Raw genomic sequence first — 72,089 nt, forward strand, 5'->3', positions numbered from 1 at the left:
TTTCTATCATTCTTTCCTTTACGTAATACGGTAACCTACTAATTAGGACTCGTATTAAATGACTTTCAATAATTGGTTCTTCAATTAATTTAGCACGGTTTAAATGCCATTCAAAATAATTCCTATAACCTCCCCACCGTTTAGAATATGGAGGAGGGTCTAACAACTCTAAAGTTAAGTGTTGTTGTTTTCCTCTTGACCAATAATTTTGTTTAAACTGCTTAACAAAATCATCCCAATCCCTGAATTCATTTCTATGCAGTACTGCCCATTCCGCAGCTTCTGCTTCTAAATGTCCTATTACAAATTGAATGCGTTTTTCATTACTCCATTTCGGAGATAATGATGTTTCAAAAGCTTTTATAAAGATTATAGAGTGCAGTTCGCCTCCTGGTTTGAATACAGGAAATCGACTTGCTACATTTGAATTCGTTGTTATGTCATCCAGACATTCTGCGAGAGAAATAGTCGGATTTTGTTTAGATTGCAGAGACGGAGTTGCATCGGATTGGCTTGCCGTGATTGCCTTATTCATATTGTTGTCGTCCGTGCTAGCAAATTCGATGCGACTGTTGTCTCTGATTATGTTATTACCTCTGCTACCTGAAATGTTCTCGTCATTATCTAATTCCGATAATCGTTTAGTAATTTCCTGTATCCGCATTTCTGTATTGGATACGCGATTAGCTAATATCGATTCTTCACTGTGTTCACGATGTGAACGCTCTGTACCTTCGTCAATATTATTATCTTTGGCAGTCTCAAGATTACTGCATATCTCAGTAATTAAAAATTTCATGTTTTCGATTTCGGTATGGTCCTTTTCTACTTGATGAGTTAATGTCTCTAATTCTACATTATCTATTGAAGAAATCTCTACAGGTTTGGTAGAGACCTCTTTAATAGATTTCAATAATTCTCTGCGAACAGTTTCTGTTTGCATAGCAAATTCATCTCGTAACATATCGTTATTTTTCTGTATTTCATTTACAACTAAGATATTGACACTATCTAGTCTCTCGGTTAAGTCAGTGATATCGTTTCGCATGCGAGCTTTTTCCTCGCGCGATTCCTGGATATGTTCTTCTAACCTTTTACAATTATCAGCAATCTTATTACTAAGTCCTACTAATTTTTCCTGCATTTCAACTTTAGAAGACTCTATTTTATCACTTAATTCTCGACTGGTTTCATTAAGATATTCCTGCAACCTGTCTGTTGATTTTGTTAGCTCCCCTTTAAGTCTAGCAGTAGATTCCTCGTTAGACTGTTTTAATTCCTGTTTTAGTTCCTGTTTCAATCTAGCAGTAGATTCCTCATTAGACTGTTTTAATCTAGCCATAGATTCTTCGTTAGACTGTTTTAATCTAGCCATAGATTCTTCGTTAGACTGTTTTAATTCCTCTTTTAATCTAGCAGTAGATTCTTCGTTAGATTGTTTCAATTTAGCGATCGCCCTAAAAAGGGATCTCATGCTCCTATCGGACATAGATTGCTCTTCGTCTGACATTTCACTTCCCGACATTATTGTAAAATATTAACTATTTACACACGCAGACTTGGAATCAACAATCCTATAAAAGCACACTTCCTATATACAACACTCCACTTCCAACTTGAAACAAACTCACCGGACACTAATATTGTAATTTGTAGTTCTCGATGATCAGTGTGCTGCTATGGGCTGCAGATGTAACAGCCGTCGATGCAGCCGCTGAGATGCTGCGACCCCGCTTCCGCAACCGGCAGGACGCTGAGTCGAACACCGAAAACGTCGCTGGCTGCAACCACGCCCGGCACCGCCGTAGACAGGCGAAGCCCTCAGCAACACCTCTAATACCAGCCGGAGGAACGCCCCGCAGCTGACGTACTGGGCCTATTAGTTTAGGGAGAAAAAAGGTTGTCGGGGTTTGCAGCGTTCAGCTGCTGCCCAACAGATGCGCCTTCACGTGGAACAACTGCGTGACCGTACTGCTTGGCTGCGGCTCCGTCAGATGCCCACACCCACGAAGTCGCCGCTGGCTGGTGAAGGCTCCACGAAAACTCGCGTTGACTTCCGAAGGACTCTTGATGTTTTGTTTCGTACCTGTGTGCCTTAGTTGCACACAAGTCCTGTTTCTAAGGTCGCCACGGTGCGGTGTAACGACGTATTTAGGTTTTCGTTTGATATATGACCATGTGCAGACTTCGTCACCTACGTCAGTTACAACCCACTTCAAAAATGATTCATATTCTTTTTAAATTGTCATAGAATGGTTCTTGAACGAAACTGTAAAACATCAGTTGAGTCGTGTGCAGAGAATTACATCACTTGGGCCAATTGGTTTTCGTAACTTTTTCGAATTTAAAGTTCGTTTGTTTCTCCTCAGAAAATTATATCGACACACGTTATCTTGATCTAATCGATATCAGAATCACACATTAAATAAACTTTTTAGATTCAAAGTTTCGGCCAACGCTGTCTGAATCAATAATCTTGTCAAATATATTATTAATCCGTTCACATAACTCTTCATAAATAAATCTTCAAGACACGTGTTTCACCTTTAGTAACATACACTATTTTATTAGCTTCCTACACATACAGATGTGAACTTGAGCGTTGACAGACAGTGACTAACATTTCAATAAGACCAAGCTCTATCTTTTATGTCATTGTTGTACAAAAAGAGTATAAAAATTCATTTTTAATTTTTTAGAAACACGACGCAACAACTCGGTTCCAGGATCTTCTGTTGCTCCTTGGCTGTCGACCCGCGACGTATAGCGGCCAGCAATTTCCTCTCTGGTCGCGGCAACGAAGATGCTGTCCCCGTTCGTTGCGCCGATCTCTCCGTACATGAAACACATAAAAAAAATACAAAACTTTTAGATAATTCACATTTATTACAAATAATAAGAAAACACATAAACAAAACTAAATTAAACTTATAGTCACCTGCAAACTGGGCTGACTTGGTGGATGGGTGACGTTTAATTTCGTCCCACTACAGGTGGTGTTATGGTGTGGTAGTGTTTTTCATGGAGGGGACTTGCACCGCTTGTTATTTTGCGTGGAACTATCACAGCACAGGCGTACAGTGAAGTTTTAAGCGCCTTCTTGCTTCCCACTGTTGAAGAGCTATTGGGGAATGACGATTGCATCTTTCAACAGGATCGAGCACCTATTCATAATGCGCGGCCTGTGGTGGATTAGCTACACTTCAATAACAACCCTGTAATGGACTGGCCTGCACGAAGTCCTGACCTGAATCCTAAAGAACACGTTTGGGATGTTTTGGAACGCCTACTTCATGCTTGGCCTCACCGACCAACATCGATACCTCTCCTCAGTGCAACACTCCGAGAAGAATGGGCTGCCATTCCCAAGAAACCTTCCAGCAGCTGATTGAACGTATGCCCACGAGAGTAGAACCTGTCATCAAGGATAATGGTGGGACAGCACCGTACTGAATTCCAGCAGTACCGATGAAGGGCGTCACGAACTTTTGAGTCATTTTCAACCAGGTGTCTGGATACTTTTGATCCCATAGTGTAGTTACGAGGGTGTGTGTTTGAGGTTGATTGAGGATAATATTAGATGTTATGACAGACAATTAGTAACGTGCCAGTTTTTGTGGATTATTTAACTGCCCGTTGCGGAAATTCGGGCAGAAGTTATAGTTTAGGCGTCCTAAACACTGACCGGATTGTTCTGGCAGGAAGAGATGGAAAACAAGTTAATCCAGCCTAATGTCTGAGGATAAATTAAGAAGGAAGCTGTAGATATTCGAGAACTGAACTGAAACAACTCTATAAGGCAGATCGTGGTCCTTAGAGCCTCTCATCTGCGATCAGGAAGGCTGTGATTATGATCGTGTTGAATTTCTTCATGATAACTGAAAGCTGAGTATATGTTCCACTGGGATTCAATAAATTAAAGATTTTAGATTATTAATATTTCGTATTTACCCAGCGTTGGCACTTGTGTGTACATTTAGGGAATCGTACCCAAAACACTTATCATGGTTTCGCTCCCATTAATATGTTTTCCTGTTACTCGTGTGGTTTGTAATTGGTCACTGACGGAAGTGGTATTTTCACTAGTACATTTTCCATATCCCAAAGTCAAGATACGTTTTTCACATCTGCAGATAAAAACACCCAATATCGTCGACAACCTTTTCTCATATTTTAAACCTTCTAAGTCGCTAACTTTTTCCGTTTTTACTCTTCTTTGCAGTACCATGTTACCTGGTTCTAAATGTTTCCTTAATATGCTCTGTCTCCTAGCAAATATTTCACTGAGGTGAAACACTCGGAAGTAGTGGTCTGGAACGCGCCACGACAAGAGGACGTGTAGAACAGTGGAACAATAATAATTTATTTAATTTGTAAATAAAATTTTTAAACTGGGGCAACCACAACTATAATTTTTATACGTGACTGACTATTGCCGGCCGGTGTGGCCGAGCGGTTCTAGGCGCCTCAGTCTGGAACCGCGCGACCGCTACGGTCGCGGGTTCGAATCCTGCCTCGGGCATGGATGTGTGTGATGTCCTTAGGTTAGTTAGGTTTAAGTAGTTCTAAGTTCTAGGGGACTGATGACCTCAGATGTTAAGTCCCATAGTACTCAGAGCCATTTGAACCATTTTTTTGATTGACTTCATACAATAAACAGACTTTTAATAGAGATGTTAAAATTATCAGATATGAAACTGAAACCTCCAATAGTTCGCTGTAGTAGCATTTATTCCAGTCCATTACAGACCCACACAACAGAATAGCAACTTTTAAGTTGAATTTTCTGGTGTGTATAAATATTGTATCGTATTATTTGGGGAGTAGTTACAGATTGCCGCAGAGTAACTGCTGGCGTGGGAAGGCAAAGTCCTCAGCGCTCCTCGATTGATAAAAGCCATTTACGAGAGTGGTTTGAAAAGTTCTCGGGGCGGAATAGAAAAAAAAGTACTTACACCACTGAAACTATTTTTTATTTTTCAATGTAACCGTTTTGTATATTAATGCACTTGGTCGAAAGATGTTCAAGTGCCTTGATCCCACTACGAAAATGAGTTTCCACCATGTCTGCAAAACAGTTGTCAACTATAGCTAATAATTCTTCGCTTGAAATGAATCTTTGTGCACCAAGAAAAATTTTCAGTTTTGGGAATAGATAGAAGTCTGACGGAGCCACATCAGATGAATAAGGCGCGTGTGGCAACAATTCATACCTTAGTTCGTATAATTTTGCCATGGCGACGGCCGGCCGGAGTGGCCGTGCGGTTCTAGGCGCTACAGTCTGGAACTGGGCTACCGCTACGGTCGCAGGTTCGAATCCTGCCTCGGGCATGGATGTGTGTGGTGTCCTTAGGTTAGTTAGGTTTAATTAGTTCTAATTTCTAGGCGACTGATGAAATCAGATGTTAAGTCGCATAGTGCTCAGAGCCATTTGAACCATTTTTGAACCATGGCGACGTAATGCGTTTTTGATCCAGCGTGAGGAGTCACAGCACCCATCTTGCAGATAATTTTTTCATTTCCAACTCTTCAGTTAAAATGTGATACTGTTTTTCAGATGAAATCTGGCAAGCGTGAGCAGTTTCACTGACTTTCAATCGGTGATCCTCTATGACCATTTTGTGCACTTTTGCAATGATTTCTCGAATAGTGACAAGTCTTGACCGACCACTGCGCGGATCATCATCTAAGCTCTCCCGACCAAATTTAAATTCATTTTTCCACTTGGAAACAGTTGAATATGAAAGAGCAGAGTACCCCAGTGTATTCTCGAAATCGGCATGACTGTCTTATGCTTTCATACCTCTCTTTACGAAGTATTTAATCACTGCACGAATCTATTTTTCCATCTTCGCAAATCACAACAGAGCCATATCAGCGCCACAGCTCTCTTCCAAGAGCACCGTGGCATGTGTTTATAGGCAACACTCCAATGAATATCACGTGAACAACTCGCCCTAGCGCTGACCTCTCTTGGTGATCGAGAACTTTTCAAACCACCCTTGTATGATGAGCTGTGATGAGTATCATAGTTGTGTTCAAATCACGAGCTGTCATCACTTTACTGATTAAGATATGTTCTTGTCGGTCTATGAGCGGCATTGTCTGTTGCTTTATATAAGCCGAAAAGAACATATTTTAATCAGGAAGCACTGCAACGTGTGTGGACACGTCTGCGCCGACGGTTCGACATCGTCTTCTACGGGCTGGACGCGTGCTACTGCGTCGGCTTCCATTGACCAAAACCCACCAACGGCGCAGACTGCAAGGGGCACACTGCGGGATTGGCCAAATGTGGTGCTTCCGGACGAGCTCCGCTTCAAGTCGTACTATAGTAATACCCACATACGCGTTCGACGCCGCCATGGTGAACGCAGCCAGCAGACTGCACGGTTGAGCGGCAGGCGAGCAGACGTGAAGTGTGATGATTCGTGGCGCCATTGTCTATAACTCATGGTCTTGCTTCCTACATCTTCAGGGCAATCCGGACAGCTACCGCTACATCAGGGAGGTTTTACAGCCAGAGGCACTGCCCTTCGTGCAGGTCGTTCCACATAACATATTTCAGCAGGACAACGCCTGACTTCTTATGACGAGGAATGTGCGTGCCTTTTTTTAAGAATGACGTGTACCACTGTTTCCCTGGTCTGGACGATCGCCTGATATTTCACCTACTGAGTCTGATGTATGGTCAGTCTGCAGCTTACTCATTCAGGTCCCACTGCAGCCACAGGCCTGCCGCGGTGGCCGTGCGGTTCTAGGCGCTGCAGTCCGGAACCGCGGGACTGCTACGGTCGCAGGTTCGAATCCTGCCTCGGGCATGGATGTGTGTGATGTCCTTAGGTTAGTTAGGTTTAAGTAGTTCTAAGTTCTAGGGGACTGATGACCTAAGATGTTAAGTCCCATAGTGCTCAGAGCCATTGGAACCCATTACAGCCACAGTTGACGATCTGCGGATACTCCTACGAACCCCGTGGCAGAATATTCCCCAGCAGCGTATTCGGGCGTTCTGTGAATCCATGCGACGACTTCTAGCGGCTCTGACGGCAGTGGCGCTATTCTGAACTACATTTCCACAGTCACATTGCAATTATAGGGCTGTAATGCTAATCATTTGTGTAGTGCCATTCCATAATCGGTGGAATGAATTTCATTGTGATCACATCTCTCGTTCTTTTCCCTTATCCAGACACTAGAGTGCATCTTTCCTACACAGACTCGTAACAATCGCCTGTACCGATGAAGTCGCTTAGTAACGCATGTCCAGCAGCACTCCGCTCGGAGATCGGGTCGAATGATGGCGATGGAAGAAATTTTCACCATATTTGACCGGTAACAGGAGGACAATTGGTACCGCAAAGTTACTGATTTCTAGGCTTTTCGCCATCGTGTTGAATTAAATTCCAAACTCTCTACTGTGTCTCATGGGATCACATGGGGTGGGGGCTTGAGAAAGTGTTGAGGGTGATGGGTCCATCGGAGTTCGGTAGACCTGTCTGTGCCATTCTGAAAAATAGGCTGTGTGCCAGCACCATTTTCTATCTTCTCCTTCTCTCGTCATCCTAAGCCTACATGCAAATGACCCCACACTGTACACTCACTTACCTCAATTTAATAAAAACACTTAAAACATAACTCGCGCACTGAACTACATAGTTTTAAGTTCGCGCTGAGTAAAACACAGGTAGGCTACTTAGCATTACCTTAGAAGTTTCCCGGCCAACAAGGCCATACGACTTCTTCCTTCCTTATTCTATTATTCCTTTAACAGTTTTATCAATTTTATGGTGTTAATCGATTGAACTTGCAACAACAGGCTGAGAACTACAACTGAGAAATTTCTAATACTTTGTACCATATTTTTCTTCTGGACTCAGTTTTACTTGTTCCTCATACACCATCAAAAGTTTCTTATCAGCTGTTGTCTGAAGAGTAGATGACAGTGCAATCACATTCCCAAACAAATAATTCTTGGATGATGAAGGCAAAAGGTATTCAGGGTATCTTCAGTTTTCTTAAAACGTTAGACCCTTCACATTTAGAACACTTCTGCTCCAGGCTCACACAAGTAGAACAGAAAACAGATGGCCTGTGCTGCAAATAATTTTATGGACGGATTCAAGATTAAATGCTGTATTCAGCCAAGCAAAATCAGCTAAAAAGGAATTCAGTCTTCTTTAAACATCTTTGCAATATTACGTGGGTTTTATTTTCAGCAGGCAACGTTTGTATAACGAATCTCACATTTTAGGCGCTTTCTTTTAGATCAGTTGTTTTATCCTAGGAACGTCTTCCTCCTAACAGATTATAGCTTAATTCGGAATGAATGTCTTGTTTAGCATGTGATGTGGTTAATTTCTTAATCCTAATAGTTTTTTTTCAATTATACTTTGTTCTGTTGACGTGATTACTGAAAATTAACTAGTTCACATAGCCTGCGGAACCTACAAAACGTTTGTGACGAAAATTGACAGAGAGCACTAAATTTGAACCTCATCAGATTAATTCAGACTTCAAACAACTATCCATAATCGAGTATATCGAGCGACGTCGAATATTCCTGTAGCGCGTGATTGCGTTCTTCCTTTTTTTTTTTAACAGACTATCAAAGGAAAAATTCGTTAATTTGTATCGGGTGTAAAGCGTATCGACGTGCACCAAGTAGTTACAGCCATTAAGAGGAATTGACTTGTAGGGTACGTTACACTGATGATGATACTTGTGACGAGTGCCCTACACTTATCCGTTGTTAATCAGTAGCACGTCAGACCAGCAGGCAGGAGTAACATAATTATGGTCTTTCCTGTTAAACACTTTCGGATCCCATTCGACAGCGGTGAAGTTGAACGTCAGGAACAGAACAGATTTCGAGCTGAAAACTGCCAAGCTCCTATTGTGTGTCTGACTTCGCAACAAAAACAAAATAAAAAAGAAAAAAGAGGTCATATCAAAAAAGAGACGTGCTTGTAGGCACAGCCACGTTTCCACTTCCCAGAGTCAGGTCGGTGCTATATTATCAGGCACTAGGGACGAGTGTACCTCCAGGCGATGGGGCCACCAAGACCGCAGCTGTCTTATCGAGGAAGTGTGACGTCAGCACGAAGCGTTCCCGCGGGCGGAAAGCAATCTTGCGGAGGAAACTGCCTACTCGCTGCCTACCCGTGAGCTTCAGAAACATTTTCTTCCTCTCTTTGTTCCTATCCTTTTTTCGCCGGTTACCTCAGGCTCTCACCACTACCTATCTCGATCACAGTGAAAGGATACTGGTTTTCACGTCTAGCACGTCATCGACATTAATCTGTCGTACAATGTAAACCATACACGTACGACTGCAGTAGGCGCTCGTATAATCCCAGAAAGAAGAGAACTGGTAATCCCTTGTCAAATATTCCTAATTGGGGACGGTTTCCCCAACTCCCAAGTCATTGGAGTTTATCTGAAAAGAAAAAAAAAACCTTTATAATTGCCTAGATGTAAACAGTCTCCCTTGCACATTTTCGTAATGAATGAAATGGGCGGGGATAGGGACTACATTTTTCCTCTGCAACACGTAGAGGCTAAGGTACAAAATTCCGACGCGTACTGGCAAATTAGAGGATATAATACCTATTTTATTATCTTGCAAATTCTAAATTGCTGCTAGCATATCGTATGATGTAGGTCACATGTATAACGTTACTAAATGTCTCTACAACGCGTTTAACCTTTTCCCCACATTTTAAGACGGCAGTTTCGAATATATATTTACCTTTGCATGTATGTATCACGTAGTATATATTAGGTAGTTCTTCATTCGACCGTTTCCTAGTGTCCACAGTAAGATCCTGAAAATAAGGTGGCCGATACAACCCAAGGCAAGGCACGAATTTAAAAATGTGCTTTACATCATATGAATACACCAGGTAATAAATAAAGTTTCCTTGATGCTACTCCACAAGTGCTGGGAATATTAAGCTAGTTTTTTCTACAAGACGCCACTTGGGAGAGATTTATAAACACAACAAACGAAGCATAAACCCATGATCACAACATAGATGTCCTATAGTGAAATAGCAGAAAATGCAAATGGCGGAAGATGGATTGTCGCAGAAAAAATTAGTCACGTCAGAATGTAGTCTTGCCGATTCCCCATAATTTGAAATATTAACTTTATTACTGTGTACTGACATGTTTCCTTTATGAAGAAGACACGAGGTATGTAGTATAACGTAAGAATCAAAGGTACTACGGTTAATGTGTATTGGTCGTAGTTTATCCTTTACTGATGACTATCAGAAAAACGCACGAGTAAAATCTGGTGCTATTTCCTAATAGAGCAAGAGGATCTTAACGTCACCACGTTTAGGTTTGGTGGATAACGTCTGAAGCGCTGTAACTGAATTAAATCAGTTGATTCTTACATTATTAAACTGAACGTTCTCGTGTTCAGAAATTGAAAGGAACGATCAGTTTTATTTGGGAAAAACATTCTACAGCCAGATGGCATAAATTCTTCTTTAGTTTTGGCAGATATAACTCTCACCTTCCGGTCTTCAAAACTTTTTTGTAACAAAAATATGTAACGCTCACAGGCTCACTAATCCGGTTAACAATCACCTGTGAGCGCTACCTATACGGACATGGCCATGTGCGCAATGTGCTTTTTAATTGTTTAATTGTTATTGAAAAACCTTCGTATAATGTGCTACATTTTATATACCATAAAGACGACATGGCAGGAGATTATAACTCGCAATGAACAAATTTCGTAACAAAAGGGATTTGAAGCCCAGAAGATGACAGTTACATCAGTCAAAATCGGTTGTCAAAAATAAAGAAGAATTTATGCCATCCTGGCTACAGAAAATTTGTTATACAATTAGATTATGAAATGAAACACTGAAGGCAGTGTGCAAATTCTGCTATTTGCGGAAGAAAGTACTGCTTAATGGCAGAAGTAGAGGGACTATAAAATGGAAACTGGCAATAGCAAGAAGATTTCTTATGAAAAAAGGGAAACTTGTTCTAAAATAATATAAGTTATGAAGCTTCTTGTGAAGGTATTGTCCCGTAACGTATCCTTGTACAGAAGTGAAACGTGGACCGTGAACATAACGAAGAAGGGGACAATACAATCTCCTTAAATGTGACGCTACAGAAAAATACTACAAATTAGATGGATAAATCGGATAGTTAATAAGAGACAGTGAATGGCGAAGACAACAGATTTGTGGCACAACTTAAGTAAGAGAACGTATCAGTTTACAGGATATATCCCGAAACACCATGGAATCAACAGTTCACGGTAGGAATTAACAAATGCGGGTCACTGTCGTCGTAATGGCACTATTTGAGTGAAATTTGTGAATGCAATAGGCAACGAGAGACGACTGAAATAAAGGAAAAAAACAAAAGTGGAGAAATAACACTGCCTGAATAAGGAAGTTGGTTTAGAATATACCGAAAAAAAATTCAATCTATTTTGAATTACACAGTTACTGTTTCGCAGTCATGTTTAAGATTTTCAAGTACGTTCAAATTGATGTAGGTTTCAATATTTATACAAATATGAAGTTCGCCCAGGATAAACTAGCGTAGAGATTTCCATCAATCGACTTCGGTCTGAAGACGACAGCAAGAACATTATGCTATATCAACATAATTGAAAATATTTGCCAAATGAATTATAGTTTCGCTTGCTCCCATTAAAGCAGCAAGTGGAAGCTGAATGACAAAAAAGTGCTGTTATTACATCACACACAAATGAATTTCTCGACGGTATTCGGCAGATCGACAGCGCGCAATAAGTGATAGCGCCTCGAAAAGGCTGCCTGTCGTTACACTTCGTCGCTGGCAGTGGCTGATTCTGTTGTTCCCTGCGGTGTTCAGCACGCCACATTCGCTGTTCACGACCCGTCACCCGTCAAACGGCATTGTAATGACGCCATTCAGTAGAGAAAAATGACGGAATAACAGCCAACGAAAGGCAACAAATGTACAAAACTCTTTCGAATCCCAGCTAAAATGCATTGTCGTTCGTTTCAATGATGGCATCCATATACTGGTAACGACCTCCATTTGGACCCGTTCCAGAGTACAGTTGTTTAAAAAGTCTTTCAACTGACTACGCACACAATGAAATTGGAATATGCTTCCATTTTCAGAGCAGAGCGACGAGAAGCCAGCAACGATTACATGTGGCACGCTAGTATATCCAGAAGATAGAAGAAATATATTCGCAATTTCCATTACGATTAGATTTCAGCTGCACAGCTTGTTGATCTGAAAATTTGTACCGGACCTAGACTCCAAGCCGAACTTGCCGTTTTACGCGAGCAGTCGCCTTAACAACTTCTGTGATCTAAGCACGCTTCCAGTACCGACCCTTCACTCATATGTCACGACTTCTCCACGACACGGACTCGGACAGTTGCTGTGACTCCCGCACTGGGAGAAATAGGCATGTAATACTATTTTGCAGTGTTTGTCTTTCACGGCGTACTATGCAATCTCCTTCAGACATGCATGCATGTCCAAAGGAGTAGACACTGCTGCGATCTACAGCTGTAAGAAATAGGTGAAATATATTCGCGATTTTGGATACGTTTAGGCTTTAATAGCACAATTAATTGGTTCCATATGAAAATTTGTGCCAGATTTCCCGCTTCACTTGAGCGCCTACCTTCATCTCCTCTGCTATTCAACCCAAACCCCCTTACGTCATGCCTGGACGATTGAAGGACATTGCAGGGTACAACGTGAAATACATACACTAGAAAACAGTGCTAGTAACCGACCACTGTAGTATAGCACTTGGCCTTCCATGGCCATTATTGGAAACACACGAGGACGTTACAGTAAACAGATACAGTGGTGAATGATTTATAGATAGTGGTTCACCGTGTCCTCGTGAAAGATCACTAGTGTTGGCAGAAGAGCCAACACTGTTTCTCTAGAGGAGGCCGAAATGCACGCGTTTAATTACACGCTGACTGGCGTGAGGTCTGGAACAGGACAATATCTTGAGAATTGCAAATGAAGTAAGTAGTTGATTTAATACTTAACTTTAATCCACAATTGTAGAACATCGCTCTTGATGATACATGCTTCATACAATAAATATCAATTGAATACGGCGCCTTGCTAGGTCGTAGCAAATGTAGCTGAAGGCTATGCTAACTATCGTCTGGGCAAATGAGAGCGTATTTGTCAGTGTAGCGTCGCTAGCAAAGTCGGCTGTACAACTGGGGCGAGTGCTAGTACGTCTCTCTAGACCTGCCGTGTGGCGGCGCTCGGTCTGCTATCACTGACAGTGGCGACACGCGGGTCCGACGTATACTAATGGACCGCGGCCGATTTAAAGGCTACCACCTAGCAAGTGTGGTGTCTGGCGGTGACACCACTCTGTGGCCGACTAATACATGCCTAGACAGGCCGCGACAACAATAGTAAGTCTCTCTCTGTGTGGGAATCACAGCAACAGTGCAGGACGTGACAATCCGCGACATATGGAGATTTGGATCGACCAGCAGACATGTTAGGGTAGCCAAAGTGGTTTAAGCAGCCGCTCGCTTAGAGTGGGAAATCTGGATTCGAGTTCCGATCAGGCAGAAATTTTCAAACGGCACAAATAAATTGTGGAGCTGAGGTCTAATCGTATTGACAGCTGTGAACTTATTTCTTCTATTTCATGCTGATGTAGATCGAAGCAGTGTCTCTCCTTTCATAAGTGCATTCATGTCTGAAGGAATTTTCGTAGTACACTGTGAAACACAGACACTGTAAAAGCGGATCCGAAAAATGTTTGATGGATTTCAGTTTGGGGCTTTGAGAATCCATGTGGCATTATCATGCTTATTCGCAGTTAATTCAAATCCAACTTTGCAGTGGTGCCTTTGTTAGAGTCATGCGGTAAAGGTAATCATGTTTGTAACGTTTATTATCATAAAAGATTTCAACTGGGATTATGACGTTGGTAGCTAATAGCGAAGAGTAGTCTTCTATCATCGTTGTAACTTAACAGTGAGTACTACAGCGTCAAGGCCGAGAGAGTGATACGTCCCCCCTCTACGATTTAAAAGTGCTGCAAGTGGACTCTCACTCCAGGTGTGAGCTATTCATCTACCAGCTTACAGTCTAACTAGCTGTCCTGATTTAGGTACTGCCACTGAGACATAGTGGCCTGCGCCTAGCGTTGGATATGCAGAGGGATAACTTCTCTGCCATTCACTCCTAAATTTCTATTTGATTTTTGCAATACTTGGACCACAATGATTCCATTCATCCTTTACCAACTCTATACAGAAGTGAAGATTGAATCATGTCAGGATATGCAAAGTTTCAGCACCTTTATAGGGGATTTGCATGAACAAAAAACTAATGTACAGTAATTAAATTTCGGTGATACCTTTGTGTAGGTAACATATTTAAGTGACGAACATCGCAAAATGATAGGTTAACGTAAATGCGAGATAAGCTATTGTAGGTGTGAAATGCTGCCCACGTTTGTAACAGGAGTAACCGTCAGAATATTGAACGCAAGCATGCTAACGGACATGCAATGTGCTGTACAGGTGCCAGATGGAGTTGCATGCTTGTTGCACTGAGTCGGTCACAGAGGGACGATTCATGCGGTTTGTGGATGACTCTGTATGTGGTAGATTGGAGACAGACCTGGTGATTGAGCAGGCCGAGGCAACAAGTCGACACTCTATAGAGCATGTTAGGTTACAACAGCTGTATGTTGGCGAGCGTTATCCTGTTGGGAAGCACCCTCTGCAATGCTGTTAATGGATGTCAGCACAATGGGTCGAATCATCAAAATGATGTGCAAACTTGCAATCAGGGTGCGTGGCATAAGTTCAAAAATTCTCCTGCTGTCGTATGAAATCGGACCCCAGACCATAACTCCAGCTTTTGTACAGTGTCCCTAGCACGCAGACAGGTTGATTGCAGGCCCTCAACTGGATACCTGCTTACCGACACGTGGCCATCGCTGGCAGCGGGACAGAACTATCTTTCATTAGAAAACACAACAGACCTCCACGCAGCCCTCCAACGAGCTCTCGGCTGACACCACTGAAATAGGAGATTGTTGTGTTTTGGGGGTCAGTGGAATGCAATTTACAGGGTGTCTGGCTCGGAGCTGCTGTTGAAGTAACCGATTTGTAACAACTTCTGTGTCACTGTGGTGCCAAGTGCTACTCAAATTGCTACTGCAGATGCAGTACGATGGGCCAGAGCCATAGGCCGAAAACGATAGTTTTCCCTCTTGACACCGGCCGATGTAGCCGAGCGGTTGTAGGCGCTTCAGTCGGGAACCGCGCGACCGCTACGTTCGCAGGTTCGACACCTGCCTCGGGCATGGATGTGTGTGATGTCCTTAAGTTATTATGTTTAAGCAGTTCTCAGTTCTAGTGGACTGAAGACTTCAAATGTTGAGTCCCATAGTGCTCAGAGCCATTTGAACCATTTTTCACTCCCATAAATGCCACGTGACTGTTTAGAGCCCGGTATTCTTGCGACCATACGTTTTCGTAACAACTGCTGCCAGCGGTCATGTACAGTGGCAACATTCCATCCAAGTGTTTTAGCAGTATTGCAGAGGGAACATCTAGGTTCTCGTAGCCCTATTACATGACCGCATTAAAACTCTGTGAGGTGCTGACAATGGTACTTTTAGCGCCTTAAAGGCATTCTTCGCTAGCATAAACTCACTTAGTCCAATCTCAAATGTAACTAACGCTCACGACCGTTACAGTATGTATTTAGAGCAAACCTGATTTACATCCTCATCGTAGCAACACCAGTGCCACTCATAGGCGGCTGGCGTGAAATTTGAGTAGACATCATCTTCCAGGTGTAGAAACATCCCTACCAATTTTCTTTCATCTCGCACAAATATTCTTGGTGTTACGATTTCTTTTTCCATCAGTGTGTTTTACTTTAAAGGACCACTTGATCAAATCTTGATTTTTTTAAACAATTTTTGCTTTAAGAAGAAGGAGAGCTTTCAGTGTAGAGGTAGAGAAGTAGAGAAGAGGCAAATTAGCAGTGAAGGATATATAAAGCATATCATGGGAGGACGCTAAAAACAGTGCAGCCGTTGTCGTGTAGCTGAAAACAATGGACTACCAACCGTGCCACCTATGACCGTTCATCGAACGTTGCAGTATATGGGCCTCCGCAGCACGCACGTGGTTCATGCATCAATGATGACTGCTGTTCATCGGTGACGTGGAGTGGAATTTGCTCTCCAGTACCGAAACTGAGTGTCTACTGAGTGGCGACAGATAACCTTTTCAGATGAATCACTTTTCTTGCTCTATTGGACAGAAAGCCTTTGGCCTATATGACCCCTACGCCGTTTCTAAGGTTCCAGGGTGGAGAAGGGAGCGTTACGATTTGGGGAATCTTTTCGTAGAATCAGATGGGTAATCGCCTCATTCTTTAGCACCCCATCCTCACCTGCATGGAATCTGTTTTTTCCTCATCACGATGGCGTCTATCACTTCTCAACGTGTCACATAGCTTGCAGTGAACATGCGCGGGTCGAAGAGCACTGGAATGAATTTACCATACTTCCCAGTCCTACAGCTCCTATACTTAAATCCAATCGAGAATTCGTGGGACAGCCTCCAACTATCAGTGCCATGGATCCTCAACCGATAACCCTAGTGCAGCTGGTCATGGCTCTGGAATCTGCATGGCTACACATCCCCTTTCGTACCTTCCACAACCTCAATTACGCTCTTCCTGCACGCCCATGACGCTAAAGTTAGTTGTAGAGGCTTTTTATATGTGTTACCGTTAATGTAACTGGACAGTGTGTAAAACGAGGTTACTGGACACAAGCTCAAGAAACGATTCCTAAATAAGTTGTAAATGACGACAGAATACATCGAAAACTACGGGTAGTTCCCCCGATCTATACTCAAAAGTAGCAAGAAATAGTCAATTTATACCGCACAGTACGTGATGCTGAATATGGAGACAGATAGACACGCTCAGCAAATGTAAAGCCACTAGTTGGGCCAACAGACTAATAATAAGAAAAATTAACAATAATACGTGAGCACACTCCTTGGATCTAATTTAAAATTGAATCTTCCGTAGCGGGAACGTATTTCAGCCAAACAAAATTTTACTCTGCTCTGGTATCACATTTCAGACAATGTTAAACAACAAAACACTGAACAATGTAACCTCCCCACCGAAATTTTAAAGAAAAAAACACAATACTTAATACAAATGGGAGCCGAGTGTAACCTCCCCACAATAATTTTAAAAGAGTGTCAATATTATTTAAGAATGCTAATGGACACTGCTCTAAGCGTAACCTGCCCACAATGAAATGTACTGACAATGGCAACAAAAATGTAAAATTCGCAATCTGACTCAAATGTAAATTCTTCACAAAAATTTAAAGTCCATTCAGTGATAAGAAAATTCAATTAAACCGAAACATCCGTCTTTGGCCCTGTGTAAAACAATCAGAATTAAAGTCTTACCTCAGAATAACTGGATGTCAAATTTCTGCTCTTTTTCGTGCGCACGGCTTGGAGGAACTGCATTGCAAATAATAATATTCCTTTTTTTTGTGATTTTACTGAAATTTTTCTTTAAAAAAGTGGAGTGAAATGGGAAGTGCAACGAAATCTTTAGTTCAATAAAAAATAAAATTTTTGAAAAAATGCTTTTGAAATAAAAATTATTATTGGGGCACTTGTTGGAGAATAATTACAATAAATAAATTTTTACATTATCTAATGATTATATTAATTAACAGTATACCTCATTCAGCATCTTGACCAGTGTTGCCGACCGCCTACATCACACAACCGCACTGGGCTGCTACTACTGACCGACCGCTCTGCATGACGACTATTAGCGTACTGCACTGCACGACTACGACTCACCGACTGCTCACAACTAAACCGAGCTACAGACTTCCACGACTACAGACAGAGTACTGCTCTGCATAGCGACAACTAGCGAACAGCTCGCAACACTCGCGCGGTCAAGCGCAGACCCTCTGGTCAGAGATGCTGCAATGCCTCGCCATCGCTGCTGCGTTACATACATGTTTCATAACCCTCCACTGGGGGGGCAAAAATTTGGCAGCGATGGTGAGTCATTTGGACTTGCCAATCGCGGCAAAATTTTTTTCTAATTAATAAACTTCTACAATTTACAGAATATTTAGATGTAGTACATAAAGTAAATGTTGTGCACACGCACTAAGTACAAAATATATCAGACAAAGACAAAATGTGAGTACAAAACATAGTAGCAAATCAGAAAAGTGTATATAAAAATTATTTGACAGAAAACAAAGTGTACAGGCACTGAAAAAATTCCTTGGCATATTCAGAACAAATGAACAGACTGGCAAAAAATATTATGTTGAAAAGTGACATGAGTGCACATGCACTGCAGTTGAGAACATATCAGCAAATGATGAAATGTATATACGATTAGTAACAAATGACATAAGTGCATACGCATTGAAGTATTGAATATACAGAATAGTACAAATCATATTGAAAAATGAGAAAAGTGTACAGGCACTGAAGTTCAGTAGAAAACATATTAACACCTAACATAAGTGCACATGCACTGTAGTTCAGAACATATCATTAAAATAAAAATGTATATACAATATAAAAGACAAGAGTGTACATATACTGTACTTCAGAACAAATAAAAAAAAACGTCTTTAGCATTTTCGTAATAAATAAACATAATGGTAAAAAATCATGTCGACCAGTGACATAAGTGTACTCGCACTGGAGTTCAGCAAATCTAAAAAAAAATGTATAGCCATGAACATAAATAATTTTACCAAAAAAAAATTTTTTTTTTATGTGACAAGAATCAGGATAGGAAAGGGAAGGATTGCATCATGGTTGTAGCACTTTAGATTGCACACAGCTGTTCTGAAAGTCCATGTCTTTCCACAGAAGTACAACACCAAGTGACACAACTTGAAGTTCCTTTCTCATCAGAATTTATCAGCGTAGCCAAGACACTGAATTGTCGTAGTAATATTCCATGTTTTCATTTTGGCAGTATATAAGGTACACCAAACAGTGGGACCATAATAACGTCTTCATCGCTCATGGTGGTGGACAGCATGTCGTGTCAACACCACGCTCTTGCAAGGCACACCAACGTAGAATTAGTGCGAAACCAAAGATAGTGCTCCATGATCACTGGGATAAACAGGACAAAATGGACATTGCAGTAATTCAGGGTAGTTAGCTCATGAGGTGAAGGACATCAAGTCACATAATATTGACAATTACAGACTTAATTAGTAGTTTGTGGCATTCATAGCCCAGTTATTGATCATTTCTGTACCAAGTATGTAGTATTACAGAAAAATGTTCATTAATTGTTTTACATGGAATCAGTAGCCTTCTTTTCCTAGTTACAAAGCATTATGAAATAATCGCATTCTTTTCAGTTACAAAGTATAGCATAGTTAATTAATTATTTGTCAGTTAATTAATCATTTGTCATTCCAATAATAATCATTAGCCTTTTCCTAATTACAATTAATTAATCATTTGTCATTCCTATATAGTAAGAATCATTAGCCTTCTCCTAATTACAAAGCATTATTAAACAGTCACATTCATTTCCAATAACAAAGTATGAACATGGAAAACAAGAGCTAATTAATGGTATAATTAATAACAATTCATCGAGTGACATTAATTATTGGCACTCAGTGGCCAGCAAGTATTGAATAGAATAAAACATAGTTCATCATTCAGTATTATTCAGATCATTACGAAGTCATTATTAAAAACAGTTAATTACAGTCATAGCATTAATAATCGTGGGCATTATAAGTAGTCTCATTACAATAAACAGTGTTTCTCCTTCAATAGTATTCAGATCATTACAAAGTCATTATTAAAATCAGTTAATTACAGTCAAAGCATTAATAATCACATGCATTATAAGTAGTCTCATTACAATAAACAGTGGCAGTTATTAGCTAGTGACAAAGCATTATCTTAATTATATACTTTTTTTGTCTCATTAAGAAGTCATTACTCAAGTGACATACTATTCAGAGCTAATCAGTATTACTCAGAATTATCATAAACTAGTGACATCATGTGGGACTGGTAATACATTTTTTTTTTTTTGTTAGCAATGCATTGCGTTGGGATCGATAATTGATTGCTGAGGCATAACACTATTTGCTTTTGACCTATTGCTGCAAATGAGGATAGGTAACGTCATACGTCATGAGTCAGCTGTAGCAAGGTTATGTAAAAAGGCAGTATATGTGATCACATTTATAAATCATAAACACAAATGGGTAAAAAATGAAAATGCAAGTACTAGAACAGGTATAATAACTAACAGGTTTAGTAAGTATCATGAAAAGCTTCTCCTAGAAAAATATACAAAATGGATTATTGACCTGAAAGAAGAAACGCACACTATGCTGAAAAGTAGTGAACTTCGAATTAACAGGTAGTGAAATGTGTATAAAATGTGTTCCATAGCTGTCCTTTCCAAAACTTTCCGTCATCCTACTAAGCAATGTAACACCTGCTGTCAAAGCAAACTGCAACAATTACTTAAATAACTACATACCATAAATACATAACTTCAACATTATCCTCATCTGTAAAGAAAACTTCATTATCCATATCATCATAACTTCATTATCATCATCACCTGTAAAGAAAAACTTCATTATTCATAACAGCATATTCTTCATCATTATTCGTCAGTATTCATTATCATCTGCAAAAAATCACTTCATTACTCATTATACAATTATCCTTATCTCTAGCATATTTCATCACTAAAACTAAGATGTGTAGTTCTCTCTGACAGCCTGCATCAATCACCTTGTATTCTGAAAGAAAAAAAATTAGTTAAGACTGCTATTCTACGATGAGTATAGTATATTCTTGTTAATGCTTGTTAATCCTGATCCATTTACTCTTCCTCATAAAGTTATTGCATCCTCTTTTCGTTTATTTCGTAGGTGAAATTCCCATTTCTGTTGAATTTATTTCTTACAATCATCATTTCTTTCCGAAATTGATTAACAGAGATTAATGTCTTGCATTTAAATCATATACCCACTAAATAATGACTGGTTAATGGTGACACAATTAAGCATACAGCATAACATGACAGAAAACGTAACGTGTCAAAGACATTGACAGTGTTCAGATGCAAAAAATGTACACAGAATAATACAATGCAGCAGCAAAAAAATGTAAAACAGTCACGATGTTGAGATGTCATAAGGCAAAAAAAAAAATGTCAAAGTCAACTGGTGTGTGGTATATCTTAACTATTTAACTATTTCACAGTGCATATAAACAAAACATGAAAACAATCGTACATAAAAAGACAAATGTGACGTTCGTTGTGTTCAGCTTGTATGTAGTGTAGTTAATAGAGGCGAGAATTAAAGACTTTAATAAAAAAATGTAATGAAATTAACATGTCATTAGCTAACATTGCATAATTAGTCATAAAATACGTAAGTTCGTCTGAAAAAATATGCACGGTCTGATGTGTAACGACAAGAAAAGCGACCTGCTAACCTTACCTTGTCGGGCACTTGCCAAGAAAAAAATACGATAATCATCAGTAATTAGTCAGGTGAAGTAATTGCATTAGTAAATGGCATCATAGTGTGTTGAATCATACAGTGTCTTCACTCAATAAACGGTTTAATGTTTGAGATATGGTGATTGCCTTTCGATTTTCTGGTTCTCAAAGTTTCGACGTGTACAACATTGGGGTGAGGGATGCTGCGAATCCGATATGGACCTGCGTATAGAAGTTCAAATTTACTGCACTTACCTTTTATTTTGCTGGATAAATAGTGTGTACGTACTAATATCTTCTGTCCAACGTGAAAGTCGCGGCGTGTACAAACCTGTTTTTGCTGTCTTCTCCGGCGCTCTGCGGCACGTTTGATGTTGTTCAGCGCAATGTCAATTATTTCGTGGTGTCGTAGGCGACGACTTTTGGGGAATTCTACTAATTCTTTAATTTTGTTTGGTGGTTCAACGTTTTTCAGTATAACAGACGGAGATAGCATAGTGGATTCATTTGGAATGGAATTAATTACATCTTGGAATGAGAGTATGTGTGTATCCCAATCAATATGTTTTTTGTGGCAGTATATTCGGCACAGCTTACCAATTTCTTTCATTAATCTTTCACAGGGGTTCGAAGAAGCGTGGTACTTGGATATATAGATCGGAGAAATGTTTCTGGCTCGTAACATGCGTGTCCATACGGTACTACGAAACTGAGATCCATTGTCAGAAATTACTCTCATCACATGCCCTACATGAAATAGAAAATGTTTTACAAATGCTTTCGAAACAGTTTTAGCAGTAGCTTTGCGTAATGGAGTGAAAGTAACAAATTTTGAAGTGAGCTCAACAGCGACAAAGATGTAGCAAAAACCTCTGTTAGTTCTCGGAATCGGACCAAAAATATCTACTGCGGCCATGTGTCTTAATTTAACAGGTACAATGGGATATAATGGAGGAATATGTGAAGTGGTGTCTGATTTAGCTTTCTGGGAAATTTTACAAGACGCTAAAACTCGTCGTATACGTTTCTCCATGTTAGTAACATAACAGTTCTGTCTCAGTATAAGAAAACATTTTCGTGCTCCGTAATGTGCGTAGCTTAAATGAGTGTACCAGATTAGTTTGTTAACCAGTTCGTCAGGAATGCATAATAACCAATTGTTGCTGTCAGGATGAGAGCGACGAAACAGAATGTCATTGCGTACAGTGTAGTGGTTCCTAATCGTAACATTTTTCCTATCTTGCCAAAGGCGTTTAATTTATTTCCACACATTGTCTTTATTTTGCTCTTGTGGTATGTCCTGTAATGACGATGAAATAAAGTTTTCAAATGCAACTTGCTGAATGTACATGACACTGAAATTTGTTTTGCAGAAGTTGGTTGCTACGTCTAGCTGATTGCTGCTGAGAGAACGCGATAGTGCGTCTGCTACAACATTTTGTGTGCCGGGAATGTGGACTATCGTAAAATTAAATTCCTGTAAATACAGTTTCCATCTACTTAACCTGTCGTGAGTAAATTTAGCTGAAAGCAAAAATTGTATCGCTCTGTGGTCTGTGTAAACGGTGGTATGTCTGCCATAAAGAAAGTGCCTAAATCTCGTGAAAGCCCATACAACACATAATGTTTCCAATTCTGTAACGGAGTAATTTCGCTCAGCAGGTGACAGAATGCGACTTGCAAATGCGATGTTTTTAATTACTGTTGAACCGTCTTCTTCGATTTCCTGGAAAATGTGTACGCCTAAAGCGGTGTTGGAACTGTCAGTAGCAATGGAAAAATTTCTGGTAAGATCTGGGTGCGATAAAAGTGGAGCATTCAACAAAGCATGTTTCAGGTTCATAAATTCAGAGTGTGCTTGCTTATCCCATGACCAAATAGTGTTTTTACCTGTTAATTGGCATAATCTGGGTGTGTCTGAAGCAGAGTGATGAATAAATTTACGAAAAAAGTTAATTAAGCCCAAAAAACTGCGTAATTGCTTCTTTGTCGTCGGAACAGTAATATCACGTAGAGCTTGAAGTTTTTCTGGATCAGGTGCAATGCCTTCTGCTGAAATTACGTGTCCAAGAAATTTTATGGAAGTTTTGCCAAAGTGCGATTTACTGAGGTTAACTGTGAGTCCTTGTGCATGAAAAGTTTGTAACAGACGTTCAAGAATCATATTGTGTTCAGACCAGTTAGCTTCTGCAATAAGAATATCGTCTACATACGTCGTAATTCTGTCCTTAATGCAAACGTGTGTCGGATGGCGTCAAAATTAATAACATTTTCGTGAAGAAGATTCTGCGTGTCAAAAGTAATGTTTGCGTTACTGTAATATACAATCTGTGCTCTGTCTGGTTAAAATTTATCGTACGTGTTATTTACGGGAGGATGCTGTGGCATATCCACTATATGAACTGTTCTGTTATTTCTTACTGACGTGTTACGCTATAGATGACACATATTGTCTGTTTCATTCATGATTATTCGTTGTTGCTGATGTTGTTGCTGCTCATAAGATCGACTGTTATTAAATGTACGCTGAAAATTGTGCTCGTTATTTTTACGTCTGTCATGATAGTAATTTCTATACGGCGCATTGCGATGCGAGTTGAAATAGTGTGTTGTCTGTACGTAGTTATTTCTTTGCTGCCATGCGTTACTATTTGTTGGAGCTGGGACTATACGTGCACGCGGCGAAACGTTAAAGTTTGGTTGACCTTGTAGACTGCATTGTTGGTTACGTATGCTAAGCGGTTGACTTTCAAGCTATTGTGGTGAAAAGATCTATTGTTACCAAAATGTGGTTCCTGTTACTAATAATTTTACACATACTGATGATTACGACTTTTGTCTGTTATTTAAAATTACGGCGGTAGTTGTCATTACGGGAGTGCCTACTGAATATTGTCACATTCGGTAAAAGTTTGTCATATCCGGTTTGTCATTACATGTTTCTTAATACTAGGTAGAGCAATAGTTAAAGAGCAGTTTGGATAGATATAAAGGATAGTAGAAGAAAAGGCAGCAGTGCAGAAAACTAAAGATGAAACAGCACTACTCCAGCTCGGGGCCCTATGCTCGCTACGGCACATATTCATTAAAGCGTAATGAATCCCCTGAGGTCTATTACGCACTGCAAATAAATTTTGGCTTTTGCGTTACAGGCAATAGCGGTATAAATTCAAAAGCAAATAGTTGTGTCCAAGTTAATTCTGGTTTCTTCATTATAGGCAATGCTGTTGTAAATACAAAAATAAATTGTCGCATCTGGTTCAAAGCTAGCTTTTGCATTACAGGTAATAGCGGTGAATGTACAAAGATAAATTGTCGTATACAGTGCAAAGCGTGTACCTGTACGCTGTCATTATTAAGTTCTTTAGATTTTATTACAAATGCAAATTGCTCGAAATCTACGTTCTCATCACTCAATTTGAGAACACGTTCGGGTTTGTGTGAGAATTTATTTGTCTGTGTCATTTCGGATTTCAAGTTGCGTACCTTTTCAGATTTTAAGTCGCGTGGCTTTTCGAATTTTACGTCTCGTAGTCTCTGTAAATTGCTCACATGATACGCGCTGCGTGACTCTGACAAATGCTCGCAACGTGGCGAGTTCTGTGACGTATTGGTGACTGAAATAGTTTTCAACTCTGTTACTGTAACACTTTCGTCGATTTGGTTGATCTGTCGTGCAAATTTCTCGCCAGCTTCCGTATTCGGAGTGTGTGAAACTTCCACTGACTCTAAATTAATCTCGTCGCGAATCTGTACTGCGTTTTTAAGGCATTGTACAGTGACTGCATTAATTTCGTGTATCTGTGTTTCGTTCGCTGAACATTGTTCAGTGACTGCATTAATCTTGTCTTTATGTGATTCTGTTGTGCCTACACGTGTGCTACTTAATTCTTGTGCAACAGTGCCAACTTCTTTATTACTGTTTTTAGCACAAGCCTCAGTATCCTCACGTAATTGTACTTTAGCGTCATGACATTCCACGGTAACCGTTGTAATCTGTTCACTAACTTGTTTGTTCTGTTCGTTAAAGTTATCGTGTTTTTCTTTCGGCTGTTTAATACTTTCACAAAATTGTTTGTTATCTTCTTCCAGTCGTTTGTTCCGCTCATCAAGTTTTTCATTAAGTTGTTTATACTGTTCATTAAGTTGTTTGAAATTTTGTAGCAAAAATGCCATAAATTGATCCCAAGTAACATTACCTACTCCATGATCTGTGCTGTTTGACTGTATACCTGCAATTGTCGCGTTAAATGAATCCGTCGAATTTTCAGTACACTGACCATTTTCATTAGACAAATTTGTCTGTTCCTCACGTGAATTTAGTAAACCAGTTGTGTTAAGCTGGGCAGCGCTCATTACAATAGAGCGTTCTGCGTCATCAATTGTCGTCAAATTAACAGACGAGACAACTGAGTTCGTTTGTTCATCATTAATATAAAATTCATCATTAGTGGTTGGAATGCACTGATTGTTAGTGAACGCAGGATTGTCATCATTATACTGCGTGTCACAATTACTATCGGTCACGCTGTTTAAGTCGGTAATTTCATTCACAATACCTCGCGATACACTATTCACAGTCTTTCGCGGCATTTTTACAACAGTCACAATTATTCACAAAACAATAAGGACAAATGCAAAAACAACACACAAATACAACAGAGCAACGAATTGCCGTTGACCTGTAGAAAGAAAGTCACAAGTTAATAAAAGCGTAGCGCCAAATCCTAATTATATCTAAGCAAATAAGAGCAGATATCTGACTGTTTTTCAAAAGACTCTCAACGAAATACGATCCTGGACTGGGTGTCGCCAAGTGTAACCTCCCCACCGAAATTTTAAAGAAAAAAACACAATACTTAATACAAATGGGAGCCGAGTGTAACCTCCCCACAATAATTTTAAAAGAGTGTCAATATTATTTAAGAATGCTAATGGACACTGCTCTAAGCGTAACCTGCCCACAATGAAATGTACTGACAATGGCAACAAAAATGTAAAATTCGCAATCTGACTCAAATGTAAATTCTTCACAAAAATTTAAAGTCCATTCAGTGATAAGAAAATTCAATTAAACCGAAACATCCGTCTTTGGCCCTGTGTAAAACAATCAGAATTAAAGTCTTACCTCAGAATAACTGGATGTCAAATTTCTGCTCTTTTTCGTGCACACGGCTTGGAGGAACTGCATTGCAAATAATAATATTCCTTTTTTTGTGATTTTACTGAAATTTTTCTTTAAAAAAGTGGAGTGAAATGGGAAGTGCAACGAAATCTTTAGTTCAACAAAAAATAAAATTTTTGAAAAAATGCTTTTGAAATAAAAATTATTATTGGGGCACTTGTTGGAGAATAATTACAATAAATAAATTTTTACATTACCTAATGACTATATTAATTAACAGTATACCTCATTCAGCATCTTGACCAGTGTTGCCGACCGCCTACATCACACAACCGCACTGGGCTGCTACTACTGACCGACCGCTCTGCATGACGACTATTAGCGTACTGCACTGCACGACTACTACTCACCGACTGCTCGCAACTAAACCGAGCTACAGACTTCCACGACTTCAGACAGAGTACTGCTCTGCATAGCGACAACTAGCGAACAGCTCACAACACTCGCGCGGTCAAGCGCAGACACTCTGGTCAGAGATGCTGCAATGCCTCGCCATCGCTGCTGCGTTACGTACATGTTTCAACACTAAAACTGCTAGCACAGGTTATAGTGAATCACAGAGAGACCACAGACGACCGTCGACCAACAGTGGCACGACAAACTTCTTGTGCAACGCCATGAAAGGGCACACAACATTGGCAGCGTTCACTTGCTTTCTGCCAGCACGGTATTCACAAGATTGCTGGCACTGCCCGCGAACTCGGATCAGGTAATAGTGTCTGCATGTTGATAACAAGTCGCCCTTAGACGATAGTTCAGGCTCGAACTCTACGTCACGCTGCCCCATTGCTGGCGAAGCTCTGACACACTAGAGGAACAAGTTAGGCCATATGCAAGTTGCATGGGCGACAATCGTGAGTAGCTAAATCAGAAGGTACTCGCAAGGAAAATACATTTTAGGGGCGATTTATGGAGCAGAGAGAGAGATCCACACTTGCCTGTCTGCAGGTAGAGGCAGTCATACGTCAATTCCATAACGCCACCTCAGTGGTTTTTGGAAGAATACTCGGCTGTGCTGCCGCTTCGTACGAGATGTAGACTGTCCTTAAAGATTGGTCCATTAATCCACCATGCATGTAGCGTCAACTGTACCTGGCTAAAATCACAGGATACTGAAAATAACGTCTAAACGAAAAACAAGAAGATGCAAAGAATATTAACTTGTAGGGATGCAGCGAAAATAGAAAAATGTTGAGGGAAATTCAGGTACACAGAAATATACGTTACTTTGGAATGAAATAAATATGAAGTACAGGAAGCTAAGGCGAAATGGCTGCATGAAAAAGTTAAAGAATAGAAAAAGAAATGATTCTCGGAAGGACTGACTCAGCATAGAGAAAAGTCAAAACAACCTTCGCTGAAATTAAAGGCAAGGGCGGTAACATTAAGAGTGCAATGGGAATTTGACTATTAAATCTAGAGGAGAGACTGGATAGGAGGAAGGAGTAGCCTGAAGGCCTCTATGATGTGGGGGACTTATTTGATGACATTACAGTAAAAGTAACAGGGGTCGATACGCATGGTTAAAATCAAATCAGACAGAAGGAATAGATAACATGTCATCAGAATTTCCAAAATCTGTAGGAGAACTGGCAACAAGACGACTGTTTGCGTTGTTGCGTAGAATGTTTGAGTCTGGATATACAGCATTTGACTTTCAGAAAAATATCGTCCACACAATTCCGTAGACTGCAAGAGCTGACAACTGCGAGAATCGTCGTACGATCTGCTTAAGAATTATGCATCGAAGCTGCTTACAGGAATAACATGCGGAAGAATGGAAAAGAGATCGGAGGATCCGTTAGACGACGACAAATGGGGTCATGCACTAGAGAGGAAGTTCTGACGATGGGGTTGATAATGGAATCAAGACTGAAGAAAATCAAGAGACGTTCATAGAATTTTTCGGCTTGGAAAAAGCGTTCGACAATGTCACGTAGTGCAAAATGTTAGAAATTCTGAGGAAAAGAGAGAGACGGGTAACATACAACATATACAATAACCAAGAGGGAATAATAGAATAGAAGATCAAGTACGAAGTGCTCGGGATAAAAAGGGTGTATACAGGGATGCAGCCTTCCGCCCCTACTCTTCAGTCCATACATCGAAGAAGTAATGATGAAAATAAAAGGCTCAGGTGGAAGGATATCAAGGTGAAAGGATATCTGTAACAAATTAGCTGATGACATTGTTATCCTAAGTGAAAGTGAAGCAAAATTACAGGATCTTTTGAATGGAATGAACAACCTAATGATTACAGAGTATGGATTGAAAGTAAATCGAAGAGAGATGAAAATTATGAGAACAGCAAGAAACTCAATATAAAAATTCGTGATCACGAAACTATGGAATTCTACTACCTAAGCAGCAAAATATCGTGTGGTGGACGGAGCAAGGAATACATAAAAATGAGACTAGCACTGGCCAGAAAATGCTTTCCTGGCAAAGAGAAGTCTAATGAATTATAGGCTTTAATATGGGGAAGAAAGTTCTGACAATGTACGTTAGAAGCACGGCAATCTATGGTTGGAAACATTGACTGTGGAAAAAGCGGAATGAAAGAGAATCGAAGCATTTGAGACGTGGTGCTACAGAGGAATGTTGAACATTAAGGGTACTGATAACGTAAGGAATGACGAGGTTTCCTCGAGAAATGACGTGGAAAGGAATGTATGGGAAATTGTGACAAGGAAAGGGAACAATGTGATAGGACATTTGTTAAGACATCACGGAATAACTTCTGTGGTACTAGAGGGGCTGTGGAAGATAAGAACTGTAGAGACAGATAAAGAAACAGATTATCAAACATCCAGCAATTATTTGAGGATGTGTGTTGCAATACTACAATGAGATGAAAAGTTAGGCACTGGAGAGGAATTCATGGGGGGCCACATCAAACTAGGCGGAAGACTGATGACTCAGATTTAAAAAAGGAGGAGTCAGCATTCAGACAGAGTGGGCCTTGTACACTTAATTGAACCTATTCAGTATCTTTCTGTCACACTCTAAAATTGGAAAACAAAACAATAATGTCTGATATTTCTGATAATTATTTCAGGATCACTTTCCTGACTGCTGACTACTAGTTTGAGACAAACAGAACATTGGCCGGCTGGCTTTTATGGAGGTGTTTTAAAATATCTCATACCGGCTGGTGACTGGTCTGCAGGAGGCGTGGAGCAACGCACGTCGCACCCACCCAAAAGGCTGCATTCCTGGTTAGGAGACACTGCAGAACTCGCATGAAGATTGTGACTGAACTAGAACAGTCCTCTGATATTAGCAGCAATAACATTTAATCAATATGGGTAGAAATTACACTAGACCTAGCAGCAAAGTGTTTCACATTCCGATTACTAATCACTCACAGGGATGGTTTTCCTATGTCATGCCTATAAAGCTCGGTTTCTTCACATAAGCTATCGAATTATTAGCTAGAAACTTTCCTTACTCTTGAATAACGCAATTCCTTCTGTGACAGAACGAACACGAAGTTGCCAGCGACATTCCTCTCCAGAACCATATTGTATAACTAGCCGTTTCTCTGTGGCTCTGCCCGTATATATGTCTAGCACATATGTTGGGCACAGCTAACCCAACCCCCCCCCAACCCCCCCTCTGTATCCACATTTTCTTCCTTCTGTCTGTCCACCTCTCATCCCACCTCTATCTGTCTCTTTCCTCCTCCCAGTCCATTTCTTCATCTCCTACTCCCCTTGTCTTCTTCCATTTCCTCCATCCCTCCTTCTGACTACATCTTCCTCCTTCCTCCCCTCTCCCTTTGGCCATAACGTCCTAAACCTCTCTCTCTTTCCATGTCATCCTGCCCATCCTGCTTTCCCACCTGCCCATTACCCCTCTACATGTTCCACCTGCCACATACATCTCCCCTTCTACCACTCTCCCTGTTCATGTCCGCCTCCACATCACTCTGTTCACCCACTCCTCTATTCGTATCAACCTTTTTCAAGCCATGCTCATTAACACATGTAGACTCTGCAATACAGCTGAACAGAGCAGGCTGATACTATCCCCACAATATGCCCACATTCAGGACAGGCTATATGTTGTAGCCTGTGTCCAGTCCTAAAGCATCGACTACGAAACGGCATCAAAAAGTCGCTGACCCACGCGCCAATGGAACGTGTGGTTTTGCGCCACACCTCCAGGAAGAGAGACTTAACCAGCCGCCTATCGCTGGTTGGGCCAGTTCGGTCATACACGTCGAGAGCATCAGTACTGACTAATAGGATGGCGATACTTGGACTGAGCTCTGCGAATAGTAATAGCATACGCTTCACTTGCATGTAGGAGGCACAGGAAGCAAGTAAGATTACGTTTCCTGTCTTTTTAGAAATAAAGTGCCCGGATTCCTTCCACCGGCCTTCTCTCCTTCCTTGTTTTTGTTAGAGCTGACTCCCACAGTTGCCGACACAACAGCCTGGAGAATTGTTTCTTATCCCTGACACGTAGGAAGCCCTGAATGGCAGGTGGTTATTCAGGCCAATACTGTTCCAATATGTCGTGCCTATTTTGCAGGGCAACCTTTACGCCAGGGGCTGGAGCTACGAGTTTATAAACCCACAGTGCTTATGAGGCTTGCTTTTCTCGCTTTCGTTGAAATTGACTAAGGGCCCTCACATATATATATATATATATATTCGAACACCTTTGAAGCTCCACATGCAGCGGTAACACTTCACTGTGGTTGGGCAGGGTGTTTCCGTGGGGCGGTATTATCTCTGGGAAACGGTTTGTCTCACTGTCAGGGATGGGTGTGACATCCAGTCATGTTGTAAAAAGACATTAAAAAACCGTTAAAACAGTTCTAAATAAATGTAACTGGCTAAAATTGCTGAATTAACAGCAGCGCCCATTTTGGCGTGTAGTGAAGCTTCGGGCAGGTGCCCAGGGCAGTAGATGGCGACGAAATATTTAAGCATCTCCTCAGTATTTTGCTGTCTCCATTTCACACGCACGTTTATTCACAAGACTGTTTCACCTAATCTAAAACCCACATTATTTGCTAAGGACTGTCACACTTCATTGTCTTTTTCTGTTGCTGCAGAGATGAACAATAGCATTGGTTAAACATTGACTGCCTTCTGAGGAGTAGCTGTATCCTGTCGCTCCTTAATAGATCGTTGTACCATGGACATTCTGTCAGCTGTGGACCAGGATTTTCGTGGTATGCTTTAAGCTTCAACTGTGTTATATTTATTTTTTAGATGTACGACTTCAGTGACTAATCTTAGCTATTAAGTTTCAAAATAAATGTAGCTACCAGCTGACCTGTGTAGCCGCAACTAAATTGTAACCTCTGATGAGAAGTCTGAACTTTAGGCTTCTAAACAGGTTCCCTGCTCGAACTCAATGAATTCTCTTTATTCACTGATTGTGACAGAAATCTTAGTTCGTTGGTGAAGCACTCACTTTGGAACCATTGACTTTAAACTGGCATCACGCAGAGATCTTACATCTGACGTTCTAAGACTTATGCTTATGTGTTATCTAAGCTTGTAATTACTGCATTAAGGGTGAATCATGTCACACTCCTAGTTATTTCTTTTTTTGGGAAGGGGGAGAGGTGGGGGGGGGGGGGAGGACAGGAGACGTCTACATCGGTCTCCTGACTAGTTTATATTTGGCACACCACACATCCCTCTCCTACGCGACTTACCTTCAATTTCCTCAACTATTTGCTTACTATATACCAACCTGTCTGGCCTTATAATTTTTATCATCTACCACTCTGTTCTAGTCACAAAGAATCCATTGCCGGTGGCTCTGTCCTTTCGTCTTGCCAGTATTTTTTTACATATTGATTTCTTCGCCAGTTGTGCAGAGAACCGCCTCATTTCCTACAAGTTCACGAAATTTTCAATATACTACCGTAATCTTGTGTTCCAAACGCTTAGTCTTAGAAATTTCTTACTCAAAATGAGGCGTATATTCGATACTAGTATACTTAATTTTCCCAGGAATTCACTATTTACTTGTGCAGGTCCTCATTGTCCTCTTTACTTCCTCCGTTACGTATTTTGTGCGTGTTCAAATGTGTGTGAAATCTTATGGAACTTAACTGCTAAGGTCATCAGTCCCTAAGCTTACACACTACTGTACCTAAATTATCCTAAGGACAAACAAACACACCCATGCCCGAGGGAGGACTCGAACCTCCGCCGGGACCAGCCGCACAGTCCAAGACTGCATCGCCCGAGACCGTTCGGCTAATCCCGCGCGGCAATACGTATTTTGCTTCGGGATAGTAGTAGTTTCGCGGGCGACAGTCAGGAAGGTACCATATCATTGCCCAGGGCATCTCAACACGGGAGTTCGGCCTGGAATCTCATTTACTGGGGTAGAATTCTCTTCAGTAATGAGCCGTCGACTACCTGCAAAGACGTGTCTGGAGGCACTCTGGACGCTGGTTGGACACCAACCTGACTGTCGCTGTCGATACGATCCTACAACCAGGAACGATGGTCTGGGATGCCATTTCATTTCATTGCAGGATCACTTTGATTGTCATCCGCTGTACTTTTACAGCACAGCAGTACCTACATGATATCCTACGCCATCTTTTGTTGCCCCTCATGACAAGCCATCCCAGGCTAACATTTGAGTAAGATAATGACGGCCCGCACAGCGAAAGGGTTTCTACCGTTTGTCTTCGTGCTTGTCAGACCCCACCTTGGCGAGCAAGTGAAAACATTAGGAGCATTAGGGGCTGGCCCACCATCAGATCTGGATTTTGATGATCTAACTAGAATTTGCCGGCCTCGGTGGTCTCGCGGTTCTAGGCGCTCAGTCCGGAACCGCGCGACTGCTACGGTCGCAGGTTCGAATCCTGCCTCGGGCATGGACGTGTGTGATGTCCTTAGGTTAGTTAGGTTTAAGTAGTTCTCAGTTCTAGGGGACTGATGACCACAGATGTTAAGTCCCATAGTGCTCAGAGCCATTTGAACCATTTAACTATTTTACAGCATTTGGCACAATATCTCTCAGGACGACATTCAAAAACAAGGCCAATCAATGCAGAGGCAAATAACTGCTAGAGTAAGGGCTACATCTGAACTAATGCGTTACTGACTTGCACAATTTGAGAAGTTTTTTTCTCTTGTAACAGTCATTCAGTTTTTCTGAAATGGTAGTCGTTTATTTATTTAGACATGTACATTACAGTGGTAACAGGTACATACTTCATGTGTGGATGTAAATCACTCGCAACGCTAGCTACAGCATGAAAGATCTGCCTATTATGTAGCTTCATTGCTACACGAAAACACTATACCATATGGCGCTACAAACCAATGAATTTTTATAAAGTCTTGATGAAGAAATGTAACGCAACGAACTTTCTACCATACTTGCGTTATATAACATGCAAGGAACTGTGTTCCGTTTTTACAGATCCGCAGTAACTGTATACCACACATAAGCTGCTCATTAATTAATACAAAATGAGGACATACTAAAAGAGAGAGGAAGTAATATATGGTGTCAACTGAAAGCTGTACAATATTTTAAGACAGAGGAAAGTATGTACAGTGCCAAAGATAAAAAAAATTATAAATCCATAACATCGCATAGTAAACCAATGTAGGATTGGAGCCCAACGTCTAGGTTCCAGTTACAGTCACTATTATGACTGGCTTTAATTACAACTAGTTAATAGACGGATAAAGCCTAAGTGGTACAATTCAGTTGTTAGACGTTACATTAAGGACTGTTACAGAGATCGGACTTCATGACTATACAGTATCTTAAGTACAGGTACTTGCTGTAGATTATACCATCAGACAACAACTTGATAACAAGAGCGACCCAACTCAGCAGATTATGATGATCTGTAATGTCTAGTGGTTGATACACACTCTCTTAAGTAACTAGATTATTGGTATGTATCATATAATGGAAGTTTACTGTTCACTTCTTATATGGAATTTTCCGCATTTTACATCTGAAGATAGCTTTTCAGTGAGCTGAATCTAGTTACCAGTAAATAAATTTTTGCTATGTTGCCTTAGGATTTGTATCTACACATTTCAGATTTATTCGTAATGACTCTAGAGACTCTCATGGAAGTAGTGAATTCCGAAACGTGGTTAGTTCCAAAAGCATGCCAATAAATGGATTTGAATTCTCATCCGGCTCGCCAGCGCTGTGATCTCTCACCTTATTCAGTTCTCAGACGCGAAGTGGGCCCCTTGATTTGTCGCAGAGGTTAACAGAGCAGCTGTAGCCTCTGTGTTCTGTCTCTAAAATCCGAATCTCCTCCTACGTATCTTGCCCTGAAGTCTCCTGTACAGTGCCTTGAAGCGAAGTGTTCATTTTACCGAAACAGAGTTCGTTCTTCAATAGGCGAATTGGTGCAATTCTCATACGCCAATGGATATGGCTCTGTAAAAGTCTTGGCAAGTCATATGTATTTTCGTAGCTAGTCAACAGTCTCCACTCTGTGTAAAAGTTACGCAATATTAACTAATCGTTGGACACCTGGGCTCGTTGCTCTTCAAAGAGTTCTGAGTGCCTCTCCTATCCTTCAGCCAGATCAATGTTTCGGCCAATGTAGACACCTCCACGTCCACACTTCTCGAAAACTGTCATGTAGACTTCCCCCATTCTGCTATTAGTTTAGGTTAGCCAATTAGGAGGACTCTTACAACTTTTTAAGCCAGATGTCATCCACCTCACATAAATGTGGCTACAGAGATTCGACACTGTGCTAAACAAAGAGAAAAATTCCTGTTCACAAAGAAAGCCAGCCGCTTCTCAAGGCACGCCAAGAAGTTTATCACTGACTGTCTAGCGCACAGCATTCCCGGAATATGAAATTTTGGCGCAAAAACTAGTTCCCTTCAAGTTAGTCTGGCTCGGGTGTCCCTGCTTGTAGAAACTGCTGCAGGTGTTCGTCTCGCCATGTTAACTATTTTTGTGCAGCCCTGGACCCAAATCGCGGATAGCGCAAAGCATTATGAGATTCGGGCAGGAAGACGTCTGGAAGTCACCAGCCCTGACAGTAAAGAGGTTTGCTCCCCGTACCGTGCCGCCTGCAGTGTACCCTGGAAAAGTGGCCCGCAGCTCCCTGGGTGTCGTTCCTAACAATGGATCACTGGCTTCGCCTGTCCTGCTTGGCTCACAAGTCACTCATTTAAGCTACAGAGAAAATTACGTGTAAAACCTCGACCAGTAAGGAGAAGTAATCGATGTAGAGGTAGACGACAACCTTTGGTAATCACTGATGTTGTTCGTTACAATTATTAACTATTTAATTAACTGACAGGCATATTCAGATAGTAATGATTATAAATCCAATTATGATTTAAAATGGATTGATCATATAAAATTGATCGTCGGTAAAGCAGACTGAGGTTTACTGGTATCTGAAAACAAAGGAAGTAGGTTACAGTACGCTTGTTCGCCCACTGCTTGAATACTGCTCAGCAGTGTGGGATCCGTACCAGATAGGGTTGATAGAAGAGATAGAGAAGATCCAACGGAGAGCAGCGCGCTTCGTTACAGGATCATTTAGTAATCGCGAAAGCGTTACGGAGATGATAGATAAACTATAGTGGAAGACTCTGCAGGAGAGACGCTCAGTAGCTCGGTACGGGCTTTTGTTGAAGTTTCGAGAACATACCTTCACCGAGGTGTCAAGCAGTATATTGCTCCCTCCTACGTATATCTCGCGAAGAGCCCATGAGGATAAAATCAGAGAGATTTGAACCCACACAGAGTCATACCGAGAACCCTTCTTTTCATGAACAATACGAGACTGGAATAGAAGGGAGAACCGATAGAGGTACTCAAGGTACCCTCCGCCACACACCGTCAGGTCGCTTGCGGAGTATGGATGTAGATGTAGATTAGCAGATGACATATGCCACCCCAGCAACACACTGCCTCATACCTCTTCGGATGTCTCTTTATTCTCTGTCCTGAGGGGCCTTCATGTATCCTTTCAACAACAAATCCATTCGACTGTAAACTTTGTTCAAACAAAATATTTTATCAGAAAAGCACTCGCAACTTGGGAACATATTAACAGATTAAAAAATAGGTACCAGTTAACAGAAAAATTTCTTATTTGTTGCACGATCGGTTTGGAAGCCAAAAGCTTCGTCTCCATGTGCTACAGAATAATTGCGGGAACATTGATGTGTGGCAGTAGGGCTAATCATTTGTGATTGACCGACCCGACCACCAAACATTAATCTTTCCAAATAGCATGACGCAACAAGTGCGGGAATTATGAAAAGTCAGCTTAACAGTTCACGCGTCCAAACTCCTGACGAGAATGGTATTGCTACTCTAATATGAAAATGTTGGCACAGGAGGGGCATTCGCGGCGGGATGTATCAAAGCGGACAGAAGGATGAAGACCCAAAATAAAAACAAAAATCTGTTGGTACCTGAAGATGATGCTTTAAGCTTCGAACCGCTCGTGCAGTAAATAAGAAATAACTGCAACTGAAGCTGATTATTGTTCTGCTAACGTGTTTAAGCAGCCTAAATGAATTAATATCATTATTATCACTGTCCTTGTGCAGGCATTGAGCAAGCAACAATGTATAATGATGTGTTACGACAACAAACATAACAAGCAAATATATTGCTTCCTTGGCTACTTCTTTTCGAAGTGCTTAAGCGTTAAGATACTATCAATGTCTCCACGCTCTTGTACATGATAAAGTTGTTCTTCTCAAGTCCAGCCTAGAATTGTGGCGGTCATTCAGACTTCGAAACTAGTAGACCCTGATTCGCACAGAATTCGCTTGGTTAGATCGTCTGAGCGCAAAGCAGGCCTAGGATCCCGTTAAGCCGCAGGCTCCCTAGCTTCGATGCTGTGTGCAAGTGGTTGTTTTGTATGCCGAAACCTGCCGTTTGAAAACTTTACACCTTTCCTTACACCACTGCAGACTCTGGCCCCTTTAATTTGTAACAGAACTGGCTCCAACGGGATTAAACTTCAAGCTTTGATACTCGAGAGCCTTGTATGAATAAATGACTTTTATTCTTTTGTTTTTTAAATTCCGCGGCCAACAATATTCTTAACAAGACTCCGTCATTAGAAAAGTGTGTGTTAACTAAACGTCTTGGCCTGAGAGCGCCTTCATGTGTAACTCAGATTTGTAATGAAGTAACATTTAAGCATTTGAGAGTTGGAAAAACTCAAGCATTTCGGTACTAAATTTAACCTAAAAGTCAAATTTGCAATTAGTAAAGATAAACTAAAAGTAATGTAAATAACGAAAATTCCTGTCAACAACTTCGCAAAATGTGCCGAACACAGGTAATTGCGAAGGTAAGTGAGCTTACTCAAGACTTCGGGAATATTGCGCGCTTTTTACGGAATGCAACATTCATGCACATTAAATTGCCAACCAACATTATTGAACACATATATGTCACAGAATCTAAATTTACAGCTACATAATTACTCTGTAATTAACAATCAAGGGCCTGGTAGAGGGTTCATCAAACCACATTCAACAGCGCACGGGGAAAACGAATATCTAATTTTCTATGTGAGGTCTGGACTGTGTTATTTTATCATGATAATCATTCCTCTCTGTGCAGGCGGGTGACAAAAAAAAAAAACGATTTTCATACTCTGAGTAGAAATTTGGTGACAAATTTGATGAGAAGGTCCTGCCGCAAGGAAGAACGTTCTTGTTTTAATGATTGCCACCTCAATCACGCATCATATACGTGGTGCACTCTCTCCTACTGCACTACAGCGCAAAACGAGCTGCCCTTGAAAATTTTTCGATGTCCTACTTTTCAGGATGAGTCAGAAAACACATTACTTCACCCCAAATACAAGTCGCGTGTTGACCATGAGGAGAAATCTCGAAAAATTAGAGCCAATACAGAGGCTTACCGACAATCATTCTTCCCGCGCACTATTCGCGAGTGGAACAGGTTTTGAGGGATGAGATAGTGATACTGAAAGTACCCTCCACCTCACAACGTTAGGTGTATGATGTAGATGCAGATCCTACCCGATGCGGAAACCGCACGCCAGCAGTACTCCAAAAGAAGGCGGACGAGCATAGTTTACGCAGTCTCTTTAGTAGAACTGTAGCGTTTTCTCAGTGTTCTGGCAATAAATGGTAGTCGTTAGTTTCCTTTACCCACAACATTATCGATGTGATCGTTCGAACTTAAATTATTCGTAATTGTAATTTCTAAATATTTAGTTGAATTTATAGCTTTTAAATTTGTGTGATTTATCATGTAACCAAAGTGTAGCAGATAGCTTCTGGTAGTCACACTTTTCATTATCTAGGATCAGTTGCCACTTTTCGCACCTTACAGATGTCTTGTCTAAATTCGTTTTGCAATTAATTTTGATCATTTAATGACTTTATAATACGATAAATGATAGCATCATCAGCGAGCAATCTAAGAGTGCTACTCAGATTGTCTACTAAACCGTTAGTGAAATTATGAACAGTAAATGGCCCATAACCTTCCCTGAGGGACATCAGACATTACTTCTGTTTTACTTGATTTCCTTCCGTCAATTACTACAAACAGTGATCTTTATGCAAGGAAATTACGAATCCAGTGGCACAACTGAGGCTATCTATAATTCATAGGTTAGCAATTTGATCTGAAGACACATGTGAGGTACGGTATCAGAAGCCTTCTGGAAATCTAAAAATATGGAATCAATTTGTTACTCCCTACCAATAGTGCATGGGGGCTTAATTATTATGAAATGAAAATCATTTTTATATTTGGTAGCTGTTTGTCCGATTACGCTGTTTCGTAAACGGTTGGCCCTGACTAGTTTTTGTACGCAATCTGACTGCATAGAATAACAACAAACAATGAAAGAAAATTTTCGTTAACACAGTTAATTAATTAAGTCCCCAGCAACTATAAAACCTACTAAACCAAAGCACAAGTGTAATTGTTCTGTGTGTGGGAGTGTGACTCAACGTACACATCTGGCACGGTTCTTCTTCAACAAGACAAGAAGTTTTAAATATCATTTATACTGAAGCAATTAAAAAATAGAAATACTATAATTGCGTAAGAAGACCTGAATTACACTTTAATATAAGAACACAAGCCAGATGCTTTGTTGACTGAACCTGTAATGACGCATTATTCAGGACATTGAAATAATGAAAAAAAAGAAAAGGAGTTTGTTACCTCATTTATATTGATGAAAATCACTCTAATCCTTACAGTATATCTCTCTACTACCACATCTCAACCAGAACTCTCCAATAATCTCAGCAAGCACTGCCTACTAGCACATCTCAACAAACACTCTCTGCTACAAGTTCTTAACAGGCACTGACTACCACGAGTCCTCGACAGGCACTGACTACTACGAGCTCTCCCCAAGCAGCCGCAGATGCAATATTTTGTAGAGCCAGATTGACAACTTCAGAATGCCGCAGTTTCCGTGAAGGCGGAAAAGGAACGATTTCAGATATGCGATTTGTCGGTGCTCTGTTTTTTAATATCAGTATAGGCGGTAAGAAAGTTGAGTCATTAGGAAGTTCATTCAGAATGTTTTGAAAAATATGAAGATACTGATCCCAAGTTCTGTGATTCTGATGACAATAAAGTCGACACAATTTATTGATTTCCTTCACCCATCTTTCTGAAGCGTTAGATTGAGGGTGAAAAAGTGAAATGAAAATTGGTTTAATTTTACGACGCCGTAGAGTACGAAGCCAAATTTTAGAACGAAACTGTGATCCATTATCTGATATAACCTTATCAACATGACCCACTTCTTTAAGGAAATGTTTGATGAAAGCGTTAGATACTGAACGAGCTGTTGCTTTGCGTAAAGGTGTAAGACACACATATTTTGACGTCAGTTCCACTGCTACGAAAATGTACGCAAAACCATTAGTAGATCGAACCACTGGACCGAACAAATTGACTGCAGCCATCTACTTTAATTTCGCTGGAATGATAGGAAACAACGGTGCTCTGTGAGAAACTGTTGGCGGATTAGCCTTTTGACATAATTTGCATTTGGCCAGAACAGATCGAATACGTTTTTCCATATTACTGAAGTAGCAATTTTCTCGTAATTTAGGAAAGCATTTTCTGGGACCAAAGTGTGCATAACAGAAATGTGTATACCAAATCAGCTTATTAACCCACTCATCAGGAATACAAACTAACCAAACAGAGTTGTCGACCGATTTTCGTTTAAAAAGAATGTCATTGCGAACTAAATAATGCTGTCTAATCGCTTTCTCCTCCACTTCTCCTTAATGTCCTTCCAGATTGGATCCTTATTTTGCTCCTTAGCGGTTTCCTGGAGCGAAGACGAAATAAAGTTCTCAAACGCAACACCTTGAATATACATCAAACAATAATTGTTTTCTATGCAGTCCTCTTCAGCACTTTGTTTCAAACCCATAGGTGCACGTGATAAAGCATCAGCAACAATATTTGAAGAACCCTGTATGTAGACAATACTAAAATCAAACTCCTGTGGGTACAACGCCCATCGTGACAATCTGCCATGAGTTAATTTTGTTGACATAAGAAATTCCAGAGCTCGATGATCGGTATAAACCTTAGTATGTCTGCCAAACAAAAATGTGCGAAATTCTGTGAAAGCCCAAACACAGCCAAAGCTTCAAGATCCGTAATCGAATAATTCTTTTCTGATTTAGAAAGAACACGACTTCCAAATGCAATGGTTTTCTGTACTACAACGCCGTCTTCTTCTATCTCTTGAAATAAATGTGCACTTAGGCCCTTGTGTGATGAGTCCATCGCCAAACAGAAATCTTTAGATAAATCCGGATGTGAAAGAAGTGGAGCAGCAACTAAAGCATCACGAAGCTGTTCAAATTCTGACTGAGCTTCCTCATCCCAACACCAATTACATTTCTTTCCAGATAGTTCACATAAACGAGGTGTGGCCAAATCGTCCAATCTAACAAAGCGTCGAAGGAAATTACAGACACCAAGGAGACTACGAACATCACGTTTTGTGGTAGGAACAGCATAGTTACGAATAGCGTCTAATTTCTGGATCAGGAAGAATACCTTCTGTCGAAATAATGTGACCGAGAAATTTCACCTGAGAACGACCAAATTCAGATTTTTCCAAGTTCTCTGTAATGCCAACTCTTGCAAAATACGTAATAATGAATCCAAAATTTTGTTATGCTCACTCCAAGAACGTTTAGCCATAAGAATGTCGTCAACATATGAAGTAATATTGTCACGAATATAAACAGGTAAAATTTCATTTAAACTACAAATGAATGCTGCTGAAGATGCAGTAAGTCCAAACGGTAATTTCCGAAATCACTTTTGGGTAAATTAGTCAAATGCGGTTATTGTTTACTTGCTCACTAGATAGATTGATAGTCGAAGAGTTGGTTTGACAGATGCAAAGAATAGTAAAAGAGTAGGCAGCGGTACAGAAAACTAAAAGAGAAATAGCACCACTACAGCTCGGGGCCCTATGCTCGCTACGGCACATATTCAGTTAGAGTAGTGAATCCCCTGAGGACATTAATAGCCGCACATAATTTCCAGTTTGTGTCTTAATGGCAAATTTGGCGGAAGTGCGTACATAAATTGATCTAACCATGCACATGGATGTATGTCATTCTTAGAATTGCGGAAGATCTTAAATTTCCGAACAGTCAAAAAGTGTTTATAGTCAAAACTTTCGCCTGGTGGCGACAAAGGCCTACCGCGTCTGTCCCAGTCACAATGACAATTATTGTCAAGTTCGCGCGCCTGGCGCTCTCTTGTCGCATCCCGTAAATGAAACAAATTATTTTCTTCAAACCCCTCTGCTATATGTGATTCTAAATTTCTTTAATGTCTTTTCCTACAATTTCGCCTTCGATCTGTTTGACTTGCTTTCGTAATGCCTCAACTTCCCTTTTAACGCGTTCATTAAATTTTCCCTGATTTTCAACATGCTTATTTATGTTCTGGTATTCTTCGGTTTCTGCAAATGGCAATGGTGCTGTATCATCTGAATCTCTGTTCCCATTTAAACTAAGATTTGTCAATTTGTCTGAAATCTCCTCAACTCCTTCCGATAAGTCACCTATTTTTTCTTTCTGTTTATTTACGTCTTCCGTAAGTGTCGTGACTCGGGTTTCAGTATTGACACATTTGGTAGTTAACTGTTCATATTGTTGTGTTAGATTATTAATTCTGTCATTTGGTACGGATTCCTCGATTCTCTCAAATATTTCTTCCTTATCTTTTGCACATTGTGAATTTAACTCAGAAAATTTCTGTACTATCACGCGATCTCTTTCCTCCTGTTCTCTATCCTGTTCCCTTTGTCTAATTTCTACTGCAATTAATCTATTATTGTGAGCATTCAAAATCGGTTGTACTTCTTCTCTGATTTCTTTCTTTAATTCATCTTTCATATTTTTGAAACACGGCCCTATTCGTGAATCTAACCGTGTTTCCATTGTCCCCATCTGCGTTTTTAATTCAGATCTAAACTGTGTTTCCATTGTTCCCATATCAGTTTTTAATTCAGATCGTAAAGTTCCCATCTCTGTTTTAATTGTTCCTATCTCTGTTTTAATTGTTCCCATTTGTGATCCCAAATTTAATATTGCACTCATCAACTGCTCCATGTTAACTGTTTCAAAATTCTTTTCGCCCCTAACATTTCCCGCAAAACCAGCTTCCTTCGTCATAACTGTAAAGCTATCTGTGTTCGATACTATTTCAGAATCTTCTATCGTTAATCTCGTATTCTGTGAATTTTCTGATTGAGAAAAATTTTGAAATGGTTCCGGACTATTTTCCCGACTTATTACATTGTTTTCCACTTCATTATTCATCACACTGTTTTCCTCTGTTCGCGAGTTCGCCATGTTAACAATTTCGTCATTCTCACTATCCATCATTTTTGCCTTCTTCATCGATCGCGTAATCATTTACAAAACATACAAACTCGTCACTGTACGAAAATTACACACAATGACTCTTCATCTCCAACAATACCATTTACATGAAAAATTTCCCTCAAAAACACGATTAATCGAACAATTGAAATAATTGCACTAAACTGTCAAACCCGTATACAAGACAACAAAAAAAATTAATTTAGAAAAATACCATTAGAAGAATGCCAATTACCAGATCTACACATGCAAAATAGACTACAATCACTAACTACAAATTACTACAACAATAATACTGTCTACTATTTTTTACAATCAGAAGATTCCAAGGGACGATCCGAAGCAGCGGTCGCCACGTGCATGGGGGCTTAATTATTATAAAATGAAAATCATTTTTATATTTGGTAGCTGTTTGTCCGATTACGCTGTTTCGTAAACGGTTGGCCCTGACTAGTTTTTGTACGCCATCTGACTGCATAGAATAACAACAAACAATGAAAGAAAATTTTCGTTAACACAGTTAATTAATTAAGTCCCCAGCAACTATAAAACCTACTAAACCAAAGCACAAGTGTAATTGTTCTGTGTGTGGGAGTGTGACTCAACGTACACGTCTGGCACGGTTCTTCTTCAACAAGACAAGAAGTTTTAAATATCATTTATACTGAAGCAATTAAAAAATTGAAATACTATAATTGCGTAAGAAAACCAGAATTACACTTTAATATAAGAACACAAGCCAGATGCTTGACCTGTCGACTGAACCTGTAATGACGCATTATTCAGGACATTGAAACAATGGAAAAAAAGAAAAGGAGTTTGTTACCTCATTTATATTGATGAAAATCACTCTAATCCTTACAGTATATCTCCACACCAACTCTCTACTACCACATCTCAACCAGAACTCTCCAATGTCACAACTCAGCAAGCACTGCCTACTAGCACATCTCAACAAACACTCTCTGTTACAAGCTCTTAACAGGCACTAACTACCACGAGTCCTCGACAGGCACTGACTACTACGAGCTCTCCCCAAGCACTGTGAAGGCGGCTTAATAATACTCTTTGGCGCAATCTCTGGCGCAGTGGCTCAGTGTAGCCACCTTTCAATAGCACTCATTACTTCTTGAGAATAAAGAGCCACTTGGTTTCAAAAGAACGATATTTCCTGAATCCGTGTTGGCTGTTTGGCAATAAATCGTTTTCTGCAGATAACTCTACGTTCAAACACAGTACATGTTCCAAAATCGTTCTGCAAGTCGATGGTAGCGATATGAGCCTGTAATTCTGCGGACGACTCCTATTTCCTTTCTTCAGTATTGGTGTGACTTTCGAGAGCGAGCGGCTGTCTATGATAGATAATTATGGTTCAAATGGCTCTGAGCACTATGGGACTTAACTGCTGAGGTCATCAGTCCCCTAAAACTTAAAACTACTTTAACCTAACTAACTTAAGGACGTCACACACATCCACGCCCGAGACAGGATTCGAACCTGCGACCGTAGCGGTCGCACGGTTACAGACTGTAGCGCCTAGAACCGCTCGGCCACCACAGCCGGCAGCTAAGTATGGAGCTATTGTTTAAGCGTACTCTAAAAGGAACCGTATTAGTATACAATTTGGATCGGAGGCCGTGTCTTTATTAAGTGATTTAAGCTGCTTCGCTATGCCGAGAATATCAACTTCTACGTTACTCACGCTGGCAGTTATTGTTGGTTCGAATTCAGGAATATTTACTTCAACTTCTTTTGGTGAAGAAATTTCGGGAAACTATGTTTGGTAACTCTGCTTTAGTGGCATTCTCATCCGAAACATCACCATTGTTGTCAGGCAGTGTGGGTATTCCTTGTGGAACGTGTACTTTACTTACGATCAAAATATCTTTGGATTTTCTGCCAGAATTTGAGATGGAGTATCGTTGAAGAAACTATTGATAGTATCTCGCACTGAAACTCACACTAAGTTTTTAGCTTGTGTAAAACTTCACCTATCTTGGGAATTTTGTGTTCTTTTAAATTTGGCGTGCGTTTTTCGTTGCTTCTGCAACAGTATTCTGACAATGGTGAACCAGCACGATCTCTATTTATTTGCTGTTTATCTCTCAACTGCCGTCGATACTGTTTCTTTGAATTTGGACCATGTCTAGCCTACACATACAGAAATTGTCTCTTAGGGAGGCGTCAAGTACATTTTTAACTAAATGTGTTCTGCGTTTATTTCTGGTGGGCTCTAACGTTACGGTAAAGTTTCGCTACAACAACCTTCTGGTCACTAACCCCTCCATCTGTCATGATGCTCCCTATTTGCTCAGGATTACTAGTTGCAAAAAGACTATGTTTCCGCAAACATTTACACTTCGAGTGGGCTTCTCAACAAGATGTCCTAAATATTTTTCTGAGAATGCTTTCACAACAATTTCGGAAGACGTTTTATGTCTACCTCCGATTTTAAACACGTGTTTTCACCGAGATATCAAGGGCAGATTGTAGTCACCACCAATTATAATTGTATCAGTGGGGTGTCTGTATGAAATGAGACTGAGGTTTTCCTTGAACTTTTCATCTCGTATATTATCTGAGTCAGGTGATCGGTTAACGGGACAAATGAATCATTTATTCCGGTTTTCGAGTATAGTATCTACCCAGACTAATTCACAGGAACTATATTCTTCCATTTCACTGCAAGACAAACTACTTCTGACACCAATAAACACTCTACCACCAACTGTATTTAAAATATCTTTTCTGAATGCGGGTTGTAAACATTTTGGCTGAACATATTTCCGGTTCAGCCAGCTTTCCATACCTACAACGATTTGATCTTCAGTGCTTACTGTTAGCGCATGCATCACATGTTTAACACAACTTCGACAATTTACGAGCTACGACAATTTACGACTACAGTAGAGATTATTTTATTCCTGTGTTTGTCCTGTTCATTTTTACATTGACGCAGTTACACTGTATTTTCCCGAAACCCTCTAAACCTAAAATCTGCCCGGCCAATTCTACACAGTCTCCGCTAACCGTATAGCTGCTTTCCGTACGAAGCGGATCCCGGATCTACTCGTATTAAGCGGAACTCGGAAACCTAGCATCCAGTCAAGCAAGTCGAGGAATCTGCAGACTACACGGTGGCACAACCACTCGGCTCTGTGCCAAAGGACCACAGTCAGTTCTGTTGACGATGGTACGGATGGTGAGCTCCCTCTTCCTCCTGCAAGAAAAACTGGTAGTCATTTCCATTCCACCGTCTCCTACCTTCCAAACTTTACAGAAGTTCTCCTGCAAACCTTGCAAAGGTCCCGAGTTTTGGTCCGGCACACAGTTTTAATCTGCCAGGAAGTTTCAAGAAAATAGATACTTGAATTTAGTTTTTGTGGAACAACGTTTATTGGAATGCAGGTATTTGATAGAGTCAATGAAATCAGAATTACATTAGAAACAATCAGAACTGCTTTCAGTGTCTGTGAGGAGAGACAGCTTTATGGAGATGCTAAGTTATAGTGTTGATCATATGTGCATAGGGGACGTTGTTGTTCGATGTCGTCAGCAGGTAGGTGGTGGTAGTGGGTCAATTGTAGCAGGTTCGTCAATGTTAGAGTACAACCTCCTAGCGACGGTAATATTCCACCGTCCACTCCCTCTAGATATCGGCTAGTGTAGTCCATTTACGTTTTTGTATTCTCAGACAACCAGTAGTACAGTTCATTGACGTTCTTGTATACTGAACGATAGATTTTCTGGCGAACGATACCATTACTAATGTCAGATTCACGGTGATTATGGTGTGTGGAATCATCTCAGCTGAAGGAAGCAAGGAAGATCAGCCTTCAATATCCCGTCCCCCCACAGACATTTATCCAAGAGTTGACAAATTCCTAAAATTGAAGTTATTAATATGGCTGATTGTACCTCAAAGTACTAATTTTGATAGGAAGTACACAGAATTTGTGTCTCAAACGACTGATAATTATTCACTTAGTACATTGAAGGTGGATTGTTGATACTTAAACGATATACATACTTCAGTGTTTTGTAGTTGAATCAGAATATAATTACAACCTGGGTAACCAAATCTTAATGAAGTATACGTAGAAAATAATCACACAAAATTTATTATGTTCTAGTAATGTTAGGCTGGCACCTAAATTAAAAACTAAAGTATACAAATTCAACCGATTGAGAAAACCTGTTGGGTATCAACAAAAACAACCAACAAAAAATATCTCTCTAATGTCCAACGAAGTGAAGAAACAAGAAATAATCTTAAAAGACTCTTCAACTTTTATGACATTTATAGCTATGTTTGTTTACGAAACTTCACATCTCACCATATCTTATGTATCCATATTGGTGACAATTTAAACTGAAAAAAAATTTTGCAACTCCTAAAACAACTTAGTTCAGCAACACTTTGATTTAGAGAATCATTGCGAGGCTTGAGGAGAGACAAATCAGAAGTTGACATATTTTGCATATTTTCATTCGATAATGTTATACGTAATAATGTTCTGGGGTAATTCATCTTTAAGAAAGAAAGTCTTGGATGCTCAAAAATGTGCTGTAAGAATAATATGTGGTGCCCACCCTCTATCATTTTGTAGACCTCTGTCTACTGCTTCACAGTATATTTATTCCATCTTTACATTTATCGTAAATAATCCAGTAAAGTTCAAGAGGAACAATCATGTACATAATCACCATACCATAAGTAAAATGAGATTCATTACACCATGTCAAAGCACAAAGGGGGATGCATAATGCTACAACTCAAGTTTTATCACTTTCCTGGTGACATAAAACTCCTGACAGACAACAACGTAAAATTTGAAGGAAATAAACTGCAAAAGGATTCTCCTTGAAAATTCTCTCTGTTCTGTGGAAGAATTTGTATTATAGTAAAGCGTAAATTGTGATGGCTAGGAGTCAATAACTCACACATGTAAATTATAAGTCGCTTCTAAATTATTAGCATGTAACCATTTTTACAAATTAGTTAACGATTTGAATGTTAAACGACATGTTCCACATCATTACGATTTATCGTACAAAACGATCCATGGAACATGAAAATGACTAACTGTTAATAAATTTATGGCATTACTCTCATTTTTTTTTGTTTTTAATGTTGACTGCCATTATTAAAGTTGAAAAAAATGTGGTTTAAAAGCTACATTTTTTTTTTGAGTAGTCTGGGTAAGTGTAACCTAGGGACATCACTCAACTAGATAAATGTGAGATATCTCCAGAAACCACGCTGAAGTCCTCGTCTCTTCAGTTCAGTGCAGTTCTATTGTACTGCAGAATTTGTTGCTCTATTATTGCATTTTGAGCTGTGTTGCACTTCATAGAGGTAGACTCTCATTCCCTGGAGAGGACATTTTTCCTATTTTGAAATTATTTCCTCGTTTCTATGGCGGAAAAACGTATCATCGTTTCTTCGAAAGACGTATTTAGGTTCCACACTCACAGTGTATGTTCAGCAGGTCATCGCGGGTGTTCTTTGTCCAGCGAAAGCAGTTAACCACTATTGTGGTTCCGATTTGGAATGTGCATTTCGATGACGGCTGAAGGAGGAAATGAGAGAGGAAAGACAGAGGGCACTTTTTCGGCAACTAAAAGAAACATTCTGGCATTTGGCTTAAGTACTTTAGGGAAATCACAGAAAGCCTAAACCAAGATGACCAGAAGCCGGTTTGAGCTATCTTCCTCCCCAGTGGAAGGCTAGTAGGCTGATCACGGCGCTACCTCGATCGATGCGCCAATACGAGGAATGTGAACATGCATTCAACTTTTTCTGCCATACGTGTTACGTACGCAGAATCGGAATTACCATTCACTTATAGAAAACTGTGTAACTGTTTTATAACCCATTTCAGTCTTAACGTGTGCGACACCTCAATAGCTTTCAAATCAGAAATATAGAAGACATCAGTTTTTGCAACCCACGTCACAGCAATAAATTCAGTCCAGGTAGACAACACTCACAGCTTACCCGCGTATACTCTGTCAAAGAGGCCTGTAGAGCCGGCCGAAGTGGCCGTGCGGTTAAAGGCGCTGCAGTCTGGAACCGCAAGACCGCTACGGTCGCAGGTTCGAATCCTGCCTCGGGCATGGATGTTTGTGATGTCCTTAGGTTAGTTAGGTTTAACTAGTTCTAAGTCCTAGGGGACTAATGACCTCAGCAGTTGAGTCCCATAGTGCTCAGAGCCATTTGAACCATTTTTGAAAGAGGCCTGTAGCTTCTCACGAGTCTCGAACTATTTGAATGTAGCACTTCATTTACACAATGTTCATGGCAATATTAAGTCCATACAGTACACCGAATAGACAGTGCTCAACGTGCTTTTCATTCCTACACATCGACCCGCTGTTATCTCAGCGTTCACGCGACATGTCACGTACATTCTAAATGTTCGACTCTGCCACTGTAGATCTATTACTCGCTCTCTCCCTTTCTTACAGCAGTTCGATATTACACTTTACGTTTAGCAAAGCAGTGTGCGATTTGCACGGGGGGATGGGGTGGATTTCCCCCCCTCTGCATCACACCATCCCCTCCTCTGGCTTTAGTTTATGCATCCATACCTGGGATGTTTATTTCCCACGCACTGGAGTAATACTTTACACATAATTTAAATTTGTGGAGCCGAACACTGAAAGTTTTTAATACAGTCTTACTATCAATACTGTTAATACGTTTGCTTATTAATTTTGAACAAGTGTTATGTAGTAGCTAAGCATTTCAAATCATTTAGAACTAAATCATCATTCTCATGTAGTCATTGTTGCTTTCGTCTAAGGTGTGTCATCCGTTTGCGAGCTTGCGAGGGAAGTAGTGTGGCAGTCATACCGCAGCAGTCGTACCGCAGAGTTGGGTGAGCTGGGGGCTGAAATTCCCACCCCGGGCCCTGACACAGTGTGGTGACCGGCCCGGTACCTGTGCGAACATTTACCGTTAGGCCACCTTTTGGCAACGGTATGGCGCGGACTAACACGCCTGGGACGAAAGCACACCTTACTAAATAACGCACCATCGTCTGCTTCTAGTTCCTAGGATATTATTTCGTGGACCTTCTTTAAATACTCTTCTCTTCCACCATCGTTTTCTTTTCCTTTGGTATTCATTTCCGTTGTTAGCTGCATGTGCAAGTACCAAGTAGGCCGCCGCTGCGATACTTTATCATCCTTTATACTGCAAGACCGACAAACGTGTGGCACAAATTCTGTTGTTCTAGTATAAATTAACCTGCCTCATGCAACATATGCCGCAAGATGTTGCATGCTACAAGACGACACACGCCTCCTTTCCGTAGCATGCCACAATGTTGCAAGACGTCGCCCAAGCGTAAACGAGGCTTCAGAGCCAGGTCTGTATTGTATGGTGGATGTGACGTGTTGCGTACGAAACTAAAACCTGCAATCAGATCCAAACGTCGTGGAAAACTCTACAGCAAGATAACGCTCGCCCACATTCTGCCAAACGGACAGCCGACGCAATAAAGGAGTTGAGATTCGTGGTGCTGGAACATCCACCATACAGCACAGACCTGGCTCCAAGTGATTTTCATATGTTTGGACCCTTAACGGAAGCGCTACAGGGAAGAAGATTTGAAAGTGATGAAGACGTCATTGCTGCGGTGCAAAATTGGTTACAGATGCAACCGAAAAACGTATTTTCTGATGAAATAAAAAAAAACTCGTAAAACGTCGGGAAAATTGCATTGAAATCCAGGGAGGTTTCGTAAAAAAATTACGCATGTTTCAGTTTTCTATCATCAAAATAAGTGCAGCTTTTTACAGATATGCCTTTACTTTTTGAATTCCCGTCGTATACCTGTATGTAGATGATTTCGTAGATAAGCTTTACCTATAATGTACTTTTAAAGATATAACAAGGGATGGCTTTTCTGATAGTGCAACCGCGTGAATAGTGAGTTTCGACATTAACATCTATTTATAAATAACTGTCTAACCATGGGTAACACCACGGTCCAAGCGAGTAACATATGTAATTATACTAACCCCCTAAGACATCCCCCCCACTGGTAAAAGCACAAATCGCCCACTGTAGCAAAGTCACTACAAATACTTAAATAAATGTGATTTGGTCAAATCTGATAAACATTTCGGAGACACCGATATCAACAAATATCGATAATTTTATTCACAAGCATAAATATTTCTACAAATCTATCTTAAGTACAGTTTATTATTTTATTCATAAAATTTATATTTCATGTAATTTGGATGATTTTTGAAGTGTTATTACGAAAATTTGTAAATCTATTTTACCAAGTTTTCCTAAATCAATGTATTAGTCAACCGAAACAATATCTTTGACAACGATGTAAACCAATTAAAGCTCATTGTCTCAAATTTTATCTTTGCACTTCTTCTTGTTGGGACTTGGCACGAATTGTGGTTGTATGGTGGACTGTTGGAAAGACGGTTGTGTAAAGTACTAATGTTTAGCTGTCGAAAGAAGAATTTTGTAGAACCTTTTGCAATGTATATCCTGCGAACCAGTTGCCTACGAATTTATGAACGCTCAATATTCAACGTAGAAACTGTTTTATTTAACAAACCATCATCAGTACGACAATCCTGGAAATATCATACTTCTTTGTACGGCCTAACAAGGAGACCTAAGTGATTCCCTGCAAAGGAAACAACGCGGAAAATTTTAAGACATTGGGTTGAATAACAGGTTAAGTATTAGTAAAGTGAACATGCCCTTTAATGACACTTCATTCAGAATAATGACGACGATCTGTTCAGCGGACAGGTCATTGTATAGACTGTACTGAAGTGCTGTGTCACAACACACCAGAATAAATATATTAATAATAATTAGTCAGCACAGCATAGTACAGATGATGTACAGTTATACGTATTTTACACTAGAACGAACACATTATCTGGCGAATGTATGTACGACGGTGTGCTAATGAGTATGACCTCTGAACTTTTTATTCTGTTCTCAACGTCGGTTGAACTATTACATGTCACCCATATTACTCGGTAGACTTTCCCGCTTAGCTGATGCAAGTTGCAACCTCCTGCCAGTTTGCCACTTACGGGCTCCGAATTGTAGCATGTAATATAGCAGTGTGTTACGTAACCATGTAGGAGCGTGAGGAACAGTGTGTAGTAATCGGATTTCTGAACGCTCGAATTCGAAAAGTTTGCCGCAAACTGAGACCCTCTCCATCGCACGACAATGCCAGACAAGACACTAGCTCAGCGGCATCTGTAACAATCCGACGCCTTAGGTTCACTGTCCTCTATCACCGCCCATATATTTCCGACTTTTCCCCATTCCATTTTCATCTGTTTACAAAATTTAAGAACACCTTCAAGTTCTTCACTTTAATAGTGATGAAGCAGTGCAAGCAGAGGTGAGGTTGTGGCTCCGTCTTCAAATTCAAACATTTTACATTGACAGTATTAACAAACTAGTATCTTGTTAGGGAAAAGGTGTTTGTTGTCAGGGTGGCCATGTTGAGAAATAAATATGCAGATTTGAAGAATAAACATAAAGAATGATAATAAAGTTTGTTTTATTTTTAAAAGAACATCAGGAGTATTCACATAAAAAAATCGAAGGTATTGATTTTCAGCACGTCCTTGTATATTGTTCCCATATTGTATTGGTGTAAAAAAGATAAAAGAAAAACTAACAATGCCGCTTCGATTCAGCAATGTAATCTGAAGTACAACTAATAAACTATTTGGCCTGTCATATCTGTGTTGTTTTTCGCAGATCGCTGGCACGTTTTCCTACTCATCACAGCGACTCCATCTCGTCCACCGTCCCACATCAATTGTACAAATAAAATGAGATAAAAGGCGTTAGGCATCAGTGTGTAAGATCTGCGTTTCAGGGATGTTAGTGGCATTTTCGGTACGTCCTTACAACTGACTTGATCCTTTTACTGCTGCAGCAGCAGCAGAAGACGGATCCCCGGGGTCTGTGCGGAAGTTTCGCTAAGCTCCTCCTGGCACTCCGGAAAAGGCTGTCACCGGTGTTTTCCATAGCAGCTCTCCGCCGTTCTGTCGCCACTGCAAAGTTTTGACGGATGACCGAGTCGGTCGTTAAACAAGGCAGCTCAAAAAGTTAGCCAGCGCGGCGGCAAAATCGTGACTGCCGGTGGCTTCCGTGAATTGTCTGCAGCTCCCGTACGGAAAAACCAGTGTGTAATCGCCTGGAAACAAAGTATTTTTCGGTAGGATGAAAAATTTTGGAACAACGACGCTTGCCGAGGTAGAGGATAAATGAAGTAAATTCGCATTTATCCGCTACAGATACTTCATAACTAGTTACTGTTTATGCAACAAAAATACAGAAAACTGCCACCAGCAACTGTTTTGAAATACTTTTTTGTTCCGTAAAACAGCTGGTGAATTCCTGTACACCGTCTGCAGATTAGCCCGAGACGGTTCGAAAACCGGTTTGAAATAAGCGAATGTTTTTAAAAAGTGACTGTTCGCCTTCTTCTGTATTTATATTAATTAAACGAACAATTGTTCCAAAATCATTTGAAAGATTCTTGGATCACTAAAGGGAAACTAAAGGCATAGTGAGATGCAGTAAAAACTGCATTGATAATTATGGCAGTAATGAAAAACTATACTCAATGAATTTTCATTCTCCTGGACCGGGACTAGAAACCGAAACCCTTTCTTTTCAAAGGCAAAAATCTGCCTACGACTTACCAGAGATAATAAAAAGTCCCGCTTTCGAGTCCCAGCCCATCATAATGTTGTAATATTTCAGGAAATTTCAAAGTACAAGGTTGCGGTTAAACCATTTCTTTGCAATATCCTGTCACCCAGCAGTGCTAGTTAGGCATAGTATGCAGGAGGAATTCTGTGACATTTGGAAAGCAGGAGACTGGTACTAACGTAAGTAACGCTATGGGGGCTCGTCGAAAGACGTTGTTTTGCAAGTGGGTCGGCAGAGCAACACCAGCAGAAAACCAAGTTTCCTGTGAAACTTTTAAACTTATTATTTAAAAGCTAGTAATTCTAAGCCGTGACACCCATGTTCTCTGATCTAGAATAGCCTTTGCTAACCCTCTCTTCATCACGAACATTAATTGTGCAAAATATTGTTAATGTGTGTGGTACCAATAAGTCTCAAATGAATCTGAGTATCTGTAAATGAAATTGAATAAAAGAATGGCTTTCAATAATACACAGAATGGCTTCCTCGTCCAACAGTCACAAGACACTGAATTGTTGCGTATAGAAACTTTGCTATTTTAGAAAATCCGTTCACTGAATAAGATGAAAGTTTTACAATTGAAGGATCGGCGAAGGGTGCCAATAAGTGCACAAACGAATAATTGCAAGTGCAGAGTCCACAGTGCTTGTCATGAAGGCAATAGAAATGCAAATATTACTACAAAAGGGAGTACTTGGCACCTATCATCGGAGTTGAAATCAGACTGTCCACTGAATCAAAACACCAGTCTTCAAGTGAAGCTTGAAGTAATCGAAATGTTATCTAATGACATTAATTTTGCTACAATTTGTCTCTCAATTACAGCTTGACACCATAATGTTGTATTTGGAGCCTGAAATGGCTACAGGATCAATCATTGCTGACAACAATGACACTTCCCAATGGCAAAGTGCAAATCAGACAGAAATTTCTCTGTGTCTCTTGATTGATTACCTGTGATGGCAGAGGGCTGTACTCAGCTCTCAGCAGAAAAGTCCAAGATGAAGTCTAAGCTGAAGAAGAAAATGAAGTATACAATGAAGAGATATCTGATCGAATGTTTTCTACAAAGAAGCCTCACATAGTCATATTTCGCGTCTCTTACTGTATTCAGATTGGCTAGGCGTTGGATCTTCCGCGCATGAACCGATAAAACTGCTTCTTAGAAAATCCTGGTCTCATTCACTGGGCTTTCCTCTACGTAGTTAACCGACAACATGGATTCTACCGTTTTACACGGCAAAAAACGGTCTTGCTCTCTCTCCATCTTTCTCTGTGACCACTGAGACAGTCCACATCGGCACAGCAGTGCTTCTGTGTCTAGCCTCTTATGTTAGCCAATACCTGTGATTCTTACATCATGTAAACGTTTGGTTTTGTGAAGTGAATATGTCTTCAGGCGCCCAAAAGCTATGGAATCCCCATTCCACTTTCGAGATGCTTATCTTGTGGTGTCTGGTACGTTATGGAGGAACCCAGCTTTCCACTTTTGTGAACAGTAGTGTCTTCTGATAAAAATAGTCCCCATCTTCCCACTCCCCTGGGTTGTCAACCGTCTTGCAGTAGGCGGCTTGCACCACGGGACATTCTATCTGTGTATGTCCACGATGTTTTGTATGCCCCAGTGCGGCAATACAAAGAGCTGTCCGACCCATGGGTTATTGACATGTGCCTCCCTTGGCATCCTTCTGTGAAATGGAACTAAGTGTGGTGGCCTACTTTTACTCTCTTGGCTGTCCGTGTCCTTCTGCGTCCTGAATGCTTTCGTTGTCCTCTAATTTATACAAGGCATGCAAATCCAAATCAAGATTAAACGAATAGGAATGTTAACTTAGGTATTTGTCAAAAATCTCCAATTCTTTCTTTTATCATATACCTCATGTAGATTAAATATTGGTTCAAATGACTCTGAGCACTATGGGACTTAACTTCTGAGGTCATCAGTCCCCTAGAACTTACAACTACTTAAACCTAACTAACCTAAGGATATCACACACACCCATGCCCGAGGCAGGATTCGAACCTGCGACCGTAGCGGTCGCGCGGTTGCAGACTGTAGCGCCTAGAACTGCTCGGCCACCCCGGTCAGCGATTAAATATTCTGATCCATTGGGACTTTCATTATGATTTTACGTTTGTTACGTGACTGTGTCTGGAAAAATAATCGGGTAACAAAGCAATTTGTTGCGATACTCCTCTTCGAACATATGAACTAGGAATATCAACAGCAACCTTTCATGTAATATACAGCATCTCTCCTTTAACACTTGCTACTGGAGTTTGTTGAACAGCTCAATAACGCTCTCGACCTTACTAAATTATGTCATGATGAAACACGCCGCTCTTATAGGGATCTTCTCTGCCTCTTCCGTTAATCGTACACACACTAGTAAGGATTGATGAACAACAGTAATGAATCTGTCGAAATAGTGTTAAGTGAGCCAACCTTTCGTGGATGAATTACATTTCCTTAGGATTCTTCCAGCTAATATCAGCCTGGTATCTGTTTCTTCTACAGTGTTTTTACTATGTGCATTCCACTTTCAAACACTCTCGACTGTTCCTTTTTTACGACTTTACTGTTCCCAGGGAGTTTGCATCAAAAGTGAAATCAGACGGTAATAAGTCTCTTCACCAGTTTACGCGCAACATTTCACATTAATTTACTTTCAGAGGCAACTGCGACTGCCTGCACCGATCACAGTTTCTGAGCAGTTCTTCCTGTTTCTTTCGCTAAAGTCCTCCACAGTTGTAACATCGTCCTCAAGAAAACACAATATGCTTACTCAAGAGATAATCTACGCAAACGTTCAGAGGTGTTGGGGAAGGATAAATGTATCAGTGTGACGTAAGAGACGCTACTCTGGAAACGATCGACTCAAAAGTTAAAAGCCTTAATCGTTCTGATACCTCTGAGAATGATAGCGTGTGGTAGCTAATTTTCAGAGGTGGTATTACAATGAGCTGACATAAGTCATGGGTTAGCGGTATGCACATATACAGATGGAAGCAGTATCGCTTACACAAGGTATAAAATGGCAGTGCATTGGCGGACCTGTCGTTTCTACTCGGATGAATCATGCGAAAGGTTATTCCGATTCATTATGACCTCACGACGGGAATTAGCAGACTCTGAACGCGGAATGGTAGATGGAGTTAGACGCATGGGGCATTACGTTTCGGAAATTCAATATTCCTAGGTCCACTGACAAGAGTGTGCTGAGAATACCAAATTTTAGGCATCACCTCTCACCATAGAGAACGCAGTAGCCACCAGTCTTCACTTAACGACCGAGAGCAGTAGCGTTTGCGTAGAGTTGTCAGTGCTAACAGAAAAGCAACACTGCGTGAAATAACTGCCGAATTCAATGTGGGACGTACGAGGAACTTTTCCGTTAGGACAGTGCGGCGAGATCTGGCGTTAATGGGCTGTGGCAGCAGACGACCGTCGCGAGCACCTTTGCTAACAGCACGACTTAGCCTGCTGCTCTTGTCCTGGGCTCTTGAACATATCGGTACGAACACAGATGACTGGAAAACCATGGCCGGCCGGAGCGGTCGAGCGGTTTTAGGCGCTACAGTCTGGAACCTATCGACCGCTACGGTCGCAGATTCGAATCCTGCCTCGAGCATGGATGTGTGTGATGTCTTTAGGTTAGTTAGATTTGAGTAGTTCTAAGTCTAGGGGACTGATGACCTCAGAAGTTAAGTCCCATAGTGCTCGGAGCCATTTGAACCTTTTATTTTGGAAAACCATGGCCTGGCCAGATGAGTCATTATTTCAGTTCGTAAGAGCTGAAGGTGAGGTTCGAATGTGGCGCAGGCCCCACGAAGCCATGGTCCCAAATTGTCAACAAGGTGGCAAACTAGTGGTGGCTCTATAAGGATGTGGGCTGTGTTTACATGGGCCCTCTGGTCTAACTGAACCGATCACTGACTGGTAATGATTCTGTTCGGTTACTTGGAGACCATGTACATTCATTCATGGACTTTCTCTTCCCAAACGAAGATGCTCCATGTCACGCCTCACAGTTGTTCGCGACTGCTGTCAAGAACATTCTGGACCATACGAGGGAATGATTTGACCACCCAAATCACCCGACATGAATCTCATAGAACATTTATGGGACATGAAGGAGAGGTCAGTGCACGACATATTGCACTGGCAAGACTTTCGCAATTATGGACAGGTATGAAGGCAGCAAGACTCAATATTTTTGCACGGGAGTTCCGACTTTGTTGGTCTGTGTAATGTCGAGCTGCTAGACTACGCCCCAATATGAAGTTGTTCATCTTAGGCCATGTATTTGTTTCCTATTTATTCATTAATTTTTTTCCTTTATTTTTGTCTGAAACTATAATTTGTATTTTGGGTGTTTGTTCGGACAAAACGAGCTTTGACATGATATTAGGAGGTATCCCATGACTTTTCTCACCTAATTCTGTGGTACAAAACTAGAAAAAAAGTCTAGTAATCAAGAGCTCTAAAACACATACATTAAGAGCTTTGAGCACTTTTTCAGTGATACAATGAAAGACATCTCTTCTACTGGAAACTTGCTTGATATTGATACTTTTACCCTTCTCAATCACTCCAAAACTATCAACATCATCAAGGAATCACCATTAGGTACTGTAAACACTAACGGCCTGATAATGCTCCCTTGGGAAACTCCGGATATTGCCTAGTAATAGTTAGCATACTGTACTCGCACTGTTCCAGGCCATGGGTGGGATGTTTCCTCTGAAAAGGCCGATCTTCCTCCCCATCCTTTGGTAATACGAGCTTGTGCTTCGTCTATAATGACCCCGTTCTCGACGCAACGCTAAGCTATAATCTTCCTTCCTTTCAGAAATTACTTCAACATGTCTCGTTTTCATCCCTTTAAGAATAACGCAATCTCTTTTCCTTAGAAACTCTAGAATCCAGCTACAAATCTGGTGCAATAATCGTTTAGCTCGTAGTCAACTAACTAAACGACAGCGGAGAACTCTGTTGAAAGGTTTTCCGGCACATTTGCGGACCTTTGTTTACACTACTCTGGATTTCAAGGACGAGCACAGCGAGCTGTTTTTCCCAACATATCTGTTTACGGAAACAATATAGACTGTTAGGAAGGAGATTTTCGTGCTCCTGAAACGTCTTAATGTATGAGCGTAAAACACGTTTCAAAATTCTGCAACAGACTGACGTTAACGATGTAGTCATATAATCATAACTACCGTGTTCCAGCTGGTCAGCAGCAGAGACAAGGAAAAGAGTACGCTATCAAGCATATGTTATACAACGGCATCAACTGGCCCTGATCCAGGGGCTACAAAATCCGCTGTAAGCGCACGCCCTGTGTGAAGTGCACCGAACTACTTGCTGTAACGTGTGCTCGAGCTCTAAGGCGTCCAACTGGGAGGAGATAGTAAAAGGCCGTATTACATAAAATACGTGAGCATTCTTGGTGCATCCACAACACAGATGGCAGCAGTGTACTGTACGGGATGAAAGGGATGGGCGCAATGAAAATTTGACCAACTGCTTAGGTGACAAATCAGAATTCCATTTACAAAATGAATTTCTTGTGTTAACGTCAATACATGAAAAGAAGATAATTATAATCTTCAGTTTTAACCAAATTTATTGCTACTAGCGTCAAAGAAAATTTATGGGACTTTATGACTAATAAGAATTAAACTCACAGAAATCAGTTTGCCTGATGAAAATTCCACCTTCAAAAATGTTTGCGAATTGTGCTTCCGTACGATAAGATCTAGGTTCCTCCAGTTCAATTCGAATATTTCTTACGGTCTTCTAATATGGAAAGGTTTCATTTCAATGGCTTCCACGCTTACGCCATTCAGCCACTTCGTACTTCCGTTATAAATGAAAAAATAATCAATAATGTAACGCTTGCACAACTTAAAGAAATGAAATAAATTCTGTGAACAATCTTATCAAACAGTTTCCATACTAGTTCACATTGGCCCGTCAGTGGTAAGAGTATCAACATCATTATCGTTACACTTTGCTTTAAAGGAAGCTGTGGCACTTATTTGACGATCATTTATTAGACATTACAAATTGTACACTAACTGGTACTAGAAATGAAAATTAGGACTACTTAAAGTACACAACTTGGAATAGAAAAGAAAAACGTAGAGAGGACCTTTAGATAAATGGAAATGCCCTCAAGAAACTGAAGGGGTAAATGAGGTCTCGGGCGAAAGACCGAAGCGTCGATACTATCTTGCCAAATATCTGGACAAGAATCCAATTGAACGCTAGAGGACAGATACTAGGAGGTTGAAGCGATTTCGCACTGTATCTGTGGGCAAGTATTACTACTTCTACGCACCTTGCTGCGTCTTGTAAATTCTCTTCTAACATCGTACTCTGCAGAGGGTGAAAGGTGATTTAATCGTAATCGACACTTACTGCCTAAGTACGGTTGTTAATCCCTTCAATACTACAAAATTGCATACTCCTCTGGAAACACTCGTGGATTTGTAAATTGAATTTTGTATTTATTTAATCGGTTTTCGTCTTTCAAGGCCATCATAAAACGTAAACTCAGTATCGTCATTAAAGAAGTTACGTGGCAAACAACATAGGAAAAGATGTTACTGATATAGACTGAGGTACGAACAAACAATGAAAAATGTTGAAATGCGTGTGACTTCCTAACGACCAAAATGTTGAGGTCATCGGTCCCTAGACTTAAAGACTACTGAAACTATCTTGAAGTAACGTACGCTAAGAACAATGCACACACGCATACCCGAGGGAGGACTGGAACCTCCGGTGTGAGGGGTCGCGCAATCCGTGACATGGCGGCTCAAACACAATAAATGTCCTCTCTAACAGTGCACTGAAAATGCAACTGAAAAGGAATAAAGTTGTAAATATGAAGGGAGCCAACCTGGGAAACCTTTAATGCTGAATTCGAAAAATAGCGGCCGCGTAACAATTTAAGTCAAATTAAAGATCTGAATAAAATAAAATTAGTACTTGACAAAGGTTATTATTGGGACTGTTAATTTCATTTAAGTAATTATTATTGTAAAGACACTTTTTCTGGAGTTTGATTTCTCTTCTTTTGCTCCCTCTATATTTATTTACTGTTCAACTTACTACATTTTAAACCGTTGTGGACACTGCACCAATTTCGCCTACACACAGCCCTTTCTTAAGAGGCGTTTCCTTACATTAATCAATACCTAAATATCATTACATACTGTTGCCACGACCAATGGCTTGTTGTGTATTTCAGCACTATGTCTACTAAGACTTCCTTGATCGGAATGCCCACCAGATTCTTCTCATATCTGCAGGGTAAGTCGAATATGGGAAATAATTCATGTCGTTCACCCCTGTCTCTATGGCCCGTAGTGCACCATATTAGCCTCGGAGATGGTTTTGGATACCGTCACTTTGCCATGCACGGTATCCTTTAACCAGGGTGGCACGCGAACAGGTTACAAACATTGCTACTCGGGAAATGCTACCACCTTCTGCCAGAAAATCAATGTTCGTGCCATTTTGGACGTCAGGTAAATCGCTCTGTTTCCGCATTACAAGGAGTGAAGTGTTACCCGCGTCCACCCGACATGCTTTATATAACATCCTATGCTAGTGCTACCACCTGCAGTCTGTGAGTGGTTATTGCTCGACCATAGGCAATGGTCACAATAATGTGAATAGACCATGTATTCATTTTCAACCAATAGATTATCTCAATGTAGTCGTAAAATTCATATTTTTTACCATAAATATTTAGGATATTCTGTATTTATGGCTGGCACTGTCGGTCTTAACTTCTGAGGTCATCAGTCTCCTAGAACTTAGAACTACTTACACCTAAGGACATCACACACATCCATGCCCGAGGCAGGATTCAAACCTGTGTAAGTAGGCTGTTTAGTTTTTTATGTTGGTAACGCTACGTAGCGCTCTATATGAAAATCACTGACTGTGCTGTGTGAAGGCTGTGGTTGGTTTGCATTGTTGTTGGCTATTGTAGTGTTGATCAGTTGGCTGTTAACAGCGCGTAGTGTTGCGCAGTTGGAGGTGAGCCGCCAGCAGTGGTGGATGTGGGAAGCGAGATGGCGGAGTTTTGAGAGCGGATGATCTGGACGTGTGTCCATCACAGACAGTAAATTTGTAAGAGTGGATGTCATGAACTGATATATATTATGACTTCTGAACACTATTAAGGTAAATACATTGTTCTCTATCAAAATCTTCCGTTTGCTAACTATGCCTATCAGTAGTTAGTGCCTTCAGTAGTTTCAATCTTTTGTTTAGCTGGCAGTAGTGGCGCTCGCTGTATTGCAGTAGTTCTGGTAAGAAAGATTTTTGTGAGGTAAGTGATTTGTGAAAGGTATAGGTTAATGTTAGTCAGGGCTATTCTTTTGAAGGGATTACTGAGAGTCTGATTGCGTTAAGCTAAAAATATTGTGTGTCAGTTTAGTGATGATCAGAATAAGTAAAGAGAGAAATGTCTGTACGTTCAGTTTTGCTCAGCTGTTTGAAAATCAAGTAACGTAATAGGTTTATCAGCACAGTAATTCATTAATGTATCTAAGGGGACGTTTCATACCTGCGACCGTAGCGGTCGCGCGGTTCCCGACTGTAGCGCCTAGAACCGCTCGGTCACCCCGGCCAGCATTCTGCATTTATTCGCTCATCTAAAAAAGCAATTGTAATTCCGTGTGACTTGTTGTCATTGTTTCAATAGGACGCTGCTTATACAGTTTGCGTGCCCCAAATCTACTCCAGTAACGCTACCGGGGAAAGAGGATCCACAGTTAAAGTGGAGACTATGTTATCGACAATTTCGTGCTCCGTGTGGGAGTTTATCCCGTGAGTTTTGCTTTTTCAGGCGCGCGTTTTAACGCTAGAACAGCATGCCCGACTATCCATTACTCTTAAAAGGTCATACTTTCATCTCTCACCTGGGATGATTGATGCTAGGATGCGAACCGAAGGTCGACTCAAGCAGTCCTTTACGCCAGCAAAAGTTTCCATAATCCTTTGAGATGTACTCGTGCGTAAACTTCAAATAATATGTCTTAAGCAAATATGTTGTAAAACGAGAGGTTCCTGACAGTACACGAAACTCACTTGCGTCATTAAGCGTTTGCAGACGCACTATGCTGATGAGCAATGTTGCCTCATTTCGGTGAGCGACACGCTTCGCAGCAACAGACGCCGCTTAGAAGAACCGTCCGCATTGGAGTGTCTGCAGCAAAAGAGAATAAACAGCGCAAAGCAAACTGGCAGCCGGTGGCCGTTAGCACATTTCTGCGGTTTCGCAGGCCGACGTCCTTTTAATACGGACATTTGCGCCGGACCGCACCGTCCGTGCCCATGTTTGTAGTGTGTGGCGATCTCGCTAATTGAGCAGCACAAAACGCACCAGCGTCCGTATCACAAACGAGAGTATAAATGTGTGTGTACAGACGTATATTAATAAATTACCACGGAACCTTGAGTAACGCGCTTACCATAACACTCCACTACATACACTCCTGTTGGATGTGGGGGGGAGGAGGGTGGTGCTAATGTGACAGTAACAAAGAGACAGGGCATCGGTGAAGCCTCAGAATACATAAATGGTCAGAGAGATGACGAGCTGAAACAGAAGACAGAAAGCAGAGAAGCACGGCCAAACATTAACGTCTAAATTCTTTGAACTGATATCTTACTTGACGTATACAGACCTATACCGACCATCCTACGTACTTACTTATTTCTGAAGCTTCTTCGTGTTCTCTAGAGGCTTATTTTTGTGGGAGGTGGTGGCGTACGACACAGAAACGAAGAAGCCGACAGTGGGATTTCTTTCAATCGTTTTCTCGTCACTTTAGTGGAATAATGCGGCAGTTCGGCAGCACAAACCGAGACACTGTTCAACAGAAGCACTGCCTTCCTAACGATATACAAACATCAACGAATATTATCAAACTTCGTTTCTGTGCTGTTTCTGGAAAAATCTCAAATGTAGTAAATAACGTGATAGTATGCTGATGTTCAGAATAAAAAATTCATCGTACGACTGAAGCATGAGACAGATCCTGTGACACTAGTAGATTTGAGAGCATTTCGTAGAGACATAGAGCTATGAATCTTTTTTCGTGCTATCTACTTTCAAAGTGAAACTTTTATCTTTCTGAAAATGGGACGGTTTTTGCTATTGCGGACTATTATTAGAAAGAAACATTATTAAAACCCGTTTGTATTATTCATGATTTCTTCACAAGGGCTTAGGACGCTATCTTTCCTTACTTACATATTTTGATGCAATCGTGACCTGGACATTGTGTGGTCTGAGACGACGTCTTTGGCCCCCTCTACACCTTAGCATGGACAGCACTACTGCGTAATATACTTCCGTACATTAAACGGCAACAAATCACGTAAAGTATTCTGCTGCTAGTTATGGACTGTAAATAATTTCACCGGCAAAGGTTTGGAATTCGATACCATTTACTTTAACTTCAAAAGAGTCTTAAACCACAATGGTACGAACCAACTCACACATAAAGACTTACGAACGACTCAATTTACTGAAAGTTCGCTGGTCTCTCATGTGATCGTTTTTGTTCAGTTCCTAAATCATAAGGCCGGCCGGAGTGGCCGAGCGGTTCTAGGCGCTACAATCTGGAACCGCGCGACTGCTGCGGTTGCACGTTCGAATCCCGCCTCGGGCATGGATGTGTGTTATGTTCTTAGGTTAGTTAGGTTTAAGTAGTTCTAAGTTCTAGGGGACTGATGACCACAGCAGTTAAGTCCCATAGTGCTCAGAGCCATTTGAACCTAAATCATATAGCACTGGTTCACATATAAATAAAGTGAAAAACAACTGTTACTGTATAATGCTCTAAGTTCGAAACCTGTGTCATTGCCGCTTGTAATACCATAGGTCTTCCTCTGACGAAGAACCAGTGCTCGCTATACTGCCCTCTCATGGACCGTTGGAAGCGTTCCCCAAATACTTTGCGTGCCAATATATATGTTTTACCGCATGCTACTACAAATAACAATTATTTACTCAATCAAACTAGAAGTATGATTAGAAGATCGCTAGATTTGCCGAACACGCCAATCAAAACGATTATGTCAACTGCAATTTAACAGCTGACAGTATTATCAATATTGTGCCGCATGGCCTAAACGCGAGTTTTTATTTTGCTTTCGGCACTCGAGGGTTGATGTGCTAATTTAAAACACCCGCTGTTTCAAACTCCTGCGTACCTCGTGACCGGGCAATGCCCTTAGCCTTAGAAAGGGCAGCGACGAGGTCGGGCCGGCGAGTTGGCGGTGGGTCAGAAGGATCCTTCGCGTTGGTGTGTGCGGAGGACATATCAGTTCTTTGTTATCTTCATTATCTTTGCTACGAATGGTTTTGTTTTTCGATGTTCGTTTGACGATGTACTTTGACAAATTGCATAGTTAGAGAGCCCTAATTTCACAATTAGTGTTTGCAAGTTAAATGATTTTCTGTTTTTCTGCAAGTGTTATGTGTTGCTGGTGGAATACTAACTGGGACCCAGATTTTATTACTCTTAGTGGTATGCTGCTAAGCTTGCGTACATTTCATTGAGAGGAATTTGTCAGAACTTTGTCAAGTTGCGCCAAGTAATGAGAAGTAGTCGAATAAGGAACTTAACTACAGAATTTGGGATCACGAAGTAGACAAAGTTAAGAACTTCTGCTTCTTAGGTAGCCCATCTTGGACGGGAGAAGGAGGATATAAAAAAGCTAAATAGTGCACCCAAAAAATGCACTCTCGGCCTTTATAAGTCTACTAGTATCAAACATAGACCCAAATTTGAAGAAGAAATTTCTAAGATTGTACGTTTGGAGCAAAGTATTAGATAACAGTGAGACGTGGATTGTGGGAAAACCGGAAAAGAAGAGATTCGAAGCATTTGAGATGTGGTGCTACAGACGAATATTGGAAGTTAGGTCGGCTGATAAGGTAAGTAACGAGGATGGAGAAGAATGAAATGTATAGAAAACACTGACAAGAAGAAGGGACTAAATGATAGGAGATCTGCTAAGAAATCAAGGAATAACTTTCACGCTACTAGAGGTAGCTATAGAGGGGGCCACATCAAAGCAATCGGAAGACAAAGGACTAAAAAAAAGAGTGCCGTTAGCGTTCCTCTAGTTTTTCTCGGAATATTTTGTGCTGTTAAGTGCTGCGCCAATTAGCTTGCCCTGCTTGTGATACATCATCGTCATTTTATCGTATACAGTCCCCTCAGCGTTAGTAATATCATGAGAAGCCGGTGAGATTCCGCTGTATACATATGCGCTGAAGAGGCTCGCTTGCCTTTTGTTGAAAGTACTTCCTTAAATTTCGAGTCAGTAAACAGTAATGGGCTGACGTTGTTCGTGGTTATATTGCAGGACAATTGGAACTGAGTGTCGTACGTGAGTAGCCTTTACTTGCATATGTGCTATCGTAAATACAAACCTGGGAATGTGAACTGACAAACTAAATGTGCTGCTGAGTTCAAAGCCACATCGCTTTCACGAAATTAAAAAGTATCCTGTAAGTGTGTAAACCGATGTCATTCATAAGCAAATACATTAAGCAAATCAACAATTTCGCCCTCAGTAGACTCGGTCAGTGCGAACTGTTTAAAAAAAAACATAACTGTATATAGAATGAAGAACAAATTGGAATGCCGACCTGTGTAAGAATGTAGCCTGAAACACGAAAATTTCTACTCTGACACGTGGCTCTGGTAAAATAAAAGACTGGCAGAACCTACATTGCGCAAAGGAAACGAAACATCACTTGTTATGAGTCTCACCTGCAAAATGAAGTACTGGCAGAAACAACAACACAGCAAGACTCCGCAACCGCTAGAAACATTACTGCTAAAAATTAAATACAGTTTGTCGAAGGAAACTGGAGTCCAGAGAAACTGGGTTCATAATCTTTACACAGAATGTCAATGAAACGCATGACGCAACCTTTAAGTTCCGAAATTTCAGTTAGAGAGGAACTTATAACAAAAACTCTTATAGTCTCTAATATGAAAATTCATTTAATCTAGTAACTTCCATGGTACAGTAAATTAGCTCAGATGGTCAGTCAATAGAATACTTATCAAAAACTCGACTGTGACGAGGGTGAAATGGACCAACAATATAAGTATACAAAAATAAATATAAACTCTTTACCTCATCAAATAATACCCTGTCCTCAATTTCGAAACGTTGTTCATGTCTGTTTGCTATCCAGCCATTGTTCTGAGTCAACATCTCTTCTCGTAATAAATCTGTAACTCACATAGTTCCAAATGTGCTTCCATGCATTACACTTTACATTCCACAAATCGTCGCCTGCTGCACACCACAGCTATCCACTACTGACTGTCAAAGATTTACGACACCACAGTGCTTCCAGCGTAGACACAGACACAGTTGCCGAACAACTGTTTTCTGATCACAGTTCTTTAAATATGTCATTTTCCTTTAGAAACGTTCACACATCCAATGACATCATCAAAAAATAGCAATCTTACAGTGGGCTTAGTTCAATAAACTTAGTAATACACTGTTAGGCATTGGTGCTCGTATTTATTGTTTTATTGTTAAGTTCGAATGACTGCTTGTCCTTTACTGAGTTTCTAGATCAGGTTTACCTATGATCATTTTTTTGAAGTTGTAAAATACGGCAGTCACAGGGCTATCTTGCTGGAAATGAAGTCTGTTGTAGTATTAGTTTGGGTGTGATAGTTTTCCTCATTTTAAGTAGGAGATCACTGTTTACCGTCCGGTCGACAACGAGGTCATTAGAGACGCAGCAGAAGCTCGGGTTGGAGGATGGAGAAGGAAAGTGGCCGGCCCTTTCGAAGGAACCATTCCAGCATTTGCCTTAAGCGAATTAGGGACATCACGGTAAACCAAAATCAGGATGGCGGGACCCGGATTTGAACAGTCGACATCCAGAATTCGAGTGCATTGTGCTAACCCCTACCTGTTAGTTGTTGTTATTTGCAGTTCATATTTATGGTCCTTAAGATAAATCGATGAAAGAAGAAAGCACAACAATGTTCAGGAAAATTCAGGAATACAGAAATACAAGTCACTGAGCCGTGCTGCCGCTCGCGCTGTTGCTGTTGTATGTTTCCGTTCCCTGTTGGAGGCCACACTGTATCGTTCAGTTGACATGATTGCGGTTGTTTGTATTCTTGTTGTGTTGACTGGCGCCTCTTGGTTCCGCAAGCGTTGCCTGTCCGCTAGTGGCAGCAGCGGAGTTGCCGATATGTAGTAACTGTGGCCCTATCTTTGGACTGACGTTGTTGTTCTTCTGGGTCAGACTGGGCAGTTCGGTTGGGGACTCCGGAGGAGCCAAAAGGGCAATGCGAGTACACGCCTGGACCGCTGGTGGCACGCATGCACTGCTTGATGGAAGGTCTGAGGTCACGAGGGTACACAACCTAGTCGTCAACCTGATCCAACAAGCATTAAGTTCAGTGGATTTTAATCCTACCAGTGAAAGCTCCTCCGTTGTGAGATCTCGCGATTCTCCAATGACATGGGTTCGTGTTGCTGCTCGCAGTGTCGCCGAGACGAAGAGCAGCGAGTGGAGTGCTTGGGGAAGGCGGATCTAATTAGCGTTTCTCGGCTTCTTGTTACTAATTGCTGCATTCTATGTGTTACTATTTGTTAAGTTCAACCAGCGATATTTTTCCTACCTGGAGGCCGCTAACGCCCCAGTGACCTGGCCTCGAGATTAGTGCATGTAATAGCAGTATACGTTTCCTCGCCTTGCCGCTGCTGTCCGGTAAGGAGTGTAGTTTTGACAGTTTCCTTGATTTGTAGGTCGGTTAGTGTTTCTTCTACTCTGGTAGTAGTTCCTTCCTCCTTTCGGATACTCTAAACACAGCATTCTGAGGACGTAGTGCCAAATCTTGGTTCCGGCTTTGGCGTGGTGTTCCTTCGTTGCATTGGTTATCGTACGTTAGGTAGCTTCAGCAGATCATCATAAGTCATTCGTTAGACTGCCACTAGTCTGAGTTACCGTCTTGTGAAGTGAATGCAACTCTTGGCTGCCTTTCTCATTTCTCGCGAAAGTGTTTTTGGCCGGACCTACTCAGAGGTCGATTCCTGGAGCACCGTCTGTGACTTGACTAGCCCTGGTGTTTTATTATTGTTTTATTATTTTATTATTGTATTACCAAGTTACCATCACTTGTCTCACCTGTTTGGTGATCATTTACTTGTCCTTTTGAATTAACCTTGTTATTATATTTGCTGTTTTATTCTATGTCTCTAAAGTTTTTTAATATAACTGCCATTCTTGGCATTAAAGCAAGTTTAAAAGGTTGTGCTACCAAGTTTACTATCATTTTGTCTCACCTGTTTGGTGATCAGTTGAATGTCTTTTAAATTAACTTTTACTATTGTCTTGCTGTTTGACAGTATGTTTGTTAATTTTTTTAAAAAAAATAATGGCCCATTCTATGCGTTAAAGGCCTTCAGCCGTGACTGTCGCTGCTTGTCTTAAAACTCTAATGTGGCAACAATTGTATTTTAGCAGTTAACCTTTATGATCTTGGTGATTTGTTTTTAGTATTTTCATAATTGTAGTTTGTAAGTTGCAACAAGTTAAACAATTCTTAATTTATTGCCATTAAGGCCTTCAGCCATGATTGTCGTTACTTGTCTTAAGATTTTTATTTGGCAATTGTATTTTTGCAGCGAGCTTTAAGACCTTGGTCACTTGTCTTTTATATTTTAATAACTGTAATTGTAGGTTCGAGCAAGTTTAATCAGTTCTTAAATTATTACCATTAAGTCCTTCAGCGGTGAAATAATTCTTAAATTATTGCCATTATTTAATTTGTTGTTTATTTTAAATAAATTTTGTGTGATTGAAAGAAAAACTAATGAATAGTAACTGATTACGGCCCTGTCCACAATCGTCACCGAATCCTGCCTTCCTTGACCACCAGGTCTCAGTCACTTAGGAATGAAATAAAAATGAAGCGCAGGAGAGTTAAGGTAAAGTTGCTAGATGAAACATGTGAAGGTTTTTAAAAAAGAGATGACTGTCGAAAGGACTGACTAAGGATATAGAAAAGTCTAAACAACCTTCCGTGAAATTAAATTCAAGGGCAGTAACTTAAGATCGCAATAGGAATTCCACTGTTAAATGTAGTAGAGAAAGTAAATTGGTGAAAGGAGTACACTGAGCGACTCTATGAGGGGACAACTTGTCTGATGATGTAACAGAAAGAAGAAACAGGAGTCATATGGAAGAGAAAGAGGATCCAGTATCAGAATTCAGATGGGCTTTTGAACGCTTACGGTCAAATAAGACGGAAGGAATAGGTAACATTTCAATCAGAATTTCCAACATCACTGTGGGAAGTGGCAGCAAGATCGTTATTCGCGTTGGTGTGTAGACTGTATGAGACTGGGGGTGTACCATCAGACAGCCGGAAACAGTCATACACACAATTCCCAAGATTGCAAGATCCTATAAGTGCGAGAATTATTGCACAATCAGCTAATGCATCCAAGTTGCTGACAAGAATAATATGCAGAAGAATGGAAAAGAGTATTGAGAATCTGTTAGATAAGGGTCAGTTTGTGTTTAGGAAAGCTGAGCCCACCACAGAGACAGTTATGACTTTGCGGCTGATAGTAGAAGCAAGACTGAAGCAAATTCAAGACCGTTAATAGCATTTGTCGACTTGGAGAAAACGTTTTGCAATATAAAATGGTGTAAGATGGTCGAAATCCTAATAAAAATAAGGGTAACATACAGGGAAAGACTGGTAGTGTAGAAATGTACAAGAACCAAGAGGGAACAAAAGGAGTGGAACACCAACAACGAAGTGCTCGGATTAAAAAGTGTGACAAAGATGCGTGATTCGCCCCTACTCTTCAGTATATGCGTCGAAGAATCAATGATGGAAATAAAAGAAAGGTTCAGATTTTGGATTGTTATTCAGAGAGAAAGAACATCTTTGTTAAGATTCTCTGATATCATTGCTATCCTGAGTGAAAGTGATGAAGAGTTACGGGATTTGTTAAATCGAATGAAAAGTCTAATGATTACAGAAAAGGGTTGCACAGTGAATAGGAGAAAAATGAAAGCAGTGAGAAATAGTAGAAATGATACCAGCGATAATCTTAAAGTCATAATTGGTGTACACGAAGTAAATGAAGTTAAGGAATTATGTTGCCTATGCAGCAAAATAACCCAGGACTGACGGATCAAGGAGGACTTAAAAGCAAAATAGTGCTGCCAGATGGGGCATTCGTGGTCAAGAGAACTCTACTAGTATCAAACATATCCCTTAATTTGATGAAGAAATTTCTGAGAATGTACGTTTGGAGCCCAGCAGTCTATGGATCTAAGACACGGACTGTGGGAAAACCGGAACAGAAGAGAATAGAAGCATTAGAGATGTTGGATATCAAACTAAACACCTTTCAGCCGTCAATTTTCAACATTATTTTATTGGGCAACCAGTTTCATCGTTTTACTACGGCACCTTCAGGCCCTTGAGAGACGTGTAGGAATACCCTACCTCACTTGTGGTCAAAACAGGAGCCAGCAATACTGGTATTAGTAGATATTTCTTAAAGTGACCACTTCTACCATCACCATGGGATAGTAAAACGGTGCCCAATAAAATAAGTTTGAAAATTGGTGGCTAAAAGGTGTTTAAT

Source organism: Schistocerca piceifrons, chromosome 6 (assembly GCF_021461385.2).
Source record: "Schistocerca piceifrons isolate TAMUIC-IGC-003096 chromosome 6, iqSchPice1.1, whole genome shotgun sequence".
Lineage (NCBI taxonomy): Eukaryota > Metazoa > Arthropoda > Insecta > Orthoptera > Acrididae > Schistocerca > Schistocerca piceifrons.